Source organism: Elaeis guineensis, chromosome 1 (genome assembly GCF_000442705.2).
Source record: "Elaeis guineensis isolate ETL-2024a chromosome 1, EG11, whole genome shotgun sequence".
Lineage (NCBI taxonomy): Eukaryota > Viridiplantae > Streptophyta > Magnoliopsida > Arecales > Arecaceae > Elaeis > Elaeis guineensis.
The window spans coordinates 157,580,198-157,651,132 of NC_025993.2; the positions used below are offsets into that span (position 1 = coordinate 157,580,198).

General features: G+C 41.1%; 2 protein-coding genes and 1 pseudogene across 4 annotated transcripts; 2 read left to right on the plus strand and 1 right to left on the minus strand.

Annotated features, from left to right (window-relative positions):
* Positions 1-3,239: 3,239 nt before the first annotated feature.
* Positions 3,240-4,717, minus strand: LOC140856731 (zinc finger BED domain-containing protein RICESLEEPER 2-like; annotated as a pseudogene).
* A 21,859-nt stretch (positions 4,718-26,576) lies between these two features.
* Positions 26,577-47,953, plus strand: LOC105039255 (bifunctional dethiobiotin synthetase/7,8-diamino-pelargonic acid aminotransferase, mitochondrial). Its single transcript, XM_010915339.4, has 14 exons — positions 26,577-27,477; positions 28,345-28,515; positions 34,598-34,859; positions 35,134-35,217; positions 36,073-36,193; positions 37,300-37,448; positions 39,803-39,897; positions 40,516-40,631; positions 40,712-40,858; positions 43,790-43,923; positions 43,998-44,129; positions 44,280-44,414; positions 46,473-46,585; positions 47,452-47,953. The coding sequence occupies exons 1-14, from the start codon at positions 26,735-26,737 to the stop codon at positions 47,666-47,668; spliced, it is 2,619 nt and encodes an 872-aa protein (XP_010913641.1). The 5' UTR covers positions 26,577-26,734; the 3' UTR covers positions 47,669-47,953.
* A 9,058-nt stretch (positions 47,954-57,011) lies between these two features.
* Positions 57,012-67,730, plus strand: LOC105039256 (calmodulin-binding protein 60 C). Of its 3 annotated transcripts, none has more exons than XM_010915344.4 (9): positions 57,012-57,159; positions 57,344-57,502; positions 59,072-59,147; positions 61,260-61,318; positions 63,272-63,765; positions 63,864-64,024; positions 64,112-64,315; positions 66,178-66,388; positions 66,739-67,730. In XM_010915344.4, exons 2-9 carry the CDS (start codon positions 57,375-57,377, stop codon positions 67,359-67,361), a joined length of 1,956 nt encoding a protein of 651 aa, XP_010913646.1. In that variant the 5' UTR covers positions 57,012-57,159; positions 57,344-57,374; the 3' UTR covers positions 67,362-67,730. The 3 variants fall into 3 exon arrangements, with proteins under 3 accessions (XP_010913646.1, XP_010913645.1, XP_010913644.1); XM_010915343.4 differs by having other exon boundaries at positions 57,016-57,250; XM_010915342.4 differs by having other exon boundaries at positions 57,035-57,259.
* The last annotated feature ends 3,205 nt before the right edge of the window (positions 67,731-70,935 follow it).

Below are 70,935 nucleotides of genomic sequence, written 5' to 3' on the forward strand. Positions count from 1 at the left end.
ATTCGAGGAGGATCCAACAGCAGATGAAGCTGGTCGGCTCGGTGAGATGAGGGAGCAGGTAGGCTCAAAATCATCTCCTTCAGACCTTGATCTACATGACCCACCCACAAGCCTGCAATAGTTGAGGTGGTAGGCGAGCCACTTTTCACCTGGATAATCTCATGGCTTTTCGAATGAGAAGGTTCAGACTCCCTGGTCTCCAAAGTCAGTTGTGCGGGATCTCTGACTCTGGTTTGGAGGCTTCATCTGGTGGCAGGCTCGGCATCTCTTTTTCGTAGGATTTTTCTCCTCCTTTGGCAGGCTCGAGCTCTTCCCAACATCTAGCTCTGCGATTATAGTGATCAAATTGTAAGACGAACAGAGCCAAAAGATTTATGGCCAAGACAGCTGACTCACGTACCTTGAGGGGTGACTTAGCTGATACTGGCATTAAACAGTGCCTGAGCTGATAGCAGCTCTTTCAACTCAAAAATTCTGAAGCTCCGTAGAGCTACCATCTCCTGCTTCAGGCTCTTATCCGTTGAAGATTCCTTTAGTGCGGCCTCCCAGGATTTGCCTCAGGTGAAAAAATTTTAGTCTTTGCCTGATGTCTACGAGATGAAGAAAAATCTTGGCTTCCAATCATGCATGGTGGAAGGCATATCTGAAAATATCAGGTGCAAGCCATCCTTCTTTTTCTGTGGAGTCATGTATCACCATCCATGCGAGTCTGGGTGCCGCTTGAGGCTGAACAAAAAATGAAAGAATGTGACATTTGGCACAATCCCAGCTAGCACGTATAATGCAGTGAAGCCACAGATATGCCACCACGCATTCGACACCACCGTATATGGTAATATTTCAAAATATTAGAGGAGTGCTACAAAAAAAGAATGGAGAGGAAGCCTCAGTCCGGCTTGAAAACACTCCTCATAGATAGGGGTGACAATCGGATTAGGTCGGATCATAAATAGGTCAGGTCAGATATGGATCGGATCAGAAAATATCAAATCTGAATCCGACCTGTTTATTAAATAGGTCAGATTTTCAAATTTAAACCTGACCCATTTAATAAACAGGTCATCCGATCTGATCTGTTTAACCTATTTATTAAATAATTAACCTATTTAATTGATCCGACCTAATCTATTTAATCTGTTTATCATTTAACCTATTTATTAAACAGTTAACCTGTTTAACCAACCCGACCTGACTCGTTTAATCTGTTTATCATTTAACCTGTTTAATAGATGAACGACCTATTTAATCAATCTGATCCAATCCGTTTAATCTATTTTTAAATAAGACAAACATCACAATTCACAAACAGCCAGTATAGTTAATTTAAGATAAAATATACTATTTCAAACTGAAGCACATTATCCTTAAAAGAGAACAAATACTGTCACTGTTTAATATGTGATCACTTTAAATAACATAAAATATGAGGAGAAAATATGCTCAAGAATTAAAAAAAAAAGCTCACCAACCAAACAAGTAATTACAGTATTTTTAAGTCTAACTCATATCATGCATGAAAGTATGAAATATGTAATATTTTATTGTAGAACATAAAATACATATATCAAAATATTAAGTTAATATGTTACTGTAAATAACATCAGAATTCAGAATATATTCTCAAATTACAACTCAATGATGACAAAGAAGATAGCAACGCTGCAACAATAATACATATAGAAGATTCAAATAAGATACAATGTTAACTGTAAGCCAAATCCCATCAACAACAATATGTTCAAATTAAATCAATAGTAGTGGCCTAAAAGCCTAGCTTTTATGAGTTTTAGCAATTAACCAGAGATGCCTGGGGCTCATGTTGACCATCATCATAGTTCATAGAAGCTCGAGGCTGATTTCTTTGAAGGAACTCCTCTTGGTTCCTGTATAAAAAAAATATATTTTAGCAATGCTTAATTGAGTACAAAATACTGATAGAGAAAAAGTGAAGGATACAAATATGTGGTATAATTTCAAACACATGGATCTGCTAATCCAGATTCTTATCTATATCAAGAATGATAATAAGGTTGCTGCATCTAAAAAACATCAGAATAGCAAAGAATGAAAAAGAAAGATCCATGCATATCTAGAAAAAGAAGACGAGGCTCAGATCTGATAAAATGATAATTAATCCATAGCTAAATTAAAATGACTACAATCAGTTGTCTATAGAAGAAGGCCATCCAAGATTGTTGCTGTTAAAATAGTTGAGTCATCAAACATATATCCAAAAATTATCATAGCCTCCACAATACATATACATATCTAAAAACATGAACAATGCAATCCAAAAAAGAATGCATAACCATGAAACAACCTGTTTAACCGATCCAACCCAACCTGTTTAATCTATTTTTAAATAAGACAAACATCATGATTCACAAACAGCTAGCATGTTTAATTCAAGACAAAATATACTATTTCAAATTGAAAGTCTAGAAACACATTATTCTTAAAGGAGAATAAATGCTGCCACTGTTTAACATATGATCACTTTTAATAACATAAAGCATGAGAAGAAAATCTGCTCAATAAAAAAAAAGCTTGCCAGTTAGGCAAATAGTCATAGTGTTTTTAAATCCAATCTCATATCATGCATGAAAGTATGAAACCTGCAATATCATATTGTAGAACATAAAATACATATATCAAAATATTAAGTTAATATGTTATTGTAAATAATATCAGAATTTAAAATATATTCTTAAATTACAATTCAGTGATGATAAAGAAGATAGCAATGCTGCAACAGTAACATATATAGAAGATTCAAATAGGATATAATATTAACTCTAAGCCAAATTCCATCACCAACAATATGTTCAAATTAAATAGATAGTAGTGGTCTAAAAGTCAAGATTTTATGAGTTTCAGTAATTAACTAGAGAGGCTCAGATCTGATAATTAATCTATAGCTAAATCAAAATGACTACAATCGGTTGCCAATATAAGAAGACCATCCACGATTGTTGTCGCTAGAATTAGTTTAGTCATCAAATATATACCCAAAAATCATCATAGCCTCCACATATAAACTTTAAAACAATCTCAAAATTGCTTAAAACCTAAACAAGTACCTAAAATTTCAAACAAATACAACATAGCAACATCCATTGTTCTTAGTCAAACAAAAATAAAAAAGAAGTTCCAAACAAAACACAATATAACAAGATAATATGTTCAAAAACTATGAACAATACAATCTAAAAAAGAATGCATAATCATGATTCATCTCATTATGGGTTAGGATCAATATTGGCCGAGCCTTGAGTTGATTGGACTTCATTGATGGAACTGGAGTTCATGACATCTTCTACAATCTCATCTAACTCGAGTTCCAAACATCTATATTGAAAGATTACAATAGTTAATAATAAATTCATTCAAAAAATATAATAGCCATACAATGATTAAATATTTAAATTATATACCTTTCTTTTCAAATATCCAATCTCGAGTGTAAATCACGGCCTCAGCGACATCTGATTTAAGTGAACTATGATACTTATCAAGTACCCACCCACCAATATTAAAAGTAGATTTAGAGGCAACCATAGATATTGGAATGGTTAAAATATCCCGTGCCATGAGAGAAAGATGAGGATATCAAAAATGATTGGCTTTTTAAAATTCAAGGATGTCTAAATTAGACTTCCTATCAACTCTTGGCTCATCAAAATATAATTTTAATTCAGACTTCTGTGCAGTAGTCACAAATTCAAAGCTTTCAAATGTATCAAAAATCTATAATATTATAAAAATAAAATAAGTTATTTATTAGAACTAGTATCATGTACAAGATAATAAATTTATTTTGATAAATAAAAATTTAAATTATCTTAAAAATATCTACTTTTTTACATGGCTCAAAAGTCTCACAAAAAGTACCACTATCGATGTCTGTATCAGTTGATGTACCAATAGCTGGAGTTTTACAAGAAGAAACTATATACTGATTGAAGAGAGAAAACATTCAATCATGGATGCGGACGGTCTCGATATAGCCATATCCATACAACTTTCTGTAATAATACTCTATAAACTAAAATTTATATCGAGGATCCAAAATAACTATCATGGCCAAAATTAAACAATGATCTGACTAATATTTTTTAAACTTTCTATATATTTGTCCTGTCATTCTTTGCATAAAAGCATCTACACTCTCTATCTCCTGTCTTAAAGTGAGCTCAATCAAAAAAATATGAGAAAAATATAAATTTACTGTAGTATATTTAACTCCAGAAAATACAAGAGTAGCATCATAGAATACACTCAAAAACTTATTAATCTTCACAATTTTGTCCCACTCTTTTTCAGATGGACAATGCTTGTAATTGGAGTCACTTAATTTCAAATAAAAAAAAGCACGTCGATAAGCAAGAGCACTATCTAGCATCAAATAAGTTGAATTCCATCTTGCGGAAACATCTTGCCTTAAATCTTTTCTACTTTCCAAAGACATTTGTCTAGCATATTTCAAAAATTTTTGTTTTCGAATTTGTGAACTTCTCACATATTTAACACTTTCACGAACCTTGTAAATAGATTCATCTATCTCCTTTAATCCCTCTTATACAATTAAATTAAGAATATAAGTACAACATCAAACATGAAAGAACTCACTATTTGAGTAAAGTATATTTTTCAAATTAAGTTGGATCTTTAACATATCAACAAAAATATCATTTACTGATGCATTATCCAACATCATACAAAATAACTGTTTTTCAATCTTTCAATCAATTAACAAATCATAGATCATTTCACACAAAGATATGCCATTGTATGGAGGAGGCATGAAACGAAAGTTAAGAACATTCTTTTGCAATACCCATTATTCATCAATAAAATGGGCGGTTAAACATAAATACTTATCAGTGGTAATAGAGGTCCACAAATCTGAAGTCAAGCTTATCCTAGTAGGAATTGAGTATAGCCATAATAATAACTTTTTTTTTATATATAATTTTAGTATATCTGTCTTAACAGTATTTCTTGATACTAACTTGACATCTTCACAAATATAAGCAAATAAGGATCTAATACCTTCATACTCGACAAATTAAAATGGTAGATCATACTTGATAATTGCATATGTCAATAATTCATGAAATTTTTCTGGATTAAATTTACTAGAGTGCATTGATATGGATCCTTGAGATTGTGATAAAATCATCTGCCCCACATCACGATTCTTCTTATAATTCTCTATATGTTGTTTCAAATTTTCAGTCCCAACCTTACTACCAAAATGATATTCCATGCCACACTTGATGCATTTGTATTTTTTTGTTGCTTCATTTATTTGAAAAAATTGATTAACCGATGAAGTTAACTTTCTTTTATGTTTACTAGTGGAATCACCAATTGTAGCTGTATTTGAAGTCATAGGTGTCGATTCATTGGCACCATCATCATCACTTTCTAGATCTAAATTGATAACAGACTTTTTATCATCTATATCATATAATGAAAGCTTATATTAACAACAAAAAAAAAATAGTTAGAACATTAAAGAAAGGAAGAGGAAGCTTAGATTTAGTATTACATCTATAACTAAATCAAAACAATAATAATGAGTTGTCTGTAGAAGAAGGTCGTCCAAGATTATTGCTGTTAGAAATAGTTGAATCAATAAAAAGATATTTCAAAATCATCATAGCCTCCTTACACAAATCTCTGCACATAGACCATATTGCACACTTTGATATTCAGCATAAAAAATAGAAATCAAAAAAATCTTAAAACATCAGAAAATCAACATCTTATATCCTAAATTATAGTATCAGAAAATAAAGTAGCAAAGCTTTAAATATGCACTAAGATAAATTTTAGAATATACTAGCAAATTGGTATATAAATGAGATAATATATAAATGAGATATGCAAGATAATATTTATTAAATAAATCATAGGAGAACAATGATCGTCTGAGAGCTAGATCGAACAGTCATATCCAAATACCATTGAACACATAAATCGAAGCAAAATCAAGAAAGAAAAAAAAAGACTACTAAAAAGGACTAAAATTCTTAATTTAAATCAATCGAACAAAGAGAATTCTAAATAATAGACCAGATCACTATGAGATCTCAGAAATCCTAACGTAATTCAAGAAAAAATCAGCAAATCGATATATAAATGAGATAATATATAAATGAGATATGTAAGATAATATTTATTAAATAAATCATAGAAGAATAATGATCGTCTGAGAGTCAGATCGAATAGCCATATCCAAATGCCATTGAACCCATAAATCGGAGCAAAATCAAGAAGAAAAAAAAAATAACTACTAAAAAAGACTAAAACTCCTAATTTAAACCAACCGAACAAAGAGAATATCAAATAATAAATTAGATCACTATGAGATCCCAGAAACCCTAATGTAAATCTGTTGGTGCAAAAATCTGCTTGCGCCGGAGAAGCTGGAGTCGGGGAAGCCGCGGTCGTCGTCGGGACCTGCAAAGGAAGTCTAAACCGGAGGTGGGGTTGCTCCGGCAAGACCCTCCGATGCTCAAGTCAGTTTTCTGCCTCAACAAGAATGGAGTGCTCGAACGGAGAATTTAGCAGAGTTTTGAGATAAGAAATGAGCTTAGAGAATAACGTATCTGGGTCCCCCTTTTATAGGCGGAGGAGGCAGCGGATTGATGGCGACATTTGTAACCGTCTGATAGTGGACCACCCATGGTCAGGGGAATTTATTGCGAAGGATAGTGGAGTAGACACGTGGCTATTGTTACGGCCTGCCACGTAGAGCCAGTTGCAGGTAGTGGAAAGGCGTCCGTTGCCGCTAGTTGTCAGGGAGTAGTGGAGTCGCGCAGCACCTGTCGCAGGGAGTGGAGCAGAATCATGGCCGTTGACACAGCCTGTCAGAGAGTAATGGGTCCGCCGCAGGGGGTGATGAAGCCACGCGGAATCCGCTACAGGAAGTGGAACAGGATCATGGTTGTTATTGTGACCTGCCAGGGGGCGCGGATCTGTTGATTGAAGCTTGGCAGCGGTCGGAGTCCGGCCTCTGTAGAGGTCCGGGAGGGGTCCTCCTGGCGGTTGGGGTCGTGGGTGGAGCCCGACTTTCGTGGGAGTCCGGGCGGAACCCTCTCAGAGCTGAAGCTGCGGGCGGAGCCCGGCTCCCGTAGGAGTCCGGGAGGAGTTCTCTGCAATCAAAGTTAAAGGTGAAGTCTGGCTCCTGTAGGAGTCCGGACGGAGCTTACCAGCAGTTGATACCGAGAGCGGAGCCCGGCTCCCGTAGGAGTCCGGGCGGAGTCCTCTGCAATCCTGTCAGAGAGTAATGGGTCCGCCGCAGGGGGTGATGAAGCCGCGCGGAATCCGCTACAGGAAGTAGAACAGGATCATGGTTGTTATTGTGACCTGCCAGGGGGCGCGGATCTGTTGATTGAAGCTTGGCAGCGGTCGGAGTCCGGCCTCTGTAGAGGTCCGGGAGGGGTCCTCCTGGCGGTTGGGGTCGTGGGTGGAGCCCGACTTCCGTGGGAGTCCGGGTGGAACCCTCTCGGAGCTGAAGCTACGGGCGGAGCCCGGCTCCCGTAGGAGTCCGGGAGGAGTTCTCTGCAATCAAAGTTAAAGGTGAAGTCCGGCTCCTGTAGGAGTCCGGACGGAGCTTACCAGCAGTTGATACCGAGAGCGGAGCCCGGCTCCCGTAGGAGTCCGGGCGGAGTCCTCTGCAATCAAAGTTAAAGGTGAAGTCCGGCTCCTGTAGGAGTCCGGACGGAGCTTACCAGCAGTTGATACCGAGAGCGGAGCCCGGCTCCCGTAGGAGTCCGGGCGGAGTCCTCTGCAATCAAAGTTAAAGGTGAAGCCTGGCTCCCGTAGGAGTCCGGACGGAGCTTACCAGCAGTTGATACCGAGAGCGGAGCCCGGCTCCCGTAGGAGTCCGGGCGGAGTCCTCTGCAATCAAAGTTAAAGGTGAAGTCCGGCTCCTGTAGGAGTCCGGACGGAGCTTACCAGCAGTTGATACCGAGAGCGGAGCCCGGCTCCCGTAGGAGTCCGGGCGGAGTCCTCTGCAATCAAAGTTAAAGGTGAAGTCCGGCTCCGGTAGGAGTCCGGACGGAGCTTACCAGCAGTTGATACCGAGAGCGGATGCCGGCTCCCGTAGGAGTCCGGGCGGAGTCCTCTGCAATCAAAGTTAAAGGTGAAGTCCGGCTCCCGTAGGAGTCTGGACGGAGCTTACCAGCAGTTGATACCGAGAGCGGAGCCCGGCTCCCGTAGGAGTCCGGGCGGAGTCCTCTGCAATCAAAGTTAAAGGTGAAGTCCGACTCCCGTAGGAGTCCGGACGGAGCTTACCAGCAGTTGATACCGAGAGCGGAGCCCGGCTCCCGTAGGAGTCCGGGTGGAGTCCTCTGCAATCAAAGTTAAAGGTGAAGTCCGGCTCCCGTAGGAGTCCGGACGGAGCTTACCAGCAGTTGATATCGAGAGCGGAGCCCGGCTCCTGTAGGAGCCCGGGCGGAGTCCTCTGCAATCAAAGTTAAAGGTGAAGTCCGGCTCCCGTAGGAGTCCGGATGGAGCTTACCAGCAGTTGATACCGAGAGCGGAGCCCGGCTCCCGTAGGAGTCCGGGCGGAGCTGTGCTATAGTTGATGTCGGAGGTGGAGCCCGGCTCCCGTAGGAGTCCGGGCGGAGCTGTTCTGTAGCTGATGTCGGAGGCGGAGCCCGGCTCCCGTAGGAGTCCGGACGGAGCTGTTCTGTAGCTGATGTCGGAGGCGGAGCCCGGCTCCCGTAGGAGTCCGGGCGGAGCTGTTCTGTAGCTGATGTCGAAGGCGGAGCTCGGCTCCCGTAGGAGTCCGGGCGGAGCTGTTCTGTAGCCGATTCCGCTGAGGGTTCCGACTGTGGGTATTTTATACCCAACACCAGTCCCCCTACTTCCGAGTTTGAATTTCAAACGAAGGAAGTACAGAGAGAGATGGGCACAGCCGGAACCGTCTCTTCGAATCCTGTGCACTGCCACCTCCAGATATTTTGGCATTTAATGTGTGTACGTTAGAGCCCGCTTTTTGGTGAAGGTGACCTGAAGAGTCTTTTCGGAACCTCTGTCGAAACGCGATCCCCAAGCATCGTGCCACGAAAATTTGCGAACGGTCAACCCTCGATAGTGATGAAGGGGATAAGCGCGACACGTGGCACGCACCAGTTGGCCCAGGAAGACTCGCCGCCATAACTGCGCTAGGATCCGTCGGCTATTTAAACCCCCTAGTCCTTTCATGGCTTCATCCTGGCGCCTTTCTTTCGCCTGAGAGCCTTGCTTCCCTCGCACCAGTCCTTGCCTTCTTCAGCCCCCCAATTCTTCTCTGAGGGTTTCTACACCATGTCCTCTACCCCGGAGGCTGTTCTTGAGGGGATTTCTAGGGCTTGGAGGAAGGTGAGGAGGAGAACGACGGCCGGTGAGAATCTCCGTCGTTTTAAAGGGGGCTCAGGGAAGAATTCCTTCAACAACAGGGGTTTAGTAACGGGGGCTGTCGGTGAAGTTATTCTGCCCGCGAATTTCGGAGTAGCAAGGCAGGGTGATACCGGTCAAGAGGGCAGAGCTGCCGTCATAAGCCATGACGGGATCCTTGACGCCGTCGGGGCCGAGGGACCAGAGGCGGTCGGTGTCGACGGTGGGGCAGTGGAACTTGTTGCGGGGACGGTGGAAGTAGCGCATGCCAACCTTGCCGGAGCATTTTAGGTGGCGGCTGTCGTGGAGCATTCGGAGATGAGGCACATCTCTGGCGTCACTACCGCTTCCAAGGTGACTCCGGTTCTTCTTGAAACAGGTCTTCGCTACTGCCGCCGTTGCCCTTACCGCCTCCAGAGATCTATCCCACCCTTTTCTCGCTAGGGTTGGGACTTCGGAGACAGAATGAGGCGAGATGGGGCGAGAGCTGTTACACGCACTGGAGAACGCAATTGAGAAGGACAGAGACGGGAAGAGGAGCTCGCAGCTCGGAGTGGCCTCCGGTGCACCCTTCCCGAACCGTGTTTGCGAGGCTTGCGATGACGTGTATCTTCTTCTTCTTTTTTTTTTTCTGACCCACCGGGTCCTGTAACGTATACTCTTGTTAAATGAAAAAGAGATTTTGTTACCTCGTCTGCATCTCGCATTAAATAGTTGTCTGTCGAACTTCTTCATTTTCCTTTCCTCTTTCTTCCTTCTCTTCTTCTTTTCTTTTTCACGTCGTCCCAGGGTCGTCGACGACCTCTTCTGTTCATGTGGGGTTGTCATTTGCCGAGCTACTTTTCGGCTCTTACGCCGTTCGAAGATGCCCGATTGTCATTCCGTCGACGGTTGCAGGTTCGCTTGGGGCCCTTTGGGCCCGAAGTCCCTCCTAGGGCTTGAATTTGGGGATTCGAGCTTCCGTTGCCTTCGGGCACTGTTTGCTTTCCTTTTTTGCTTGGGTTTTTTCTCTGCTGAAGTCGGAGCTAAGTTCGACTCCCTTGGGAGTCCGAACGGAGAAGCCCTCCTGAAGTTGGAGTAGCCTGGCTCTCATAGGGGTCAGGGCGAAGTCTTCCTGCAATCAAAGTCGTAGGCAAAGTCCGGGTCCCGTAGGGGTCTGGACAAGGCCTATCGGCAGTTGCCGTTGTCAGCGGAGCCCGGCTCCCGTAGGAGTCCTGGTGGGGTTGTCCTGTAGCTGATGTCGGCGATGGAACCCGGCTCCCGTAGGAGTCCGGGTGAAGCCTTCCTTGACGTCGGAACCCGGCTCCCGTAGGAGTCCGGATGAAACCTTCTTTGGCATCGTGGATGGAACCCGGCTCCCGTAGGAGTCCGGATGAAATCGGAACCCAGCTCCCGTAGGAGTCCGGGTGAAGTCCTCCTTGGCGTCGGAATCCAGCTCCCGTAGGAGTCCGGATGAAATCTTCTTTATCGTTGGAACCCGGCTCCCGTAGGAGTCCGGGTGAAGTCTTCTTTGTCGTTGAAACCCGGCTCCCGTAGGAGTCTGGACCTTTCATTTTGCTCGAGCCGGTGTGAGGTTTTCCTCTCGTTATCAGCCTGGCTTGTGGGGGCGCGTTAGGGCGCTGTAAGGCCTCTCCCCCATCCGGTCTAAAAGAACCGGGCCTTCGACTTTGCTCATGTCAGGACGAGGTTCTCCTCCTGTTCCTGGCATGGCTGTGGGGGCACATTAGGGTGTTGTAAAGCCTCTCCCCCCATCCGGTCTAAAGGAACCAGGCCTTTGACTTTGCTCAAGTTAGGGCGAGGTTCTCCTCCTGTCCCTAACAGGGCTGTGGGGGCACATATGGGCATTGTAAGGCCTCTCCCCCCATCCGGTCTAAAAGAACCGGGCCTTCGACTTTGCTCAAGTTAGGGCGAGGTTCTCCTCCTGTCCCTAACAGGGCTGTGGGGGCACATATGGGCGTTGTAAGGCCTCTCCCCCCATCCGGTCTAAAAGAATCGGGCCTTCGACTTTGCTCAAGTTAGGGCGAGGTTCTCCTCCTGTCCCTAACAGGGCTGTGGGGGCATATATGGGCGTTGTAAGGCCTCTCCCCCCATCCGGTCTAAAAGAATCGGACCTTCGACTTTGCTCAAGTTAGGGCGAGGTTCTCCTCCTATCTCTAACAGGGCTGTGGGGGCACATATGGGCGTTGTAAGGCCTCTCCCCCCATCCGGTCTAAAAGAACCGGGCCTTCGACTTTATGAGATTGCCCTTTTGTTTTTGACACAGTTTGCTTGAATCGTCTAAAGACGCATGGGTATGCGATTTTCGACTAAAACGAAGTTACTGGTAGTACATCCGTAAGTTTTCTGAGCTCCACGGTCGCGGGAGGTCGGCTCCTCCGAGCTCCTTGAGATAATAAGTTCCGGGCCGAACTACTTCCTTGACCTCATAAGGTCCCTCCCAGTTCGGGGCGAGCTTCCCCCGGTCCTGAGGTTGTGAGACAGCAGCTCGTCGAAGCACCAGATCTCCTGCTTTAAAGGCTTTGCTCTTGACCCGGGCATTGTAATATCGGGCAACTTTCTGTCTGTAGGCTGCCATTCGAACCTGAGCAATCTCCCACCTTTCTTCCAGCAGGTCGAGGTTGGTTCTGAGACTTTGTGCATTTTGGGGTTCATCGAATGTCACGACTCGTGCCGATGGGAGTTTAAGCTCGATCGGGATGACGGCTTCCGTACCGAAGGCTAAAGCAAAGGGAGTCTCCCCTGTAGGTAGCCTCTGGGTGGTTCGATACGTCCATAGCACATGATAAAGCTCGTCCGTTCAAGTTCCTTTTGCTTTTTCAAGCCTTGTCTTAATTCCCTGCAACAGGGTTCTGTTAGTTACCTCAGCTTCGCCGTTCGCCTGAGGGTGGGCTACTGATGTGAAGTTGTGGGAGATGTTTAGATCTTCACAGAATTCGGCGAATCTTGCTCCCGCGAATTGCCGTCCGTTATCAGTGATTAGGGTTCTAGGCAGATCGAACCTGCACACGATTGACTTCCAAACGAAATCTTGTACTTTTGCTTCTGTAATTTTTGCTAGTGGTTCGACCTCGACCCATTTGGTGAAGTAGTCAATCGCTACAAGGAGAAACTTTCTTTGCCCAGACGCCATGGGAAAGGGGCCAAGAATATCCATCCCCCATTGTGCAAAAGGCCATGGGGCACTCAAGGGTGTGAGCTCGGTAGCGGGTTGTCTCTGGATGTTGGCGTATCTCTGGCATCGATCATACTTTTTGACATATTCAATCGAATCATGATGCATTGTTGGCCAGTAATACCCTTGGCGGAGTAGCTTGTGGGATAAAGATCTGGCACCCAAATGGTTTCCGCAAGCCCCCTCGTGTACTTTCCATAAAGCGTAGTCAGCTTTTGAGGGCCGGAGACACCTTAAGAGGGGCAAGGAGTATGATCTTTTGTATAATTTGCCCTCATAAAGGATGTACCGGGAGGCTTGATTTCAGAGTTTTCGGGCCTCTTTCGCATCCTGGGGGAGAACTCCATCTCTAAGAAAGGTTATCAGTGGGTCGACCCAGCTGGGCTCGTGGTCGATCTCCATTACGGGCCGCGGTTCTTCTGTACTCGGATGTTTTAGAACTTCAAGGAGGACACCTTTGGGCAATTCGGCCGGAGTCGATGTCGCCAGCTTGGAGAGAAGATCGGCTCTGGTATTCTCCGACCTTGGAATCTGCCTGATGTCGAAACTGCTAAAGGTGGGGGTAAACTCCTTTACTTTCTCAAGATATTTGGCCATACCGTCCTCCCGTGCTTCATAGCTCCCGCTGACTTGTCCCACCACAAGTTGGGAGTCGCTGTGCACCCGGAGTTGACCTATTCCAAGCTCTTTGGCGACCCTTAATCCTGCAATCAGAGCTTCATATTCCGCTCCATTGTTTGTTGCAGGGAACTCGAAACGTAGAGCGTACTCCGCGATGACTCCCTCCGGGCTGACCAAGATCAGGCCTGCACCCGCGCCTACCATATTGGAAGATCCGTCCACATAGAGGGTCCAAAAGCAATCGGAGGGACTGGCTTCTTCGTTGGGGGAGTTCGGTTGAGTCTTCAGGTCGTCAACTTTGCTTTGCTCAGGTTCGGCCTCCTCTGGGATGGTGCACTCTATTATGAAATCCGCCAATATTTGGGCCTTTATTGCTGGTCTAGGTTTGTAGTTGATGTCGAATTCTGTGAGCTCGATTGTCCATTTTGTCATTCTTCCAGAGGTATCAGCTCGGTGCAAAACCGCCTTGATCGGTTGATCGGTGAGTAGCGTCACCGTGTGCCCTTGAAAGTAAGGTCGGAGTCTCCGAGCTGCAATCAACAAGGCGCAGGTCAGTTTTTCTAGTTTAGTATACCTGGTCTCGGCGTCCCTCAGCGCGCGGCTAATGTAGTAGACCGATCGCTGGACTTTCATTTCTTCTTTGACAAGGACAGCTGCGAGGGCTGTGGGAGAGATTGCCAGGTACAAAAATAGTTCCTCCCCAGGTTCGGGCTTCGCCAGCAGCGGGGGTGAGCTAAGGTAGCCTTTTAATTCTTCGAATGCATGTTGGCATTCAGAGGTCCAACAAAAGTTCTTCGACTGCTTGAGGGTTTGAAAGAAGGGCAAACATCGTTCGGCCGACCTCGCGACAAAGCGATTAAGAGCCGCAATCCTTCCCGTGAGGCACTGAACCTCCTTGATCGACCTTGGGGCGGTCATCTCTTGGATGGCGCGAATTTTCTCTGGATTGGCCTCAATCCCATGCCCCGATACCATGAAGCCCAGGAACTTTCCTGAGGTTACCTCAAAAGCACATTTGGTCGGGTTCAGCTTCATTCTATACTTTCAAAGAGCGCCAAAGGTTTCCTCGAGGTCGGTGACATAATTTCTGGAAGACCTGCTTTTTACAAGCATATCGTCCACGTAAATCTCCATGTTTCGGCCGATCTGCTCTTTGAAGATTTTGTTCACCAGTCGTTGATAGGTGGCGCCCGCGTTCTTGAGGCCGAACGGCATGACCCTGTAGCAGTAAAGGCCGCGATTAGTGATGAAAGCTGTCTTTTCTTCATCTTCCGATGCCATTCTAATCTGGTTATAGCCGGAGAATGCATCCATAAAAGTTAGGAGCTCATGGCCTGAGGTAGCGTCCACCAGTTGGTCGATTCTGGGAAGGGGGTAGCTATCCTTTGGACAAGCCTTATTCAGCTTTTTGAAGTCGATACACATCCTCCACTTGCCGTTTGCTTTCTTGACCAAAACAACATTGGAGATCCACTCAGGATAATTGACTTCCTTAATAAATCCGGCCTTGAGAAGCTTATCCACTTCCTCGGCTATCGCCTTCTGCCTCTCCGGGGCATGACTCCGGATTTTTTCTTTTGTCGGCCGATGTTTAGGGTCGACCGCCAAATGATGTTCCATGACTTCTGTGTCGATCCCCGGCATGTCCACCGGGACCCATGCGAAAACGTCCGCATTCCTTCGGAGGAAATCTACGAGATGCGTCCGCACCTCCTCCCCTAGGTTGGAGCCAATTAACACCACATGCTCCGTGTTCCCATCATTCAAAGGGATTGGTATTAGGTCTTCGATAGGACCGCCCCTCTCTTCAGTGAGGTCATCGCGAGCATCCAATCCATCGACCGGACAAAGGTCCGCTTGATCGCTTCTTTGCAAGGCGATGTTGTAGCAATGTCTGACCAGGGCTTGGTCTCCTCGGACCTCTCCGATCCCCTGGTCGGTGGGGAACTTCAATTTCAAATGGTAGGTTGAAACAACAGCTCTGAGGGCATTGAGGCCGGGTCGGCCAAGGATTGCATTGTAGGCAGATGGTGCCTTTACCACCAGAAAATTCATCAAAGCTCTGGACTGCTTTGGATACTGACCCGCGGTCACAGTCAAAGCTACCATTCCCTCCGTTGGAACGGCGTCACCGGTGAACCTTATCAAGGGGGAGCAAATCGGTCTCAGATGACCGCTAAGAGTGGCCATTCTTGAAAAGATGTTGTATAACAGGATGTCAGTCGAACTCCCGTTGTCGACGAGAATGCGACGGACGTCGTAATTCGCTATGTTCAAGGAAACTACGACCGCGTCGTTATGAGGGAATTGGACTCCCTGGGTGTCCACTTCAGTGAAGGTTATGGGTTCTTCAACTTTTTATCGCTTGGGGGATGCAGCCGGTGCGCTGATTGCCTCCCGCTGGGATTCCCCCGAGATGACGTTGACAGAATCCAGCAGAGATCGGTCATCCGACCACCCCTTATCGGCGACCATTGCCGGAGGTAGTTGTGCAGAGATCTCGTGAGAGGGCATCCGATGAGGGAAGGAGGATTGGGCGTCGGAAAAGATGGCCAGAAGCGGATCCGTTGAGCGCTCCTTTAAGAACAAGGGTACTGCGAAGACACACGCCCTCCTTCTAGCGCCAATCCTATTGGTGCAAAAATCTGCTTGCACCGGAGAAGCTGGAGTCGGGGAAGCCGCGGTCGCCGCCGGGACCTGCAAAGGAAGTCTAAACCGGAGGTGGGGTTGCTCCGGCAAGATCCTCCGACGCTCAAGTCAGTTCTCTGCCTCAACAAGAATGGAGTGCTCGAACGAAGAATTTAGCAGAGTTTTGAGATAAGAAATGAGCTTAGAGAATAACGTATTTGGGTCCCCCTTTTATAGGCGGAGGAGGCAGCGGATTGATGGCGACATTTGTAATCGTCTGGTAGTGGGCCGCCCATGGTCAGGGAAATTTATTGCGAAGGATAGTGGAGTAGACATGTGGCTATTGTTACGGCCTGCCACGTAGAGCCAGTTGCAGGTAGTGGAGCGGCGTCCGTTGCCGCTAGTTGTCAGGGAGTAGTAGAGTCGCACAGCACCTGCCGTAGGGAGTGGAGCAGAATCGTGGCCGTTGACACAGCCTGTCAGAGAGTAATGGGTCCGCCGCAGAGGGTGATGAAGCCGCATGGAATCCGCTACAGGAAGTGGAACAGGATCATGGTTGTTATTGTGACCTGCCAGGGGGCGCGGATCTGTTGATTGAAGCTTGGTAGCGGTCGGAGTCCGGCCTCTGTAGTGGTCCGGGAGGGGTCCTCCTGGCGGTTGGAGTCGTGTGTGGAGCCTGACTTCCGTGGGAGTCCGGGCGGAACCCTCTCAGAGCTGAAGCTGCGGGCGGAGCCCGGCTCCCGTAGGAGTCCGGGAGGAGTTCTCTGCAATCAAAGTTAAAGGTGAAGTCCGGCTCCTGTAGGAGTCCGGACGGAGCTTACCAGCAGTTGATACCGAGAGCGGAGCCCGGCTCCCGTAGGAGTCCGGGCGGAGTCCTCTGCAATCCTGTCAGAGAGTAATGGGTCCGCCGCAGGGGGTGATGAAGCCGCGTGGAATCCGCTACAGGAAGTGGAACAGGATCATGGTTGTTATTGTGACCTACCAGGGGGCGCGGATCTGTTGATTGAAGCTTGGCAGCGGTCGGAGTCCGGCCTCTGTAGAGGTCCGGGAGGGGTCCTCCTGGCGGTTGGGGTCGTGGGTGGAGCCCGACTTCCGTGGGAGTCCGGGCGGAACCCTCTCGGAGCTGAAGCTACGGGCGGAGCCTGGCTCCCGTAGGAGTCCGGAAGGAGTTCTCTGCAATCAAAGTTAAAGGTGAAGTCCGGCTCCTGTAGGAGTCCGGACGGAGCTTACCAGCAGTTGATACCGAGAGCGGAGCCCGGCTCCCGTAGGAGTCCGGGCGGAGTCCTCTACAATCAAAGTTAAAGGTGAAGTCCGGCTCCTGTAGGAGTCCGGACGGAGCTTACCAGCAGTTGATACCGAGAGCGGAGCCCGGCTCTCGTAGGAGTCTGGGCGGAGTCCTCTGCAATCAAAGTTAAAGGTGAAGTCCGGCTCCCGTAGGAGTCCGGACGGAGCTTACCAGCAGTTGATACCGAGAGTGGAGCCCGGCTCCCGTAGGAGTCTGGGCGGAGTCCTCTGCAATCAAAGTTAAAGGTGAAGTCCGACTCCCGTAGGAGTCCGGACGGAGCTTACCAGCAGTTGATACCGAGAGCGGAGCCCGGCTCCCGTAGGAGTCCGGGCGGAGTCCTCTGCAATCAAAGTTAAAGGTGAAGTCCGGCTCCTGTAGGAGTCCAGACGGAGCTTACCAGCAGTTGATACCGAGAGTGGAGCCTGGCTCCCGTAGGAGTCCGGGCGGAGTCCTCTGCAATCAAAGTTAAAGGTGAAGTCTGGCTCCTGTAGGAGTCCGGACGGAGCTTACCAGCAGTTGATACCGAGAGTGGAGCCCGGCTCCCGTAGGAGTCCGGGCGGAGTCCTCTGCAATCAAAGTTAAAGGTGAAGTCCGGCTCCCGTAGGAGTCCGGACGGAGCTTACCAGCAGTTGATACCGAGAGCGAAGCCCGGCTCCCGTAGGAGTCCGGGCGGAGTCCTCTGCAATCAAAGTTTAAGGTGAAGTCCGGCTCCCGTAGGAGTCCGGACGGAGCTTACCAACAGTTGATACCGAGAGCGGAGCCCGGCTCCCGTAGGAGCCCGGGCGAAGTCCTCTGCAATCAAAGTTAAAGGTGAAGTCCGGCTCCCGTAGGAGTCCGGATGGAGCTTACCAGCAGTTGATACCGAGAGCGGAGCCCGGCTCTCGTAGGAGTCCGGGCGGAGCTGTGCTGTAGTTGATGTCGGAGGCGGAGCCCGGCTCCCGTAGGAGTCCGGGCAGAGCTGTTCTGTAGCTGATGTCGGAGGCGGAGCCCGGCTCCCGTAGGAGTCCGGGCGGAGCTGTTCTGTAGCTGATGTCGGAGGCGGAGCCCGGCTCCCGTAGGAGTCCGGGCGGAGCTGTTCTGTAGCCGATTCCGCTGAGGGTTTCGGCTGTGGGTATTTTATACCCAGCAAAATCTAAGAAAAAAAATCCAATCTAAGAATAATTGTCGGATCTAGATCAAACAACCCCAGATACTGGAGGGGAATACCTAAGCTTCGGACTAGTGGAATCTCATGATTCCTTCGAATTTATTGTTGTCGTGATGTCGTGCATCACGATGGCTAAAGATGGAGGTCAGGTCCCGACCAGCACTCCCATGAGGGGAGATCGGAGAGAAGTAGCATCTAAGGGAGGAGGTTGAGGAGGAGGAGGAGGAGAATACCTAAGCTTTGAACCAGCGAAATCTCACGATTTCTCTGAGTTTCCTTCTGTACGATCGTGAATGGAGAGGAGCTGGTAGTAGATGGCCACCTATTACTGGTGGTGGGAAAGACGGTGGGGGATCCTCAATCGAGAGGAGGGATGGGATGAGAAACCCTAGAGGAGGGAAGGCGAACAGCTGTGGAAGCTGAATCAATGGAATGGCGAACGAGTGGATGATCGAAGAGTAAAAACTAAAACCTTTATTCAGTTTGCCCTAAGGCCTAAGGATTAAAGGGTAAAGAAAAATATATATTGGGTTAAATGGGTTATAACCCGACCCAACCCGACCCATTTATTAAATGGGTTAAACGGGTCAGTTGTCTGAAACCTAAATTCGATCTGATTATTAAATGGGTTAAACAGATCGATCCATTTATGATCTGAACCTGTTTAATCCAAATCCAAACCTATTTAAAATGGATCGAATGCAGGTCGGGTTGGCGGATCAGATCGATTTTTGCTATCCCTACTCGTAGAAGCCCATATGTCCTGAAGGCAAATGGCAGACTCGATCATCCGATCCTGGGACTTCAAGTTAGAATGTGGGAGATATTTGATATTGCTCATGCAGCATAATTATGTCTGCTCTATTAACTTTGATTTGAGGTCCAGTGGCGTAAAGTCGGGCTCCATGGTGGCCATCTCTCTCTCATGCAGGAAGACTGCGAAAGGATGAAAAAGAGAAGAACTCATAGTGAAAAGAGAAAATCAGAACTTTGTAAGGTCCATATCTCATTATGTCTAGAGATTTTAAATAATCTCAGATCTTAACGGGACCTCCAAAAGTTACCTCCCATCGATGCACTAATTACAGGAGACATGTATTGACAAAAGACTGGCATATGTGCGATATGTGAAGACTGTAAATGGACGTGATTGCTATCGTCGATATGGTAGTTAATGTCAATGGCAAGCGAATCACACTTTACATCACTTTCGGAGGAATGCGTGCAGAGGTGCTCCAATTCCTCCCATGTGGATGCAATTTGAATTCCAGTCTCTTCAAAATCTGACAACAAGTATGAAATTTTGCTTCGAATCGAAATGAGAATTATGATCTCCATTACACTTACAATTCTAACTATAGTTAAAGTCAGCTGGAGCCAGTTTAGATTTTCATCCTAACTTCAGCTCAGCTCATGCCTTGCTTGAAGCATAACACAGGCTAAGTATTCGCTTAGGCTATTACTCTAATCAAGTTTTGTAGTTATAGCCAGAGGCCGAGCATATGTTAAAGACTTTGATTCACATATTTAAAAGCATGATTCTTATTCATCAAAAGAAGAGAAATACATCTATTTTTGTGAAGATTCTATTATAAGACCAGGGGCTTCAGATCACAAAGAACAAAAAAAAAGAAGAGGGCATAAATCACTCCTTAGGAGGATTGTCGGGGTGATCGTCTGTGAGATAGTATTCCTCGATGCTGATGATGCCTTCGATCTAGACGGTGGCATCGATCTTGTCCATCTTTTTTAGAAAGTGGGATGTCATTATAAATCTTGACCAGTTATCCGACGATACCGTCTGTAAATCTTTGTCCAGACAATCGATTTGAAGATGCTTGATGAAGTCAAGAGGAAGATACACTTGGGTAATGGATTTGCACTTCTCGAAGCCTACGAAGAACACCGCTTTGTAAGCTTGGGCTATGATCTTAGCCCCTTCTTTCTCTAGCTGCTTTCTCTTACTTTTAGCATATTTGAGTAAAATCTCCTGATCTAAAAAGTTGCCCCAGAGAAGCTTATGATTTATCTTTCTCTCTTTCAACCTCTTCTTCAGTGCTCCACCTCCGATCCGATCTCTTGGACTTTCGAGAGTGGCTCTGGGGAGGCCTAAACTCCTCTAAAAGTAGAGCGTCTGTCTCTTCGAAGAGCTCTCTTTTCTCGGCTCATTCCTTCGGAGATTCTGGCCCTCTTGGATGGACCACCACTGGGGCTCTTTTGAGGGTGAGTTTCAAGACAAGGAGAACCTCTTTTCACTTCAAGTGTCCTCCTCAGGTGCTCTGGGTCATCACGGATCCGACGACAGTCTCTCTCAACCTCAGACCTCTGTCTCTCAAGGATTTTAATCCTCCCCTCAAGGTCTTCAATCTTTCTATTGGCCTTAGATTTCTGTTGTTCGAGGACCTCAATCCGTCTTTCGGCCTATCGCAGTTTTTCATCTCGATGGAGAATTGAGTCCTAGGCCTCCTAAAGAGCCTCCTCTATAAGGTTGAGCTCCTTGACCAGCTCAGTATTATCTCTCTCTAGATGTTCTAATCGATACTTCAGCAAGTCAATCTCTTCTTCTCCATCATCGAAACATCGAAGTTGGAACTAACAAGGCTCATCAGATATTGATCCATATGTGCAAGGGATCTTAAAGCGTCGGCAAATCACTTCTCTCCCTTTGTTCATTGAGGAACAACCTTTCGATTGGTGATAGGAGGTTCCTCAAATATTCCATCGTGGATCGGAGGATCTCTTCTGTGGATGGGGCACAAGGCATCGGATCTGAGGGTCCCGCATGAGCAGTGGATGCAAGAAAGTGTCCAGCAGGAATCTTCATTTCTAGAGATCTCTCAGTCTCCATCATCATCGTCAGATCTTTCTTCGAATTATCAACCACCTTCTCCATCCGCACTACCTTAGTTGGATCTTTTTCAGAGCATCCCACGGTGCCTATTTTTGATGCTGTCTCTGTCGGTGCCTCGTCGACTGAAACTTCTTCTGGAGAATTTTGTGTCATGGCTTTCAATGGTAGGATCGTGGATTCAATAGTAGGAGTGACATGTTCTTCTTTTCCGACCATAGATTTTATTTTAGCAACTAGAATCATGACCTATCTCCTATGAGCCAGAATTTACTCAAGTCTCTTCACGTGCTGTGAATCCATTTTGCTCTAAGAAATTACGATGAATAATCAGTACAAAAAAAGATCTGTGGCTACCTCTATGGATTTGTCGCTACCTATGCCTTCTAAGTGTAAATTTAAAAGAGAAAGAAAATAAAAAACCACTGCAAAGTGATTAAAACCTTGAAAAGACCGTCGTCTGAGTGGTTCCATCAGTTATGTCCATCCGCATTAGTCGCATTAGGCTGACGTCACCTTCTTTAAATGCAACAGAAACAAGCATGAAGGTAGAAGCACATAGCATTGGATCTGAGGTACTTTTTGGAGTACTCCTTTCATATGATCCTCAGACTCAGGAGTAGGAAGTAGTGTTATGGTGATTATCGTAAACATCTTAGATCAGCGCTATATCACAAGATATTTCAAGTTTTCGGATCATCAATACGATCGCTGACTGCCGTATGAGCTGAGAAGTCCATCTCCATATTGAGCTGAGGTGTCTCTGAGATCTGACCTGTGTATGAGCTGCTTAGCTGACTTATCTCTTCAACGTGCTCGACAGCAGTTTATTCTGAATAGATAAGATTTGGTGTAATCATCTCTTCTAATCTTGCGGGAGTGATTAAGGACTAAATCATTTCATCCAGTTTGGCATGTCCAACTGTTCAACAATCTCAAAATCGTACAATCTCATAGCTAACAATCCAACTATTCGATATTTTTTTATATAAATAACCAAAGCCTCGAGGATCTAGATAAGTCTGATTAAATTCCTCTTAGAGAATCCATTGCTACATTTTTGTTATCTATTTTTCTGATTTGAGCGTCAGAGGATCCTCGTCAGAGACATAACCTCCGATTTGGAACTTGTTTTGCAGGTGACTCTAGCACCAGTATCGTCGCACGAGATTTTCAGGTGTTCATCTTCTGACTCCGATCGATTTAAGCAGCAACAAAAAATATTTTGATTGCCCAAGAAGTTATGCACTCATTAGCTTGGGCTGCTCCATCATGAGGCCTTTTAATGGCTAAGGTAGATATGGAGAAAGCCTATGATCGGATGCAATGGGATTTTCTTATTACGGTGCTTTGTCAATTTAATTTTCCAGCATGTTTTATTCATTGGATTGAGGCTTGTGTTCTTCATCCTAGTATGCTTTGCTTATCAATGGCGCTGTGTCAGACTGGTTTTCACTTGCGGCTTGCATCAGGGTGGTCCTTTATCATCTTTTTTTTTTGTTCTCTGTGTGGAGATGTTTTCTCTTTCTTTACAGGCTGCTGTTAATTCACATCTGATATGTTCTTATATTTTAGGATGAAATGGGCTTTCGATTTCTCATCTGTTGTTTGTAGATGACTGTTTCTTAATCATCAAAGCAAGAGTTTATGATGCCCCCTCTCTTAAACTTATTCTGGATGCATATTGCTATTATTCAGAGCAATCAGTTAATTTTTCTAAATCCTTTCTTGTAGTAAGTCCATCGGTGGACCCTCATGTAAGACAGACTATTGCTTCCATCTTTTGTATGAAGTGTAAACATAGTGCTTAGAAGTACCTGGGTGTTTTTATCTCAGATTCTAAGCTGTGTGCATTTGACTATAATTTTATTGCTAAAAAAATATTAGCCAAAATACAATCTTAGAAATGAAAAGCCCTATCTTTTGTGGGTAGAGCTACATTAATCCAAGCTATCTTAGCATCCATTCCGGTTTATGCTTTGGCGTCAACTCCTGTTCCTTTGTCGATGCTGGATTACATAGAAAAAGAGTTTTGAGCATTCCTTTCGGGTCATCCTACTAGTTGTCGTCGAACTCACTTTATATCGTGGGAGACTATTTGTACCTCCAAGGATACTATGGGTCTGGGCTTTCTGTCACTTCGACCGAGGTAATCTATCTTGTTGGGAAAGCTGGCTGCAAAGCTGGTATTACAAACCTTTCTCTTTGTGGGCCCAAGTTATTAAATCTAAATATAAATTTTCTTCTTCTTGGGTTTCTTATAGGCCACCTGCTCGATGTTCTCACATCTGGAGAAAAATTTCTGCTATAGGCCATCGAATTCAATTTCAATTCCAATGGCTAATCAATAATGGTGCCTCCATCAATGTTTGGTCTGATCCTTAGATTTTTAATCTTTCATTATCTCATTGGCCAACTTTTGTGAATATAGATGTCAATTTTGAGACTTACCCGGTTGTTGATTTAATCTTGCCTGAAAACAATTAGAATGGATCTTTCTTATCTACCTACTTTGGCACTGAACTAGTGAAGGCCATTGTGGCAGTGCCTCTTGCGTAGGTTAAATGGCCAGATCAATTGGTTTGGGTGATGTCCAGATCTGTTGTAGTATCTTCTCAGGACATTGCTGCCTTCTTGAATAGTGATTTAATGCTCTCAGTGCCTTTTCATACAAAATGGATCTGGCATCTCCATGTTCCTAAGCAAATCCAGTGTTTTCACTGGAAATTATTCTGGCAACAATTATCTATCAAGGAGCTTTTATTGTATAGGCATATCCTAAGTGGTACGTTCCCTAATTGTGATCTATGTGTGGCTCATGTGGAGGATTGCTAGCATGTTATTGTCACCTATGCCTTTACTCAAGAATGCTGGAAGCTCTTAGCCTATCATTTTAACTGTCTTAGACCCTTGTCGTCGCTCAAGTTATTAGCATATCTAGCTAATCCCAAGAATGATCAGTGGGGAAAGGCATTAGTAGCTTACATGGCCTCTCTCATTTGGTATGCTTGCAATCAACGACTTTTTCAATCCTGCCATCTGCCACCCATGCATCTTTTCAGGTTATGCATTTGTTTCTATAAAGATCAATTCTCTCCATCATTTATTGTGAAGCATGTAGTATCTTCCCATGTAAGGAACTGGGGTAATCTTTTGCTGTGTCCACAGCACTATTCTGATCAGTTAATCTCTTGGTTACCTCCCTATGGGACTCTTTTATTAAAGTTTGATGAAGTGGTCACTTCTGATAAAGTCACGAATGGTTTTATTATACGTAACCACGACGGGTCTATGCTTGTCACTGGTGGAAAGCTCTTATCTCATTTCACTGTGCCATTTGCTGAACTCATTGAGCTTTGGTTGGGAGTTCAATATTTAATATCACATTATCATACATTTAAGATTTGGATCCAGGGAGATTCTTTGGTTATCATTTCATGGCTAAAAGATATTAATCATAGCAAGCTGAGTCATTCTTCGTCGATGCAAGACATCAAGTTATGGCTTTCTTCTTTTCAATGTCTAAAAATTATGCATGTATGCTGCGAAGGTAATTAAGTGGTAGATTGGGCTGCTAATCATGCTCTGTTAGGTGACTTCTCATTCAATTCTAACTATCTGCATCACTTCCCCAACTTGCTTGATATATTGAAAGCTGATGCGTGCTAGAGTTTTTTTCCGAGACATGGCCGATAGATTGTTTTTTTGGGTCATGCATATATTTTCATTCTCGTTCATTTGTGAGCTATTTTGTTTTCATGTCATACTTTTTCAGTCCTACTTATTGTGCTGTAGTTCTGCTGCCATTGCAACAACTGTTGTGGCTGAAGCCGATGATGGACCTTAGGGATGGCCTAATGCTTTGGTTATCATTGTGGATAGCTGGTTATTAGCAGTGATCTTATATCACAGAATTTCTGTCCTGAGGCTTCCTTTGTTTTCCTTTCCTTTTCACATGATGAGCTATATTGATACTTTGCTTGGTGACTAGTGTTTTACCACATGGCTTCGGCATAACTTGTTGCATGTTGTATTGAATTTATGCATGCATGCCATGCTTGACACAAGTTTTTGCTTCCTGTATTTGTATGGTATTGGTACTCAGTCTGCATTTGAAACTAAAAATGGGGTATCAGGATGCTATCCTAATGGGCAACAGCAATTGGTATCAAGACATTGGTTCATAAACTCTGTTGTATTACGTATTCATGCATACCTTATTAATTTGTTTGGTCTTTGTTTGGAATTGGCTTATTTCTTAATTCTACTATCTCCGAGGCATACTTTGATCCGAGGATGGAAGTTTTGTTTTTATGTCTACCTGCTAAATCTGTTCTCCAGATTAGTTCTCTGGTTTTGTTTACTAGCATATTTTTCCGGCATTCGGTTATCGTGTATCAGGAGAGATTGGAGGAGGATCATTTGTTTCTTTCTCACTGCAGGGTTCATTCAATATCGATATAAATGCTGTCAGGCCACCTCACTGTTAACCAACTTCTTTGTGCCAATAATGCCACATATAGACGTTGGGGTTTCATATCATCTGCTAGCTGGGATTCAACTTTGTATTCAGCTTCCACTTCATTCAGTGGTTCCATGCACACATCTATTCAGTGAAGTGCTTCATTTTATGTTACTGTCTTCATGTGCAGCTTTATCTGTAATGTTGGATTGGTCAATAACTCTGTTATCTGTGTGCCTCTATTTGCTTGTCATAAGCCTGCAGGTGGTCTTGCAGTATTATATCGGAAGTGGCTTACAGATGAAAATTTCTACAGGATTATTTTGCTCAGAAACCTTATGTATCTTGTTACTTATAATCTTTATATACATATATCCTTATTCGGTATTGCCTTTAGTTTTGGGTCTACAGTTTCTTTAATGCCTTTGTACCTTGTAAGATATTTTGAGTTGTACTCCTAACTGTTCTGTTTGATAATATTGTTGAACTTTTTTCAAAAAAAAAAAAAACATGCACCGAGCATCTCTACCAGAAGATGCCAAAGTTGGGTCCCAAAATGATGTTACAAGAGTAGGATATTAATGGACGCAAATTAGTGTGCCATGTCCCTAAAGTAAAATATCAGGTGGTCAAACATGGATCTGAAGTAAAATGCTTCCACCATTCATAACAGCTTCTGGATGCTTAGCAAACTCAACCGAATTACAATTTCATCAACCAGTCTGTGGCCATCAGAGCAGCAGCTTGGCCAGTTAGTGTTCCAACTACAATCTGCAAATGCACCAAATGTAAAATCGTCAAAAGCAAATAACCAGGCTATGCCATAAACAAAGATGTTACTACTGATCACATACCTGACCAGCTGCACGTAATTCTCACGAAGTATCATGCAGACTTGAGTATCTCTTGGCTGCAACGGCACCTAGAATGGCAGCGCCCAAGAGCGCGGCCTCATTCTCTCATGAAAGAATGGTAGGGAGTCCTGAAAAAGCGCCGAGGAGCCGGTTTCTTTGTGAAGGCGAAGATTGTGGTTAGTTGCCCTCCACGTCAACAGACGGTTCTCGATGTCTTTGGCAACTCCCCACTCCCATGACCCCGCTTGAAAACGCCGCCGCTGATAAGAGAGGACTAAAGTTTGAACTCGCAGCACTCCTATTCGCTCCCTACTCGCCTTGACGATGCCTTCTTGCCCTCTCTCTCCACTCCTCCCCCGCCGCCACTCTCTGCCCTCCCCTCGCCTCCTCCTCCTCCTCCTCTACAGATCCCTTCATTCTTCTCCTCCCGCGCTCGACCTCTCCGATCCCACCCTCATTGTCTGGGGCTCCAACACCGGCGTCGGCAAAACCCTAGTCTCCGCCGGCCTCGCTGCCTCCGTCCTCTCCCCCTCCTCCCCCAACCCCTCCACCTTCCTCTACCTCAAGCCCGTCCAGACCGGCTTCCCCCACGACTCCGACTCCCGTTTCGTCTACCGGAAGGTCTCCGACCTCTTCCGCCATCGCCTAGGGGGCTTCTCCGCCGAACTTCTCGCCTCCAATCACGCCCTCAAGGCTTCGGTCCCGGCCGCCCGCCAGGTGCTCGGCGCCCGGAGCGAGCGGCCCGAGGAGGAAGGGGAGGAAGCGTCCACTGGTTTGTGCTGGTACGAGGAGACGCGGGTGGGGACAGGGAAGAGTACAAAGGGAGATTTTAAGCTTGTGTGCAAGACGTTGTATGCATGGAACGAGGCCATTTCTCCACATCTTGCAGTGGAGAGAGAAGGGATGACGGTGGAGGACTCATCACTGAGGGAAGTACTAGGGAGGCTTTTGAATTCGTCTGCGGGAGGAGGTGATGGGCGGAAGGAGAAAGTTTGGAGACTAATCGAGACTGCAGGGGGTGTTCTAAGTCCAGGGCCTTCAGGCTCTATCCAGTGCGACTTGTATAGGTGTGTTCTTTTCTACTGCTTCTTTCTATTTGAGATCAAACCAAGTAGATGCTAGTTAATAGTAGCGGTAAAAGCATCATTTACTAATGCAGAATTTGTTTACAAAACTAAGATTGATTCGTATATCAAGGATGAAATCGATTTTCCTTTCAGCTGTACTTTTGGTTGTTTATTGTGCATACAAGAACATTGTGAAGGACACTTTCCTTTGGAAGACAAGAAATGTAGCCATTAGACAAAAATTCATTACCTTTGTTACTCTGCAGATCATTTATCTTTCGCTATGAGATTATAGCCAATGCCTGAGCACTGAAAGGATGAGAGGCATGAAGGTTTATTAATCGTTAAACAAGGAGAAGAAAAATCTAACTTGGTTTGGGGGTAGGAGCTGCCAAATTCATAATATGGAACAAGGAGACAGGGACTGCTGCTTTGGGCGTTATTCTGTTCATGTTTCAGAGAACATAGACCACATAGCAAAATCTTGTCTCCATGCTGGAGAACCTTAAGCTTTAATAGATAAAATATTCCCTTTTGTGTAAAATTAAACTGAAATTATGATTTTGTCTTTAGTCGATAAAATAATGCCTCTCATTTCAATTCAACATCAATAAGGAGAACAAATCTTCAAGTGAATTCATGCTAGCAAAGTATTTTCTATTCTTCCTGCATTATTCATAGCTGTTGTATTTGGGGCATTCAGCACTCTCTAGAACTTTACTTTTCTTTCATGAGTCTTACATCTTAAATTACATTGCAATTTGCTAGTTGTTTGATGTAGAGTTACACCTTTTGTCTTGGTTTTCAAAATGCCCTTGTAAATCATAAGCATGGCTTTCTCAGTTATTTCTATTTTTAGCAAACCAGGCCTTTCCGCCTACCTGCTGTTCTAGTGGGAGATGGCCACTTGGGCGGTATATCTACGACTTTATCTGCATACGAGAGTTTAATGCTCAGAGGATATGATGTCATAGCCATTATTTTAGCAGATCAGGGCCTATCAAATGAGGTTCCCTTGTTGTCCTACTTAAGGCACAGGTAATTCACAGATGGTCTTCTCTTATGTTTGATCATGAATAAAACTTAAATATATTTATTCACTGTGATTATATTTTTAGTGTGTTATTTTTACAGGTATACATACTTTTAGCATTATTTTATTTGGAAATTTATCCCCATTGGCTCTTAAATCTAAACCACATGCACACAGCCGCACACACAAAAACTTGTGACAACCATCTCATATCAGCTCTCTAAGTGCACTTAGTCACTGTTCATGTAGGGGAGGCAATGGTTTGGGTCAGGTCAAGATATAGGCATCAAGGAAAAATTATCAATCCAAACTTGATCTGTTTATCTAATCGATCAAAAATCTCCTGTTTATTGAACATATAACCCGAGACATATGTAACCCATTTAATAAAGGAGTTAGATTGGTTCAAGTTATAATAACATGTTAAATGGGTAAATGGTTTAAATGGATCAGGTTGTAATCTTTGTTGACTCGACCCAATTATTAAATATGTTGAAATAGATTAGCCTCCAATTCCAATAGGTTTACACTTAGGATGTGCTCTAAGTCCTTATCATTTTGTGTTAGATATCGATAAGCTTATCGGGTATATTTAGGATGATATTCCTTGGTGCATGCTTTTTGTGGATGATCAGATTAGTGAATGAAACAAAGGTCAGAGTTAATTGTAACTTGGAATCATGGAAGAGTGTATTAGAATCCAAGGGTTTTAGGTTAAGTAGGACTAAGATAATACATGGAATGCAATTTTAGTAAAATTAGAAATAGAAATGAAGGTGGAGTGAAAATTGAGAGGATGACTTAGATGGTTTAGATATGTACAACCTAGGCTGAGGGATGCATCAATATTAAGGGTGATTTGATATATGCAGAAGGAAAAAGGGTAGAGGTATATTGAAAATTACATGATGTTAGGATTTGACGCCTCGAGATTCAGCCCTCATTGAGCCCACAGCGAGGTTCGCGGCGAAAAACGGAGTCCAACGAGACCAAGATCACCTAAAACGGAGCTCGGATGGAGGAGATACGAGCTTTTGAAGTCGGCACGAGAATCAAGGCGGCGGGCGGCAGCGGTGCGGCCGCAGGCGGCGGCGCGCGGGATGCGCGACCCAGGCCGGCGCGGGACGCGCGACCCAGGCCCGCGCAGTGGGGGCCCGCAGCCCAGCCGGGCGCGCGGCCCAGGCGGGTGCGCGGCCCAGGCACGCGCAGGCCCGCGCGCAGGCACGGCCCAGGCCCGCGCGGGCGGGCCGGCCCAGGCCAGCGGCCTGCTGGCCCCCCTTGCCCCGGTCCACCGTGGATCGGGTGGTCCACGGCGCTGTCTGTGGACCGCGTGGGCGTTTCCCACGCGTTCCTCGCGGTCCACGGCACTATTCCGTGGATCGGAGCGCGATCCAATGGCCCAGGTGGCTCCCGGTCTTGATCCGACGATCTGGGACGTTAATTTGGCTTGTTTAGGACTCTTAAACCTAATTAGATTAGGTTTAAACTCTGTTTAAGCCTTTAAAAAGGCCTGTGACGAAATAGAGAGGTGAGTGGTTCGTTTTCTCGCCGCCGTACGAACCCGTGAAGAGAGAGAGAGGCGAGGGCGCTGAGAGAGAAGGAGCAGGAGGCTCCTAGACAGCGGTCGCCAGGCTCTTCAGGGGTTCAGGGGGATCTCCAAGAGAGAGAGAGCTTTTGTGAGGGGAACTTCAGATGAGAGAGAATTGGATGTACAAAGGTTGAGGGTGAGGTCTCCTCTTGTAAAATTTCTTTTTCATAGTGAAGTTTGCATGCCCCGTGGAGGCGAGCCCTTTTGTGGCTGATCCATATATTTTGATTGTTTTCTTTTTGTTTTGTTTCTTCTTTCTTCCTGCTGCATCGCGTGGTACTGAAAGGATCTTGGGAGGTGGTGTCCTGGCCAGACATCCACCCAACAAGTGGTATCAGAGCAAGGCGGTACAAGGACGCAGATTGCAGTGGTGGTGAGCAAGACTGAAGATGGAGAAAACAGGAACAATCAAGATGGAGATCAACAAGTTCGATGGTAAGAGCAATTTCTCCTTGTGGCAGGCAAGGGTGAAGGACGTGCTCATCCAACAGGGGTTGATCGATGCTCTCTTGTGTGATGAGAAGTCGACCACCATGGAGGTGCGGGATTGGAAACGGCTACAGATGCAGGCGGTGAGTACCATCCGCATGTACTTGGCGGATGAGGTGGTGATCCATGTGCTGAGCGAGACTTTCCCGATGGTGTTGTGGTCGAAGCTCGAGGAGTTGTACATGGCGAAGTCTCTCACCAACACTCTTTTCCTTTGGAGGCAGTTTTACCAACTGCGGATGACTGAGGGACAGAGCGTGCAGGAGCATCTAAACCACTTCCAGAAGATCCTCACCGACCTTCTCAGCGTTGGCGAGAACGTTGAGGAGAAGACCAGGGCGCTGGTTTTGCTGGCGTCGCTTCCCCCTTCGTATGAGTCCTTGGTGACTGCTCTTCTAGTGGGGAAGAGCACTATCAAGATAGACGAGGTCACCGCGGCGATACTCTAGAACGAGATTCTCAGGAGGGAGAACCCAGCTTCGAGTTCAGGTGTCGATAGCTCAGCTTTGGTGGCTTCTGGAGGTGCAGGAGGCGGTAGACGGAGTGACAGGAGATCACATCGAGGGCGGTCTAAGTCCAGGAGGGACTTGAGCAAAACCAGGTGTTACCGGTGTGAGGAGTTGGGGCATCTAGCCAGAGATTGCCCTCAACTGAAAAATCGGACGGTGGCTGCTGTAGCGACGGCCGGCAGCGATTCAGATGGAGATGTCCTGGAGATATCTGACGAGGTATCTACTTCTTCCCAGCAGTGGATATTAGATTCTGCATGCCCCTATCATGTGTGTTGCAGAGAGGAGCAGTTTGACTCCCTGGAGAACAGTGAGGGCACTGTATATCTGCCGGATGGATCGAGCTGTGCGATCAGAGGCATTGGGACGGTCAGCTGGAGGACACATGACGGTGCAGTGAGGAGATTGGGGGAGGTCCGATACATACCCGATTTCAGGCGGAATCTTATCTCACTTAGCAGACTGGATTCGAGAGGCTACAGGACGGTAGCTGGTGGAGGAATCCTGAGGGTGTTACGCGGCAATAGGATTGTGCTGGAGGGGAAGAAGGGGAGCAGAGGACATTATTACCTGGTAGGGAGCCCAGTGCGAGGTGGAGCTTCAGGAGCCAGGTGGAGCCCAGAGCGAGGTGGAGCTTCAGGAGGTGGATCGGGCACGAGACAGGAGACTCGGGAGGACGAGAGGCGACGTCGCAAGGTGAGATTCCTATTGCCGCAGGATGATGCCCCGAGCAGATCTCAGGTCAGAAGGAGCACAGCATACGACGGAGATGGGATCGAGCAGCCTGGTTCGACTCCCATATTTGCCCATCCATGATCAGCAGGCGATTGGCCCAGGGCATGGGGGCAAAGAGATCCAGAAGCTCTCGGAGTTTGAAGGACGCCGAATATCGAGTCGAGGTGGAGATTGTTAGGATTTGACGCCTCGAGATTCAGCCCACATTGAGCCCACAGCGAGGTTCGCGGCGAAAAACGGAGTCCAACGAGACCAAGATCACCTGAAACAGAGCTCGGATGGAGGAGATACGAGCTTTTGAAGTCGGCACGAGAATCAAGGCGGTGGGCGGCAGCGGTGCGGTTGCAGGCGGCGGCGCGCGGGACGCGCGACCCAGGCCGGCGCGGGACGTGCGACCCAGGCTCGCGCAGTTGGGGCCCGCGGGCGTGCGGCCCAGCCGGGCACGCGCAGGCCCGCGCGCAGGCACGGTCCAGGCCCGCACGCGCGGGCCTTCCCAGGCCAGCGGCCTGCTGGCCCCCCTTGGCCCGGTCCACCGTGGACCGGGTGGTCCACAGCGCTGCCTGTGGACCGCATGGGCGTTTCTCATGCGTTCCTCGCGGTCCACGGCACTATTCTGTGGACCGAAGCGCGATCCAACGGCCCAGGCGGCTCCCGATCTTGATCCGACGGTCTGGGACGTTAATTTGGCTTGTTTAGGACTCTTAAACCTAATTAGATTAGGTTTAAACTCTGTTTAAGCCTTTAAAAAGGCCTGTGACGAAACAGAGAGGTGAGTGGTTCGTTTTCTTGCCGCCGTACGAACCCGTGAAGAGAGAGAGAGGCGAGGGCGTTGAGAGAGAAGGAGCAGGAGGCTCCTAGACAGCGGTCGCCATGCTCTTCAGGGGTTCAGGGGGGTCTCCAAGAGAGAGAGAGCTTTTGTGAGGGGAACTTCAGATGAGAGAGAATTGGATGTACAAGGGTTGAGGGTGAGGTCTCCTCTTGTAAAATTTCTTTTTCATAGTGAAGTTTGCATGCCCCGTGGAGGCGAGCCCTTTTGTGGCTGATCCACGTATTTTGATTATTTTCTTTTTGTTTTGTTTCTTCTTTCTTCCTGCTGCATCGCGTGGTACTGAAAGGATCTTGGGAGATGGTGTCCTGACCAGACATCCACCCAACACATGAACTGAAGGAATAGGAAAGGACTTAAAATCTAAACATCTTTCAGAAAGTATGATCCTAAATTGAGTGGAATGGAGGAAAGGGTTCATTGACCTGACCCTAACTTATTTAAGATTAAGGCTTAGTTGAGTTCAGCTGAGTTGGCTTGAAATAGATTGGCCATGTTAGGATTCTAAACTTGAATTCAAACCATTAAATAAATATATCTAAGTCTGGCTGACCTATCTATGACCCAAATTTGTTTATGCGAAACCCTAACTCGCTTATATCGGATCAGTTGCAGGTCGGATCGGCAAGTCAACTCACAAATTGTCATCCTTGCACTCATTCTTATGAAGGCTTTATTTGTCTTCACCATTTTTACTGAAAATATCACTGTGAATAGCGGTATGTTTAGAAGATGTATGCTGTCTTCCTTGTTAAGCTAGTACAAATGTAATAGTTCCCTAGGGAATCATGAGGTTTTGTACTTGAAATGTAGATGCCATATACTTGATAAATTAACCATGAAATGAAATATTTGATTTATTCAATCAGTACTGCAGAATACTATTATGGTAGATTAAATCATTGCCTTCCTTGAATGAAAGCACCTCATTTATAATTAATTTGTGTTCCATTGGAATTCCATATCTAGAGATGTGGGAAGGACCCGGTTCACATAACAAGCTTTTTAATGCTTTGTTAAATAGTTACTTCTCATCATAAGGTTCATAAAATTTCATGTGGTGGCAAACACCTCCCTTTTCCAATTGGGCTATTCCCATGTTTGGTGTTGGCCCTCAGAAGCTATAGAAGGCTCCAGATAGTCTCACATACTCTTGAGTAGATTTGAGACACTTCTTTTCTTTTCACAATATTTTTCCCCCATCTCCTCTCTTCATCTGTAAACTCCAGTGTTCAGTTTGGACGTTGTCTACCTCAAGTAGCTGCTAGGTTGCTGATAGAGCTCTTAGAACACTTTGAAGAGTGCTCGTGTCCACTTTTCATTGTGGCCGCTGCAGGTTTATATGGAGTTCTAGAACTAGATATGGAATTAACAAGTTTCATTATTTCACTATGGCCACCTTGAGTCATAATCTGAGCTTTCAAAGCTATCCAAAAGAGCCAGGACAACTGGAAGTGTTTTTAGAACTCTGTAGGCCTGCAAGCTATACTCTTTAGCTATTAAAATCAAAACTGGAGCTTTTAGGGCACTGGGAAGATCCTGCAATCCCTTCTAGTAATCACGAATCTTCCAGAGGTCCTTACAAGAGCCAGCATATTCAGCATGAGCCTCTGTTTGAGTTCTCTTGCTCAGCTTCTGGTTCAAGAAACTGACCAATTTCAACCAAACAAGACCGTAGAGCCCACAAGGTTGCTTGAAGACTTTAAAGTTCAATTACTGTACTAGAATCAGATCATAATATCTCTTACTCATCATGCTCTGTTTTTCCTGTATTGTGCTCATGTTATAGCATGAATAATACCCTATGTTTCTTACAATTGAAAGTTCACCTATATGGTTCACATGAATTTTTTTGTTTGTACCTCTGTTGGTTTTTAATGGTTGTTCTGTAGCATTACATCTAGTGAACTGGAGTTTTGATGATAATTGTGTCCTTTTAGGGTTCCTGTGCTTGTATTGCCACCTGTCCCAGAAGACCCATTGAATGATTTGGTGGATTGGTTTTGTGAATCTAGTAAGACATTCAGTTCTGTTCAGGAGTTGGTGATATCTACTCACTCAAAAAGGATCCAAAGGTTGCATGATATGCCCAGAAAGGCAGGGAATATTCTCTGGTGGCCATTCACGCAGCACAAACTTGTTCCTGAAGACATTGTTACAGTAATTGACTCACGTTGTGGTGAGAATTTTGCAGTACATAAGGTTTGTGCAAGATCAAATTGATTTATTTTGACTTCATCTATTGTCTCATAATGATGCTTCATTGTTATAAGTTATAACTGTTGTAACTTGTATCCCAGTGGTTGATTACAATAATCTTTTCATGCTGAATATTTTTTGGTATTAGTCTCCGCATGCTTGCATGTTCTTAAAACAACAAACCTATTGTAGAGAATATGTTATACAAAGTTGAACTAATTTTTTAAATTTTATTTAAAAGTCCCATCCTCAGACTTGATTCATTCTTTTGGTTCAGGTTCGTAATGATCGGGAAATGATTGTCCCACAGTTTGATGCATGTGCTAGTTGGTGGACTCAAGGGCCAGATTTTACTTTGCAGGTCAGTCATATCATAGTAACTTGCTCTGCAAGCAGTCTCCTGAAGTCAAATATTTATTATTTAATTTTTTTATTTCCTGTTCTTTGGTAAAAGGAAAAAAACTCTCCCTGCTATGCTTTAATGGCTTGTATATGCAGCAAGATGATGCCATCCTTGTTTAAGCATATAATGTTTTCCTTTTTGCTGTACCTCTTGTGCTTATCGGCCAACTATCTGGATTGCCTGTCATGTATTATTCTGATCAATTAGATTTTTATTTTGAATATAAATATTGTTTTATTGTTGTATTGCCTAAAGTTATTTATGAATCTGTTGGCTGAAGAATTTCTACTCTACACAGAGCTAATAATGGTTCTTCCATGTTGTGGGAGGTTGCAAAATATGAGACTAACAGAATGAAGTCACGTGAATTTTATCCTTCTATTTTTGTTCCATGATATATGCTGGATGTTGTTAAAACACATCCGCTGGCTGTTTTTTCGCAAAGTTTTGGGCCAGCAATACTCATCATTTCTTAATAACAAACTCAATGTCTCAGACATCCTTGGAACAGTGTGTGAGCATCTGTGCACATGCCAATGCATGTGTCTGTTAGTGTGTGTACACCCATAAGTTGTTTATTGGATGTGATTGCTAAGCTGATCGATAACTCTCCTAGAGTATCTTTGCTGACCAGCTTTATTTATTTTCAAGATAATTGCATCACTTGGTCTTTAATTGCTAAGCTGCCTTATTCTTTGACGAAATGATATCAACTATTGAGAAGCATATTTTTGTTCGAGTATTAACTTTCAAATCAGAAGAATGCAGCCTAAATTTTTTGTTTACCATTATTTCTCTGTTAGATGATTTCAGATTGAGCTTGCAAGAGATATGGGCTATTCTGCTGCAAGATATGGACATGTCATGTTTCCTGAGAATGTCTATGAGCCAGCACTGCATTGTGCAGAACTTCTGCTTGAAGGAGTTGGAAAAGGTTAGCATTTTTTTTTCTTTACTGGTTTATTTGCTCCATTTTTCATTAAGTCGCTGACAAGTTTGGCAAAACTTGAGAAAAAATAAATTTGTTGCCTGTGATGATGGGAGACCTGAGCAACTATGAGCAAGCAACCAGATCCATGGAATACTTTCTGATCTCTGAGCATATCAACCTCTAAACTACTTGGCAATTAGGAACAACAGCAAGAAGCACATGGTAGTCATATATACAGCGCCATACTCCACAGTCCACCCATTATCTGGGAAAGAAAAATACCTATTGGCACCTTGCAAGAGATTTCATTCTGTCAAAATTACTGTTCAAGGAGTCAACATGCATTCTAGATAATCTCTCTTAATTGGAGAATAATTGAATAAAAAAAACTTCTATGTACTGTAATCAGCAGGCATCATTCACATCGGAAAGGAGCAATCTGTGTTTGCACATACCTGGCTCAGTCCGAGAGCATTAGGTATAGCATGACAAACATCTTGTCACTGAAATATTGTTGTGTGCAGTGCCAGTTTTTTCGAGTTTTAAATTTCTCAAAGAAGCCCTTAACAAGTCAAGATTAAGATTCTGCAATAGTAAAGAATGCACAATTTTAGTATTGCTTGGACATCTAATTAGAGACATATTTATTGTGGAATGGTAGGAATATATTGAAACTGCTGGCATAGTGCAAAAGGGAAATGATATAGTGGATTTAGGTTCTTGTTCACACTGCAAATATTATCTCCTTAGATATAGGACGTGTAGTTTACTTATGTGAGCCTTTAGTATTTTGTTACTAGGATATTTACCTTTCTCAAATGAAAACGTTGTATCACGAAAGATATATGACAAGCAGCACACCGGTTATTTTCGATAATGTTCTTTCCTGTAACATTGTTGCTGCCAGTCACAATTTTTATAAGTTTTCATCAATTTTTTCTATAGTCTCATTTCCCTTTCGTGATTTATAATCCTATATTTTCTGCTGGTCAATCTCTGTCCAGTATAAGAAGCAATCACATTCACATCTTGTTCATGTATTGTTGGAAAACCGTCGTCATCCTTTTGTCTAATTTACACCTCCTCCATTTTCATGTCTCATTACACAGGTTGGGCTTCTCGAGCTTATTATTCTGACAATGGATCAACAGCAATTGAAATTGCCCTTAAGATGGCATTCCGAAAATTCTTATTTGACAATGAAATGCATCTGATTTCTGGCAAGGGGATTCCAAGCGAAAGATGTATTGAGCTCAGGGTGGGTTCCATTGTTTTCTCCACCTGTAGTCTATTTATTACCTTTTTCTATATATAAATTTTGAGAAGTCTTATGATAGATAGTGCACATCTTCTGATTGCATTGACTGCCTTCTCATTCTAAGAAATATATTGCAAGATGGATTGCTATTCAGTACTTTATGCAATCTTTGCGGGATGATTGGATATCAGAATTTAGTAGTGGATAGATTTTCTAGCATCCAAACCTTTTTTTTTTTCTTTTGAGAGAAAGGGAGGGGGACCCACCAACACCATAATTACCTGGATTTCAATACCTGTGGATGACCATCCAACATTCAGACCCAGAACTGCTGGCTGCTGGGCTGAGGGGTGTGACAAGAAGGGCAGGCCCCAGTTCCTTTTTGTGTTGGTACATAGCCCCAGTTCATCTTCAGTTAGCCAACTTATTATGAAAAACTGTCACTCTGCAAGTTAGTTTAAACCTTCCTATCCGCAGTTTGTCTGTAGTGCCTCTTGAGTCTGACATGAATAACATGGTAAGACACCTTTTCAATGCACTCAGTTAAATTCAAACTTGCTATCTATTCTAGAAGTTATTTATCTTAGCTATGAACTATAAAAAGAGTATGCTGGACAAAACATTTATTATCAATAAATTAATGGAGTTCTTGTCCTTTTAATGAGATGAAATCATAATAAAGCAAAATTTGTTGAGATTATCTTGATTAACCTATCGTTAGGTTAGATATGATATCAGGAATTAAAAGATGTTTTGTTACTGTGGACAACATTGACATTGAGCAAAAGCCCAATCTATTTTTTGGCATAAAGTTGAGTCTGATGCTTTGCAAGAACGAGGTAAAGAAGTTTGTCTTGCACACACGCATGGATGGAATGACACTTATATATCTTTTGGTTGTTGGCTCGGGAGTAAAACTTATATGAGCATGTCAATAGCCTTTTGGTGCACTCCTCCTAGAAGGAATCTCCATTTTAAGATACAAAAAGAAAATCATTTGCTCCTTAACATATTGTGGAGCTAATGTGCTAGTCTTTTGTTAGGGGCATGTTTGGTTGGGAGGAGTTGGATTCTGGAATGGGAATGAAAATGAGTGACTCCTATTCCATTCATTTGGTTGGGGGGAGTCCTATTTTCATTCTAATTTTGGGGGGAATTAGAATATCCTACTCCCTCAAGATCCAATCTCTACTCTCCTGTAGTATTCAAATCGCATTCTCATTTCGATTCCGATTCCAATCACAAACAAGCACATTGGGGGATATGATCATTTTCATTCCTATTCCAATCCATTCCGATTTTGATTACGAAGCAATGGTGCCCGTTTGGATATTGCTAGTTTGGATATTTATTGTAGACAACATGGCATTGTCCTCAACCGAGTATTGCAATATGTGATTTTGTGTAGGATTTGTTGACTAGCATGGCAGTGTCCAAATTGTATTGACTTGTACAGCTATGTATCATTCATTATAGTTTAACACTAGTTGATAACAATAGATGTAGATTGATATTGTGATTGAAGGTATTTTACTTGGTACCAAGGTTCGCTGTGCCGATATTAGAGCTCGGACCGGTCGGCTGGTGATATGATTCGGTATGCCCCTGTGCCGTTTTGTACTGAGCCCGAACCGACATAGAGAGAAGATGGAGAGACAATGGGAGAGGGAGGGGGAGAGAGAGTGGGGGAGGGAAGGAGAGCGAGAGGGAGAGAGGGTGTTCGAAGGCCACTGCAGGGTAGCTAAGCTCACTGCGCCGTTATCGAGCTCAGTGGAAGTCAGAGGAGGGTGGAGAGAGGGAAGGAGAGGGAGATGGAGGGGAGGCCCTCTCTCCCTCTCCTTCCCTTCCCCCCTCTCTTCCTCTTTTTCTTTCTCCCTCTCCTCCTCATCGGTATCTTATTTTGGATGTCGGAACCATCTTGGTCGGCTGCCAGTATGGTTCGGCATGCCCCAAACTGGGCACTTCAGCAAACCATGCCTGGTACTATGTTGAGTGGTTGCATTACATGTGGGTTTGTATCGATGTCGTACAAACAAATACCTCAGTACTTTATAGTCTTTTATTCATTCGAGAGTGGTAAAGGTAACAGGTAAATTGATTTTGAATATAGGTAGGGTAACATGCAACTTGGTGTATTAACAAGTTGTAAATATAGGTTTTTTTTTTCATGAGGAATATACCTTTTTCTATGTCCTTCCAATAGAATAGGAGAAGTTGTGAATATTGGTATAATAACAAGTAAATTGTGTGCTATGCTGCTGTCACAGTGTTCTTATCCATATGATGATTTCAATTCACTTTATGGAAGGAAACTAAACCAAGCAATAAGCATCCTCATTATCTTTTGTGCTTAGGTTCTTGCTCTAAATGGATCATATCATGGTGATACTTTGGGTGCCATGGAAGCACAAGCTCCATCATCGTACACAGGTTTTCTGCAACAGCCATGGTATGACTTTTAGCTATATGGATGCTCGATGTTATTCTGTCACTTGAAAAGTCAAGATATAGGCCTTCTGTGAAATGTATATAGATTACATGTTTAAATGCAGAGACACAAACACACGTCAGGATGGAGTGACAAATCTCACATTTGCACTTGCTTTCTTGAGCCCATGATATTTTTAAGCAGCAGAGATGCTTATCTACCAGGGATTTTGCTGAGTAGGTTGTGATACATTGTATTTTTATCGAATGCTCTCATTTTCTTGTAAGAACTAGAAAAAGGATTTTGGTCATGGGGAAAAGAAAAACATGTCTTTTTGTGTTTTAATTTCATGATGTGATGTCCATAACTTCAATTAGTGCACTGGTCGGTTAGGATTGCGTTAAGATTTGTTTAGATATGTTAAAATGATCTCGAATGTTATGTGTCTTGGTAAGCATACCCTTTCCACAGAACAGGGAAAACTTATTATTCTGCCCTTATCGCAAAAAGGGTTAGGTCCAACCTTGCTGCAAATTAATCTAGTTATGTTTCGTTTATTAACTACAGGTTTCATATTTTGGGAACAAATGAACAGGATATGTCAACTATCTTTATAATTTGAACTCCTGTCTGTTGCAGGTATTCAGGAAGGGGCCTTTTTCTGGATCCTCCAACTATTTTCATTCATAAGGAGATCTGGAATCTTTCTGTTCCTGAGTCTTTTCAATCTAATCAACTGAAGCCTGAAGACATGAGTAAGTGGATCATGTTTTGTGTTGTTAAGTTGCTATTAATTCATTATTTTCATAGCATAACCATTATGTGACCCTCACAGGATTTAGGTTGTCAGATCTGCTATTTTGTCCAAGCAGGGACTCTTCAGCTATTGCTGAAATCTACTCTGCTTACATATCAAATCAATTACTGCAATTTTCCAAATTGAGTTGCTCCACCCGGATTGGAGCACTAATTATAGAACCAGGTAAGTGAAGTTGGTCCCTTCAGTTTCCATCATGTGCTTGTAATATTTGGACTAGCTGACAGTTATTTGACTTTATTTGAAGTTTTTCCAAATAATTAATTTATTATATTCAACTTTTCTTGGGTGTGGATCTTTAAGTTAATCTCATGGTTAACTTGGCACGCAGATGATATATAAACTATTTGGAAACAGCTGTTCTATGCTGCTGCAAACTATCTTTAATCTTTATCCTTTTTTTGGCCAAGTTAAGGCAAAATTTATATTATTTTTATCTCAAAGTCACCTTTTTGGTTCTAGCCTTTCTTTGCTCATGCCATTTGATATGGACTTAAAGTTGCGTGTGGTGCATCACCAAGCATCTTGGAAAGTAATCTGGATTGCTTTCAAGATAGATTGCCATTATTAAATTGTCAGTAATGTTAATTACTGTGTTTGGTACATGTAGGTAATGTTGTAGTAAAATTACTGAAAATCTTGATTGGCATGTTTGGTATGACAATCAGATTATCGGTAATATGAAGTCAAATTCCTAAAATACCTCGTTAACTTTATAATAATAATATAATATAATATAATATAATATTATTATATATAATGATATTTATATAATTAATATAATATATTTTAATATAGTATATTATAAATTATATTATGATATTATAATAAACTATTATAATATAATATAATATTTTAATAATATAATAATATAATATATTATACTATATTATTATATATAATAATATTATATTATATATTATGTTATATTAATAAAAGATATTATTATAATATATTATAATATTAATATATTAATATATTACAATATATTATAATATAATATATTATACTATATTATATTATATACTATATTATAATAATTATATAATAATATATAGTAATATAATATTAATGATATTTATATAATTTATATAATATAATATAATATATTTTAACATAGTATATTATAATACTATATTATGATATTATAATAAACTATTATACTAATATATTATATATTATATTATTTTAATATAATATACTAATATAATATAATATACTAAATTATTATATATAATAATATTATAATATTCATTTATTAATATATTACAATATATTATAATGTAATAATATAACAATATAATTAATATAATATAATATATTATAATAATAATATAATAATATATAGTAATATAATAATATAATAATATAATATAGGATAACAATATAATATAATATAATATAATTTATTGTTATATATAATAGGATTTATATAATATATATTATAATATATTATCATATTCTATATTATTGTAATATAATATAGTTACTATAAATATAATAATAATATAATAATAGTATATTATATTATGATATATTATATCATATTATTATATATAATAAGGGGAGGGTGAGAGCCGTCGGGGAAGGAGGGTGGAGGGATGGATTTTGTGTGATTTTTTTTTTGAGGGATAATTTTTTCTAAAATTTTTTTTGCAATATTGCCAAACAAGTGGCAATCTGGATAGCTACCTCTCCCCAAGGCAATCCAGATTATCTCCTCAGAGGTAATTTGGATTGTCAAGGCAATCTGAATTGCCACCGAAAAAGCATACCAAATACAATAATCTGGTGGGTCCACTTTAAATTGTCAGCAATTTAGATAGATTGTCAGCTACCAAACACAACCTAAGTCTCTGTAACTTGTTTCACATGTTTATCCTTTTCTCTCAGTTCACCATGAATGAAGTTTCCTTTTACCAACTTTTGCATTCTCTTAATGCACTCATTATTGGTTCCTTTTATCCTTCACAATTTAATGTTAATCTACCTCTACAATGTCAGATGCACTCTTATTTCATTCACCTTCTTGTTCACAAAACTATCACACGTATCATGCATATATATTTACTTATAAATCGAAATAGAGGTCAAATTCATAATTGAGCATGAAAGGTTAACAAAGTTTTCTACTGTATGCAACATGAAGGAGGGGTCATGGTGCTTTTTCCACAGGGGAGGTGGAGCTTAAAGAGAACAGTGATTGGGTTTTTCATTTTTGCATTGTTAACTAGATACAAACCATCTCTAGAAAAGCTTGAATTTTGGTGCCCCCGGGATATCCAAGCCTATAGTTAGAGTTGAGGCTGAGATATCCACCGACTGTTAGTCATAATATAAAGCATAAAATAATGACCCTTACGGATTTATACCATAATGTAGGGTCAGTTTGCCCGTGGCTCCTTGTTATTTACATTTGGTCTTCCTTTTTTTTTTTCCTTTTTTCTTTTTTCAGATTCTGCCACAAGTTTGAGCCAACCATTAAACAAGACTCTCTTTATTGGGACCTGTTTTTATTTAATTTTGTCTGATTATTAATATCGAAGGCTTCTATTCCTTCATATTTGCTTTTGCAACTTGAATTGAAAAATTGTCCAGTCCATATAGTATTGGTTTTTCTTATGCGAACACAAATTGGATCTGATAGCGGAGTCTCTACTTTATGCATTGTTTGTGAGAATCTGTTGGCTGACGGCGGTACTACACAGTGAAGGCATAATAAGTGCAGCAGAGACTAAGGTTTGTTATTAATATATTGATGCTGCTTTGCATATGTAATCATACCAAGTAGATAATAGAAGAAAAGTAAAGGGGAAATAATTTTATTCTTTGGTGACGTATGAAGATAAGCTGAGAAGGAGAGCCTTTAGTCTAGATTTGCTTTATGGTTTTAGTTTTATTCTTCTAATCACGAACAAATACCTGGAGGATTTGTCTGTCAGCTCATTACAACTTAATCATGAAATTGTGCCTTATCCTTTGACAAATTGACTAGAATATTTATAGTGTGTTTGAGTCAGTACTTCTCCCCCTATTCAATTACTAACCCAAAGAAAATCAAATATTGTGAAACTAAATGAACAAATGTTCTTGCAGTTGTACAAGCTGCTGGTGGAATGCATATGATTGATCCATTGTTTCAGCGCATCCTTGTCAGGGAGTGTCAAAGTCGTAGAATTCCTGTTATATTTGATGAAGTTTTTACCGGTTTTTGGCGTCTTGGGAGAGAGGTAATGCAGGGATTTGATGCTTGACTACAACTGAACTTCTTTATCTGTTTGACTATGCTTTCTGTATCTTGCAGTCTGCTGCTGAACTACTAGGTTGTGTGCCTGATGTGGGATGCTTTGGGAAACTAATGACTGGAGGGATTATACCATTGGCGGTAACTTTGACAACAGAATCTGTTTTTGAAGCATTTAGAGGTGACTCGAAGGTATTTAACTCTAAAGTCAGAAGAAACGGGTGTTTTTTTTTAATCTGCTATTAGTTCTGACTTCATTTCTTTAAATGCATTCATCCATTGCTTGAAAGAATGAAAAGTTCCACAGCTAAGACGCTTGAGATTTCTGTTGGTTTGATTCAGCTTATGGCTCTTCTACATGGTCACTCCTACAGTGCCCATGCTATGGGTTGTACAGCAGCTGCTAAAGCTATACAGTGGTTCAGAGACCCTTTTACAAATCCGAATGTTGAATTTAAAGAGAAGAAACTAAAAGAGGTATGCTTGGTCTTCTTTTACTACTCTGGCACCCTTTTGATCTGTGAAACATTTTTCCACCCTGGATGTTTGCCTAATTTCTTTTTGTGATTGAATTTTTTGAACTTATAATGTTTATGTGCACTGGTGCTTCCTCTGTAGTACTAACAGTCCAACACTGCTTAGGGAGCCAGAAAGTCATGGTTATGTATTTGTTTTCAGTTACCTGAAGGCATAGACAACTAAGCTTAGATGGTCACATATATGAGCTGCTGATAGTGGGTGTGATTAGGCAATAACTCACTCAACCATCATTGAGCCACTTCAGATGAAACTCAATAAGAGCAGTCTAGTTATCAGTCATGCTGTCAGAAGGGACAAGATTGACCATTGAATTCTAGAACATCAGATGATCACAAGAGCTGTAGGAAAACCTAAGATTCAGAATATGGCAAATTTGGTTCATCCAAACCATTGTTTAAGATGGTATTTGACATGCTAAATGTGAGAGGTGTTATCCTCTGTAATAGTCATCTAATTCACATATCAAAGCAGGAATCTCCAAAAGGCAGTGTAGACCAACACATAGAAGGCACTGGCTGTGAATGAAATGTCCTGATAGTAAATCACTAGATTAACTTCTTGAATGTGGCATGATGGGCGTGTTTGAAACTGCAGAGTGCAATATGGATGCAATAGAGATGTTGAGGAGGAAGATCAAGAAAGTTAATGGCAAATCTTAATTCTTGAAAGTCCAAAATAAACAAGGAAGTAGGGATAAAATTATGGCTAGCAGGCATTGGGAGTGGGAAAGATGCATTAAATAGAGTACAGGTAGGAATAGAAGGTTCAACATTTAGTAAAAACTGGGCTGGAACAGCTCAAATGCCTCAAGATTCAAAAAGAAAGTCTAAAACTTCACAAAGGAATAAAAGATTAGGTAATCCAAGAAAACAGAGAGCAAGAGGTGTTTTATCGCAGCATGAAAGCAAGAAAATCCAAGAATGGGTAGCTGGGTTGTATTTCATCTGGGTTAGTGATGGAGGATTGAGTTTTCCCAATAACAAAAAACAAAACCTTTAATTCCAATGAAAGATTACGAGCACCATACTGAACTAGAAGAGTCTTCCTGTAGGCCTTAAGATCAACCATTAACCTCATTGCAATAAAAAAATTAGAAAACAACACTATCACTGGTGAAAATTCCAGTTGAGACATCTTAAGCCTTAATAACAATCAACCACAACATCTGGGAAGTCCTTCTGTAGCCAAACAGAAAGTCGGAAGTAATTCTGAAATTCAGAACACTTCTCAACACCAACTGATGATGTGATCATTGGCCTCCAGTGATGGTCTAGTAAGATGCACTATGACCATACGACTGTTTCGAGATTAACAAAATGTTCACAATATTTGTGGATGATGTTGGTGCTTTTTTCTTTTTTTTTTTTTTTTGTTCCCCCTGCCCTCGGGGGGGTGTTGCATGCAAGGATCCTAGTGTTTTAATATTCCGAAACTTGTTTAATAAATGCTGAATTTAAAACAATGAGAGATGAGGGCTGTGAAATTTGAAAATGTAAGAAAATAGAAGAATGCAGTCATCATAGCGGGGAGGTACCACAGATTAAATCGTGATAAAACTCTATAAATTCAAGCAGCATATAGAGATAAACTTATGTCTTAATCCAATAAATTATGCATGTGGACAGATATTCGATCATCATTTTGCAGATATTTTCTGGGCAATTGGCCTAATTGATAGTAAATTTGTGATCATGCGTTTCTTTTGCTAGTACCATTTGCTTTGCCGGTGTTTTTGATGAATGTTATAATTGTAGTTGATTCATTTATTTTTAGTCAATTTTGGGTTCTTTCTCTGATCCTTATCAAAGATGTACTAGAGCACTACTTTTGTAAAGCATCATCATGATTTTTTTTCAGCTTGCACCTTTTAATTTGGGGAAAAATCTTGTATGTACATATGTATGTGTTTATATAGCTGGTGCATGGATGTCTTATTTATTGGTATTGTTTCCATTGGCCTGCAATAATGATTTATATATATGAGAACTCTTGCAGCTATGGGAAATGAAACTTGTGCTCCAGATTTCATCCCTTCCTGCTGTACAAAGAGTAATGACATTGGGAACCGTTTGTGCTGTTGAACTCAAAGCTGAAGGCTCTGATGCTGGGTATGGCATTATTGTATTACTTTCTTCAATTAAAAATGATAGAGTTTGTTGCAGTAAAAAGCAGCAAGACTTACAAACTAATGCTATAAATAACATGAGATCATGTCAATGCAAGAATGATGTTTGGCACTGAAAAACAAATAATGTTTCTAAGCATTGTGTGATATGCAGATGGTGCATGAACTAGATGACTAATTTATTTTTGCAGCAATTCAAGAGCCTAGTGACAGCTTCATCTATCTAGAATTACATCATTGCCTGCATATGAGAGAAACTGGGCTTTGTCATGTCTTATTTTCTAAACCTGATATTTCCTTTCTGTTTGGTAGTATTTTTTCATGCCAATAAACATTCAGCCTACTACATCATTCATTCACCTTCACTCCCTTCTCCACCCCAACTGACATGGACGCAGCAACTGTTTAAAAAAAGGGATGCGCACAAAAACTTGGGCAGTTGTCGGAGCTAATGCAATAATTCTTGAATAATGTGCTGTTTTCATATATATGGTCACAATAGACTATGCCTTTCATATGCAAATTTCTTGCTACACGACAGTGACATTTCTGTATAATTGGATACAGCTAATACCCTACATAAGTTCATCCACTTGATTCTTCACACGGAAAAGTTTAAAGAAATGCTGCTACTCCTGATCTAGGTCTAAGTTGTTTTATATTTAAGATTGCTAGTGGATTCCACAATTAGTGATATGAACTCACCCTGCAAGATTCGGATTATATTATGGTCATTGATTTAATGCTGGTAATATTTGCAGTGTTAGGTGTCAAAAGCTTATCCAATTCAGGCTGTGCCCTTTATACTCTTCATAACTTATTGCCTTGATGGATCTGTTCCTTGTGCAGATACGCATCCTTGTATGCGAGCTTTCTGATCCAGCAGCTTCGTGAAGATGGCCTCTACGTAAGGCCCTTGGGAAATGTCATTTATCTTATGTGCGGGCCATGCACATCTTCTCATTTCTGCTCTCAACAACTGAAACAAGTATATCAGAGACTTCATGAGTTCAGCCAGCATCAGCTGAGAGATTCACAATCTTTTCAAAAGAGGGATGAACCATAGATCCTTTCAATATAGAAGTAGCTTCGTATGAGTGCCAGAAACCATCCAGTGGAACATATCTCAAAGGGAAATTTCAGCGTAAATGATCCAATTAACTTTATTGGAAAGATCAGTTCCCTAATAAGGAATGAAATGTATCAATTTATTGATTTTGAAAATGCAAAAGTGGATATCTCAGGTCCATTGTCATGAATAAAGTCTGCCTGTTTATCTGAGGCCACATGTTCTCGGGTCTTTTCAGAATAGTATCAGAAAAAGCATCTTTTCTCCCCTCTTTTTGAGAAACAGACAGAAAGGGTTGGTGGGATCAAACTTTACTGATTTTTTGCCAGAAACTATATGGAAGTACTAAATTATATTGAACATTGGCTAGAGCATTAATGAGTTCAAGCGAAGAAAGTTGGTTGGCTTTTCTCAAAATTATAATTGTTTATATATTTCTGCTTACTGTATAGATATTTTGAAGTGTAGTTAAGCACTCTAGAAAATCTAAGATTGTAGTAGTAGGATCAAACTGAGAGATCAATAGCAAGTTTGGATAAATAATAGATACTCAATATTTCATTAGTGAAGCAAAGATTGTTGTCTACCCTGAAATTTGTGATCTTCCGATGGTTGACTCAATGCAATCAATCTGTCATTCTGTAACTTGATTTCCTGGTTTACAGAAAACAAAAAAGAAAAATACTAAAGACTGATTTCAGGGATATTTATTATATATTTGCTCACTTGCTTATTTATAAAATAGTTGTTTATAAAATTCACGTAGATATACAATAATTCTTTGATTGTTAAATACATTATGTACTTGTACCAAAAAAATATGATATATGACTTGTCTGTTAGCTCTTCGCAAACTATTTTATTAAATCTGGATTTATGATATGATAAAATTATATTTTGAAAAATATATAACATAATTATAAGTTATAACTATTTGTTAAAAAGTAGTCTTCATTTTTGTTATGGTTTAACTTTCTAAAAAAATCATAGGAAATATATTGAGAAATATTTGCTAGGGAGGTACAAGAGGGAGGCTTGCTAAGTTGTACTATCAGTTGAGGCGCACATCATGAGAAGGATTGCTGGAATCGACAGGATGCTGGTAGGTACAAAGCAGCAAATATGCATCGACAACAGTGGCAGTTACAGACTCGTTCAATTCGTGAGAGAAGAATCTATTTCCCTTTCATGTGTAACACAACTAAAACCTACAAGGAGGGTTTATGCTGGGGGACAAAATCTACTTCCATTCCAATCAGATATCGGAAATTTGTCGTGCTTCTCATTTGGCTTTCAGTAAGCATGTTTCTTATAGGTTTGGTACATCATTGTGGTCATTATTCTTATTTCTTAGGAGTTAGGTAGGGGTTACAGTTTTACTTCCGTCCCTCCCAGATATTGGAAACTTGTTGTGCTTCTTATTTGCCTTTCAGAAAGCATGTTTGTTATAGGTTTAGCATATCATATTTCTTCCTTCCAAACGTTTCATCCTTTCTTTTTTCATTAAAATATATTTTTTATTTTTTATTACTATATATGTGAGTTATTATCTTTAAACAAATACTATATAGATGAGTTAAATAGCTAACACATTAAATAGCTGTTTCGATGTCCTTCTGAAATGATTAGAACAAGATCACTAAGAAAATCTTGATCATGTGCTAGTCACCAGGGCAAGATTGCTCTTTGCTTAACTCCTAAGAAAACTTTGATCTTGTCCTACTCACCAAGGTAGGGTTGCTCTTTCTCGACTCCTTGTAAAACAGAGCCTAACCTCCAGTAAAACCTTGATGTAAGTACTAGTCACAAAGCCAAGGTGACTCTTGCTCAGCGTTTAGCTTTGCAACTTGGAAAGTTTTCCAGGATTGTCGCCATCAGTTCTAATATAATTTGTTGAGGAAAAATGAAGAATCTGAGTTCAACCACAAGAATGTTTTGATATACAAGTGGGAACCCAATTTAATTTAAAAGCTTAAAGTGTGAGTTTTTAGCTCAACTAATATATAAATCCATCTACCTCCTAGTTATTCCATGCAAGATTAAACATTAAAGATGATCCTCAACAAGCAGTCCTACAATTGTATCGATTTTGAACAGTGCTTACGTTCAATCATATGAAACTTTGGGATATTTCTGATATATTTGAACCCATGAAATATCTCTTGTGATAGACCTTAAGATTGTGATAGTCCTACATATCCTTGATTCACTGGGTGACAAGGCATGTTTTGGACTCTTGATCTGCACATATACATAAAGAATGCATCATTTTCTCTATTTTACTAAGTATATGAAACAAAAAAAATATGATAACGTTGGTCTTCACTTCCTGGTAGAGGTGGCAATGCCTAACAATTTAACCCATTTAACTTGGTTCAAACTATTATAAATCAGCTTAGGTTATCTGTTTAATAAAATTGTCAGATTAGGCTCTACATTTTTGATCCGTTGAATAAACATGTCGGATTCGGATTAATGAATGTTTGATCTATTTTGTGACCAGCTTGATCCAATTGCCATCCTACTTTCTAATAAATTTTGCTACGATACTCATTTATAATATTTTATTATAAAAAATATTTAAGATATTACATATATCATATTTTTAATATTTTAATATTTATTTTTTTTCTTTTATTTTTTTTGCGTGTGCCTTCTCCGCACCCACCTCACCCCCGGCGCCATATGGGCTCCTTCACCACGCCCCCCTCCCCACGACCCTCGCCACCCGCGGCTTCTCGCCCTCTTTTCTTAGCCCTGGTGCCTACGCCTCCTTTGCACTCCCGATCCCACTCCTGCCACCACCCGACAGGCCATGACTTTCCTGCGCTACCATGCACCCCCCATTCCTTTTCCCTCATGATGTACAGCTTCTCCATACCACCACCCCCCATCAATGCCATCGCCCCATACCCCCCGGCAGCCCATCCCCTCTTGTGGCCTATAGTTTTTCCATGTCACCAACCCCCCACCCACTCACCCCCCTGGCCGGCGGACCCTAGCGCTAGTCCCACCATGCCTTCCTCTCTCACCCCCAATCTCCTGCGGCCCATGGTTTCTCTGCGCCATCAAACCGCATGGCCCGCAGTTTTTCCACACCACCAAACCCCCACTCGCCCGTTGCCGCACCTCTGCCCGTCTAATGGCCCGTAGACACCACCTCCCTCCTTCACCCTACAAAAAAAAAAAAAAAAAAAAATTTGAAAAAAATAAAATTTATTATAGCATAAAATAATTTTATTTTTTGAAATATTTATCATATCAACCATGCACTTGAATACTCTACCGAACTGAATGATTCATATGTAAATTGATGATCAAAAATAGATAAAAAATAAAAAAAAATTAAATGTTCTTAAAAGCACCGTAGCAAAATTCCTTCCTAATCAATTCTTTATTTTTGGGGCAAAAACAAGAAAAGAAAAAATTCAAGCCGCCAAATGCCACTCAAGAAGGAAAATGGTGAGAGTCCCACGACCTTCGGCGCCCCCTCTGGTTCTTGGTTGATCCTACAAACTTTTTTTTTTTTTTTGATACAGATCCTACAAACTTCAGCGCTGCAATGACTGCAGCAAATTGGTTCAGTCCCACGGATGGGCACAAATATACAAAAGTCCGGTTTGGTTTCATATGAGGAGAAGTAAAAATATGTACACTTGTTGGCAGGCCGCCACGTTTAGCACAAAAAGGAATCATTTAGCCTGCCAAGGTCCGTCCCACTTCATCTTTATCAGCCTTACATGGGACCCCAGTTAACCCCAAATACCGGACGCTTCAATAGATTATGGTATTTGATTCGTCCTTTCCTCGCACCTCGAGATTACAGCGAGGTGTTTCGTCCAGATCGTGTATGGCCAGGGAAGGCATGTGAAAAACAACATTATTAGAGAAATCGCGAAGAATCTAACGACATGAACCGTATGTCCTCTCATAGAAAATAGAGGTGCTAATTTTGGGAAACGGAATAAAGTCTCTCAACGCGGTTTGGGAGGGGAAAACCGTGAACTTGCTTGCCTTAATTGCCATCTCAACTCTAAATGTTTGGCTATGTGTGCTATTCTTATGGCTAAGGAGATGTGCAAATTGGTAGGCCCTCTTTGTTTAATCAATGTTTTTTACCTTTTCTTTTTAATAAGCAAGCCTCACAAAGCTGGAAGTTAAATTTTACATGTAAGTTAAATTTTGACCAGTAAATGTCAAGAGAAGGATGATTTGTCTAATATATACTTTTTTTTATTTTTAATATAGACAAAGATGCTTTATGTGTTTTTTTTTTTTTTAATTTAATTTAATTTTAATGTGATAAGAAGAGGAAGGTGAAAACTAGATAAGCAATGCTCGATGCACCCAATGATAACAACCGCACCCAAAACCACATCTTGCCCCGAACGTGAGGGCAACATAGACTTGAGGTTTGTTCGGTGGGAAAGTGCACATCTCGTACCTTTTTACTTGTTAGAGGTGCGATGGCGAGGTGTAAATTTCACAGTGTTACTCATTAGAGGTGGGTCTACTATGTTTTTCTCATTTAAGAGACTGACAAAAATTCTCAAAATTCTTAAGTGGTAAGAAAAAATTACCAAAATCCACATGACAATATTTTAACCTATTAACTAAATAATCAATTAATAGAGAAAATGCCGATGTCAATGATTTATCCTATTAACTAAACAATCAACCTCCCAAAGTCTAAGCTAATTGGGAAGATGTCAACGAAGTATATCAAGCTTAACATCCTATTTATGTGCAGATTGAGTCATGCATGTGGAGAGACTATATTAACCGGAATAAATCAAGATAACAGGCATAATGACTTGGGTAATTGACATAAATTAGGATGCAAACTCAGAGCCTTTAGTAAACCTAAGTTTTAATACCATATTAACCAGCCAATTTACTATAAAAAATTTAAGATGATAAGCAAAGGATCAACAATATTAATGTCAGGTTTAATGTAACTAACCTAAATACATCTCGTAAACATGGAGTTGTTCAAGCTCCAGTTAAGCTTCCTGCACTTTTATGATGACTTAATTTGTAGAAATGTCCTGCCCTCAAAAGTTTTTTTGACAAAAAAGCTCTAGCACATCCCGTTTTATGTATCTAAGTAGTGTTTTTCCCCATTGACCAAGGTAGAGAAAGAGTCCCTATAATCTATTTCAACTCTCTCACAAATTAAATTCAATTTAATTCCTTCGTTACAAGTCTTTCTATGAGTAATAGTTTGATAATGGGAGAGACTTGAAATTGTATTGGAACCAAATCTGATCTTAGTCCAAAAAAGTTATATAGCCAATACCAACAACACTATCTTTTATTGGCACTTGCGAGATCACATGATCTTAACACTGCTTCTAAATGACACCTCAACTATTGCTCTTTATATTGAGTAAAGCATGGTAAAGATGTATATGCTATAAATGATAAGAGTTGTTTATTAAACACTGCACTTCGGATAGGGGTTCCAAGCTTTGAATATACTGGAGTCTAAATGCTTTGCATCCCCTGATCCCATCAAAAAAGTGCAAGCAATGAAAAAGGAGAAAGTCGAATGAGTTCACTAGGATCGCGTGGGACTGTCGGTGATGCTTTGGAAGACAGAAACATTGAGTTAATTTAAGAAGATAGAGACAACATTTAATATTCCCCATCCGAGCTCTTAAGTAGGCATCATTATCCAAATGATGAACAGTAAGCAGTCACAGGATATCTCTTCGAAATTGAGGGTCTTGTACCAGTTATGCTTGGATCTGAATGCCTCATCGGCTGCACATTATTTGCTCGTACTGCACATCAAAACACCATCTTAGTAGGTGCACTCTCTCAAAAGAGAACACGTTGCCCAAGCACTATTTTTTTGAAAGCTGATATGGCATTTACTGATTGGAAATGGTTTGCAGGATTTGAAATTCTTTTTTAATCACAATTTTGCTGCATGACTGCACAAGAAAGTTGTGCATATAAAGAGTATACTTTGTCGGACTGGCTGCATCTAAAGGTGTAAGAGGCCTGGCAGCTTTGTCCTGGCCAGCCAATAAAACCCAGCAGATGTGCATGAATCAAAAGTGAGTTCATCATGAGTGGGAAGACAAATGCATGGAACAAGACTGCTAGCATCATTTATGAGTCATGAACTTCTCCATCAGGGCAGAGCGGAAACACTTGACTCGCACCCCATAATTTACTCTAAACAAAGTAGAGATAAGTTTTATGAGTGAGGCAAATTTTAGTAATTGGATCATGCACCCTATCTCTTAGAATGTTGCCTTCAAGCATCATGTTAAGTTTTCAAAAATAATCTGATCAGAATATCGTTCGAATCCATGCCTCGGATAAAGAAGACAAGAGGGTAGCATGGCAGCATTGCCATTACTTGCCAAGAATTGTCTGGGCTCGTACGGACTTAAGCAAGCAATCCTTGACTTAGTGAGAGTTTTAAAGACGGGTTTCCATCTTGGAATTGCCTTGCAAGACTAATCTTGTGATTTCATATGGTAATGGGAGGAGGTCACTAGGTTGCCACCTCTTGGCCGGCAGCCACCGGGGCCCATAAATCTGGATGTTAACGATTGATGGAAGTCCGTCAATGGTGGAGGGTCGGATATTCTTCACGAAATAAGTCATTAGCAATTAGCCAATGAGTTGGAGGTTGTTAGAGGTTTCTATCAGTAAACGATATTTAATTGTTTGTGTTCAATTCATGAGACAAACCAACCAAATTGGAGCACCAAATCTGCAAACAGACAACGAGAAATGGCAAATGCTGAGTTGGCATATTTTATGCTGCTCTTAGAATATGCTGTTAAATGGAGTAGAGTTATCATGATCATAGGGTGAAAGATTGTGATCAGAAAACATTTGTTTGGTTACACTAATGGCTAACATGAGACTGGATTAAATCTTATGCTCATTTAGCAGTTCTGTTTGACCAGTGGTGAGTTGCGCATTTGTTGCTGAAATATGTAGGAACGTTGCAAAACACACTGCATCTAGCATTTGATTGCTCTGACTCGTCAAACATCGATATTATATATGCCATCCATCTTCTAGTTTTTGATTCGAGCCTAATTTATATTGAGTAGAGCTATCCAACAACTATTGCTCTAAGCCTGAAGTGCTACCATGTGACTTCATAAAGCCACCTCATAAAGAAGAAGGTTTGTCCTAATGCTAACTTGGTTCATTTCATTAAGAACTGGACTAAATGGGACAGGATAGAAACAATTTTAGTTGGGCACACTAGGTTCACCATCTACGGTTTTGGCAAAAATTAACTTCAGGAGTTTAGTGTTTTTCTAGTTAAAAGTAGTTTGATTGCCACAAAATTAGAGTTTTTTTTTTTTTTTTTTTTTCCGGGTAAGATAGAGTTATATAATAGATAGGCAGCAGAAATACTGGTTGTCAACTGTATATAATCTATGGACTGTTGGAAACTATATGACATAATAATTGTGCATAAATTGAGGTTGGCAACTGGCATGTATGAATGGAGCAGTGTGATGTTGATCAAAATGGTCCTTGCAAATTAGTTAGGACATTGGTGCACAGTTGTAATAGAAAATGGGATGAGATATAGGATCTAGGTGAAAATGATTGGAAAAGAATTTGAGTAGGCATCAATAGAACATGCAGCCACTGATTAAATGATTGCCAAAGAACAATTTGTCCGGCAGGACCTAGATATCAGGGATTTATATGCTATTCTTGCGCATAAATATATGAGATGAGGCTATAAAGCATAATAGGGCAAGGGGGGACTTTGACAGGATGCTTTGAACTTATAAGTATGTAGTTGGTTTTAACATTTTAGCCGATGAAAGACATACACTAGCTAGCAAACATGAATGCAAATTGGGTTGCCCCTTATATCATGGAACACTGAAGAAATTCTATAGACTGATTTGTGGATTGTTCCGATTATATTTTATAATATTTTAATTTTTGATCTTGTTAAATATATTCATACTAGATGTGTACAATCCATTCATCTAATTAAAAAAATATATACTAGCTAATAGTAAATATTATCCAACTACATAATTTTTTTCGAGGGTGATAATCGTGAGCGGAGTTACTCATAATTTAGAAAGCATTGCTACATCCTCATGCTATCCATGGATCAAAAAGTATTTAGCTGCTTTGATGTTATATAGGCCGCTTACTTTGATAAATATTCAAAAATATATTTTAAATATACCTTGTAACTACTGACTAAAAGATCATTATTTGCTATTTTGGTGGGACTTGCATGTATAAACGATGGAATCACATGGCCATTTAAGTAAAATAATTATTTTTTTTGTAACATAAAAAAAGTAAAATAATTAATTTTAAGATCTGTACATTTTTCTAAAAAGATCAGGCATGTCATATTTATATTCTAAACAAAATTGTCGAACCGGATCGATTAATTAGCTTCCCTTTTTGGCCATCAGTTATTTTACCATTTTAACTACCGGATAGAATCACTGTAGTAATCATTGGTAATACAACGGCTCCTGATGATTTTTTTCCCCTTTTCCTTGTTTTGGCCGTTAACAACATGCCCCGGAACTATTACCAAAAAAAAAAAAAAAACACAACAAGCCCCGGAACTGCTAGTTGGTCAAAGCTAGGGTTTTGAAATCAGAGCAGAAATTTCACTGGAATTATGATGGGGCCCACTTCAATTATCTCGCATCTAGTGCTTGGTGCAATGGTACCCGTATCCACAGTTCATTGACCGTGCTTTGCCAGCTACCACCAGTGCCGATGAGCTGTCCGGATCCAACACAGCAAACAGCATTCTCAACAAGATCATCCAAGAATGTCATGTACGCGTGTCCGTCTCCAATTCGCTCCAAAGCGCCTGTGCACTGCTTCTCCTCCCGATGCCTTGCCCATGTCCGTCGAAGCCGTTACTTGGGGAAGATGCATAGAAATTTCTACGCGGAGACCCTCTGAGTCCATCTCCTCCGTTCATGTATTGCGTGATGCCCAATCAATTGGGACGCTTAGCAGTGACGCTACTTATGGCGATGCGCGCGGACGTTTGAGAAGCCAAAGTCGGCGGCGCACCAATTTGCGTATACGAGTTTCTATGCGAGATGTTACATGATAGCATTGTCACTGTCCAAACTCCGTCTCAACGCCGTCCATCTCTCGGCCCGTAGTGTGGGCCCCACTGTATTCCATCCGGTCACAGCAGTGTGTTTATTTTACCCGTTTCGAGGCATCGCAACTAACCTTGCATCGCTCTTTGCTGCAACCTTTTCTTTTCCTTTTTTTTTTTTTTACAAAAAAAAGTAATAATAAAATATTATTAAAATCAAAGACCAGAGGACTTGATATGGCCGTCATAACAAATACGCACCAGCACAAACCACATTAAAACCCATTGCAGCCGCCGCAGCGCCTTCCAACTCCTCTCCAATTCCTCTTTCCCCCTCCCCTCCCGCTTCCCCCTCCCTTACTCCTCGATCGCGCGCGCTTTTCGTCTTAGAGAAAGAGTAAAGACTCGCGATTAATATTCGAATCTCTTCGATGGTTCTGCTGTCGTTTTTCGTTCGATTTCGGATCGGTTTTGGGCGTGAAGAGATGGTTTCTTCTGTTTGTTCTTCAAGATTGTAGCTTTGATCAGCATTTTCTTGACCTCACAGTGGTTGGGTTTTTGATTTTGGGTTTTGTTTGCAGATCTGGGAGATTTAGGATTTGGGGATCCAGAATGCAGCGGCCGAGAGGCTATTTAGAGCGATCGAATACGATGACGAGAGAGAAGCGGGGTTTGAATCCGAGCAACGAGGAGGACTTGCACCCGGAGCCCAAGCGGCAGAAGGTCCCGGCTTTAGCGAGGTAAAAAGAAACAAAAAAATTGGTCTTGGTTTAAGAAAGTTGAGTTCTTGGATGATGAGTATAGCTATCTCTTGCTTAGTTGAGCTCTTGTTTTGTTTGAAACGGTTTTTTTCGAATTGCTATTGTTAATTTTTCTTCATTTCTTTTTTTTTTTTGGGAGGGGGGGGGGGGTGTGGTGGGGGGTTTAAAAGATTAGATTTTGTGGAAAGAACTTGGTTATTTGGACGCAAGAACTTTTTGAGCTCATAGGCAGAAAGGTTTTAAGAACGCCGGGATATTGCTGAGGATAACTTCTCGTTTAAGCATTCCTAGACGTGGCAGTTAGATTCAAATTTTGTTAAGTATTTACTGAGCATAGATGATAGTTTACTGTATTACCTGTGGCCTTCCTTTTTGGAATATTCTTGCTTCTCTTATGGCTTTGTTCTTTAAGTCACCTTTATGAGGGCCCTGTTGTTGCCGACTGCCAATTCAATTATAGGTTATTAATTATACAGGAGAAAGCTGCGACTCAAGCTTGGGTATCCTTGATTTTTGGTTCGCAGATGCAATGTTGTGTCTTCAGGTTTTTCTTGGTGCTGGTGTGCCTGCATGTAGGTTGGTGAGCGTAGATATTCTTTCTCCACAAATGCTTATGTGCATGCCCCCCGTCTGTGATCTGTATGCCCTAGTTTTGCTGTATGTTTGTGCAGGCATGCCTCTGCAATCATGCGTGGAGGTGCTTGTGTTCTATGGACTGTTGGAGATCCGAGGTTTTTAAGTTGTTGATGCCATGGTAGTTGGTTGCAAGTGGGAACTATTTCCCTGGGTACTGTTTTCTTGGTGTTTATACAGACTTAAGATTAAGTAGTTGCTGGTTGCTCATCCATAGATTTAAAAGTGAAATCGGTTTTAGATAAAAAAATGGTATACTGGTTGTCGAATGAAGTCTTGCTCGTTCTTTCACTAATGCATATTTCTTTCATATATTGGTAGCGGTGACACTGATGTTTGATCACTTGTTCTAAGAAACAGAGAAAATCTCATTGAAGTCAGAGATGTGTGGACTGTTTAAGAAAAGGTTGGAATTGCACGAGTACATCCAATATTTAGTAAAATTAGAGAAATTATTTATTGTGTGAGGCCATAACACATGTCAATAAGGTTTCATATTTAAAGCAAGGGGCTGAAAATCAGAAGCTTGCATGGGGAAACACTTGAACTATGTCCAGTAATAAGCATTTAACTAATCGAAATAGCTTGTTTATCTGTTTGGGTTTTGGCTAGCATATGAACATGGGTAACAGAAGACTGGGTTTTGAAATAGAAAGCAATGCATGAGGTACTGATGCAGTCAATATCTCTATTCAACTTTAGGATACAGGAGATGGTGAATTTTATTCTCTTTATAATTATTGATTTTCTTCTGATTTATCTGATAATTAGTATGGATAGTGTCATTTTTAAAAATGTTATCCAGCTTAGTCAGATATTGGGCTCTTCATTCCTCTTCTAGAGGAAAAGAACAAGAAACATGATGCTTTATTATATAGTTATGCATTTTAATTGACAATTGTGCATCTTGTGCAGTGTGATTATCGAAGCTTTGAAAGTGGATAGTCTGCAGAAAATTTGTTCATCACTGGAGCCGGTCCTTCGTAGAGTTGTAAGACAAATGCCTTATTCCCTGGCATAGTTTTATTGAACTTGCAATAGATTAGGGTTGCAAATTTAAATCATCCCGTTTAATGTTTGTTATAGTTCCTTTTTTTGGTGCCATATGAACTGATTCGTGTCAATGGTGGAACTAGCTGTTGAAAGAATTTATCCCTTTTTTTTCCTTCCTCCGCATTATTATCAGTAATTTTATGATGTAAATTGATATTGAAATTTCACCATGCCTTTTAAATGAAATTTCAGTACATGTGCTTAGTCATGGTTTGAATTTTCTTTTTCCCCCCTTCTCAATCGGGACTTTCTTTTTATGGTTCAATTAGGAATTGTGAATCTTCATTCATTCAATTTTTGGTTTGCAGTTCCACTTATTGTTTTGTTTTTTTTTTTTTTTTTTACACAAATCTGTTTCTTCTAGATGTTTCAAGGAACCGTAAGCATGAAGTCAAAATACCCTAACATTGAGATAAGGGCCTTCATCTATATGCTTTGTATAGAGATGAAGGTTATCTGAACCTTGTATTTTGTGTTCTGTGTTTTCAAGGCTCCTCCACAAGCATTCTACAATGATCGTTGGAAGTTGCATTAGTGATTTCCTATGGTTTGAAGGCTTATGATTTATAAATTCTCTCTGGCACAATATTATGATTACTGCTAAGGATCCATATTACTTACCACCATCTTCGAAGCACTATAAATGATACTTGATGACACCATGTTGTGAACATCAACATATTTTGACATTCTACTTTTGCCTTGGTTTTAGGTCTCTCCTCTTTTCTTTTTCTCCTATAGTTTTCTGAACTTGGTTTTTATTCCAAAAATTTGTGCCACCCCTTTTCTTTCATTTCATGTTTTACTGTTCCACAATTTGTTGGGTGCTGTTATGTGCATGTGCATGCATGCATACATACATATTCGTATGCATATGTATTTGTATATGTATTGGACTACACAATTTATGTTAAAGCTTTGACAATAGAATTAACAATTTTAAATTAATGATGTTTGTTCAGAACATGATATTCCGGACCGGTCCGAACCGGTTGGTACACCCTGTACCGTACTGTACCGGTGGAGAACTGGTTCGGTTCAAGCCGGTTTTTCGAAAAATGGCTTGAATCGGACCGAACCATGCGGTATGGGCCGATATGGTGTGGTACGGCTTGGTTTTCTTTTCTTTTTTTTTTTTTGGACCGTTGGATGGGATTTTTTTTAAAATTTTTTATTGTCGGTACGGGCCAGTACGGTACCATACCATACCGTACCAATGGGCAACCGGCATGGGGTCTGGTATCGGTATTTAAAACCTTGATTCAGAAGATGATGGATCATCTAGATTGAAGATTCATGCCATTGAAGTTGATCTACGCTACAAAAAATATCTAGAAACCAAAATTCACCTATTTCAGTGGTCTCTACCTATGCATCAAATGGATATGAAAATGAATGGCATCAAATGGACTGTTGTACTAAAATACACGATAGGATACATAAATTGAAAATCTCCTTCATTGATCATGGTCTGCACTTCTTAAAACATGGCATATTTAAATTTACTAGGCTTTGATTATCAGATCAAAGAAAAGCATAGTATCATACTTTAGAACTGTTCATTTTCCCACCTACTTGATGCTTATGTCAGAGACAACTATAATAGGTAAATTTCGGTTTCCAGCCATTTTTTTTATAGTGCAAATAAACTTAAATAGGTTGGATTTTCAATTTGGATATTGCATCATTGGTTTTGAATCATTAAACCTTTTTTTGCATGTCTATACACGTATTATATTTATCAAGTATGGTTGCGCTGTCAGTTATTAGGAAGTGAAGCACAGCGTATTTCAAGTTAGGTGTTGCAATGTGAAATGTGGATTTTTGGATCGTTTTTATTTTCGCTTCTCTCTATGTTATATAGTTTTGTTAAATTTTAACTTATCTCAAACTCTGCAGCTTTAACTATGTAAGTGGGGGACACCACTTATCTCTTCTGTTTGGTCCCTCTTTCATCGAGTCAAACTTTAGTTTTTGTTCCTGCCCTCTTTTCTAGAAAGCTACATTTTGTTAGTTTGATTACTCATCAGATTTGCCATATGCTTAATAGGTTAGTGAAGAAGTGGAGCGTGCTTTAGCCAAACTTGGTCCTGCTAGGATTGCTGGCAGGTATGAGATTATAATAATTTTATTGTTTCTCGGCATGAATTTTAAGACTCAGTATATATGTTACATTAATATATTCCTTTTGCTTTTTCATCTGGTTATCTTTTGACTGGAAGATATCCAGAAGCTCGTTCATTTGTGTATGTTAAATGGTGTATATGTTGTAGAACGAGTTCTGCATTTGTTAAGTCTGAAGGACTCTTATAAAAGATATCTTGTTGTTCCAAAGATAGTAGCAGTAATGTGACTTCAGAACTATGATTTAAACTGCAAAATCTGGCGCAGGATAGTTTTTTTTTTTTTTTTTTTCTGGCTCTGCTATATGAAGCATGAAATTTCTTGAGGCTAGCTTGTTTGTACAAACATGATTAAATAACTGATCATGAATTCCATTCTAAAGTTATGTTCCTGATGTAATTCTGGAACTCGATCATATGTGAAGCCAAAAGAAGGATTTTGCTAACACTGTATCTATTGGTTTCAGCACTAGACATTATATGCATACATGCAAACACAAGCATGATGCATGCACACGAACATACATACGCAAGCACATATAATGTTTCCCAGGGTTAGTTGCAGTCATGGGGTGTTATCTAGGTATATGGAGGATAATACGAAATCCTAGGGCCTTTAAGAGGGTATGGCGGTTTTTAATCTAATGGTGATGGACTTTCATAGGTTAAAGTCTTCCTGCACCTAATTTCTGGCAATGTGCCGGTCATAAGCCAGCATTGTATGGTTTGGTAATGTGCTGTACTGTGCCAAGGCCCATTTAAGAGAACGGGGGTTTCTGCTGGTCCCTATCAGTCTGTGCTGATTGACATGGACCAGCAAATGTGATGCTTTAGTATAAACAACCTTTATGCACAAAGTTTCTCACATTTCTATGGACCATCGCATATTTGCATATTATGAGTTATGATGCGCCTTTAGCTAAAATATCTACAAACCACCTTGTACTTTGTAAAGTTGTTTATTACCCTACCATGCTTAGAAAAGACAAGAACCTTTTGCAAATCATCATGTGCTAGAACCTTGGAAAAAATATTAATAATTTTTGCGGGTCAAAACATAAAAATAAAGCAGCTGAAGTTGATTGTAGATAAGGAAGAGGATGAATGCAATTTCTGAATTGGTTGTAAATGGGCCAAAGATTTAGCAGCTCATCATGTGGGAGAAAATGCAGATTTTCTTTTTTATTTTGTTATTTTCTTATATTATCCATGCATTGTCCTCTTCTGTACAAGTCAATATTTTTATGATATTACTTTATTCAACCTGTCAATCAAACAAACAGAAACATACAGTCCACCAATCTAGCTTTCAAAATTAAAGATATGGTTTTTATTTGGTTTGTTGCTGCGGCAAGTGTGTTGAACTTCTTACATGCATTCCTGAGCTTACATTTTAAGCTAATTAATAGTTTTACAAGGAAATAAGTAAACTAAATAGCCACTTAGTCCATGTTTACTCAATGCAGCAAATGTTACATATCTTTGAAATCCACAAAGCTTTTGTTGTTACTAAATAGCCACTTAGCGTTCATATATTCTTTTAAGTAATTATGCTTAGTCTGAGTGCCGTCCCCTCTCTCTTTCACATACACATGGTCACGCACATGCATACGTGCAAATATGCACGCACATGTCATGCCTACTGTGAATTATATCTGAAACAGATTTACAGTACTTTGTAAAACATTTTGGGGTTGTTAGTCGATCAATCTTGTATCATTCCTACAGAGCTGTTTTTGAAATAATACAAACCTGATAACCAATACAATATTGATTTCTGCTTGATAATTGATTCATTAGAGAATGTTATTAGTATCCTTGAGTGCAAAGAAATGATCCCAGCTAGCTTGTAAGAAGTTGTATATCACTTCCTTTTGGGGAATAAATTAACCTACCAATGTATTCGCTATGAGAATTTCCTAAATTTAAGAAAATACAGGTCTTCTCCGAAACGAATTGAAGGGCCTGATGGAAGAAATCTGCAGCTGCATTTCAGGTCAAGACTGTCCCTTCCCCTTTTCACAGGAGGAAAAGTAGAAGGGGAGCAGGGGGTTGCAGTTCATGTTGTGTTGCTTGATGCAAATACTGGTCATGTTGTAACATCAGGGCAAGAGTCATCTGCAAAACTAGATGTTGTTGTGCTTGAGGGTGACTTTAACAATGAGGATGATGGTGACTGGACAGAAGAAGAGTTTGAAAGTCATGTAGTCAAAGAGCGTGAAGGAAGGAGACCACTTTTGACTGGGGACTTGCAGGTTTCACTGAGAGAAGGTGTAGGTACCCTCGGGGAGCTCACATTTACTGATAATTCTAGTTGGATCAGAAGTAGAAAATTTAGACTTGGCCTGAAGATTGCTTTAGGCTTCTGTGAGGGAATTCGTATTCGTGAGGCAAAAACAGAAGCTTTCACTGTCAAGGATCACAGAGGGGAATGTGGGTCTTCTTTGCACTATGCTATAATTAATATATGAAGATCTTGCTCTGTGTTCATTTGAACTTTGATTTGAATTGTTTTTGGTTGTTTTTTATAGTATACAAAAAACACTATCCACCTGCATTGAAAGATGAGGTTTGGAGGTTGGAAAAGATTGGCAAGGATGGTTCATTTCACAAGAGGTTAAATAAATGTGGAATCTATACAGTCGAAGATTTTCTCAGACTTGTTGTTAGAGATTCACAAAGATTGCGAAATGTAAGATTCTATACGTGGTTGGTTGTGATGGAAACTTACATTTATCCACTATTTATTGCTCTAATGTTTTTATTCTAATGATTGCAGATCCTTGGAAGTGGCATGTCAAATAAGATGTGGGAGAGCCTTGTGGAGCATGCCAAGACTTGTGTCATGAGTGGGAAGTACTATATATATTATTCTGATGAGACAAGGAGTGTTGGTGCTATTTTTAACAATATTTATGAGTTTTGTGGCTTGATTGCTGGTGGGCAGTTCTATTCAGCTGAAACTCTTAATGATAGTCAGAAGGTTGGTCACTTCATTGCACAATTCTCTCTCGTTATTATCACGCTGCGGCATGTCATCTTTGATTTATCATATACTTCCATATGAGTTGAGGAAAATATATGATGTGTGAAATAACAACTATTGTTGTAGCAATGTGTGTTGAGCTAATGGTAATGCTATAACCTTCATTACTGCTATATGAAATTTTTCATGTGGGATTAAATAAGGTTCAACACTCTGGCTTTTGTGAAACTAAGTATTTTGAGCTTGTGTCATTCGTAGCTTTGATCTAGTTGGTTAGTGTCAGCTTCAAAGAAAGTGTTTTTTTGTCCTATGAAACTTTCTACATGTGCACATGCTCTGGCAAATATACATGCTTGAGTTTACACAGATGGGCACTCACACTCACGCATGTGAGTGCTGCTATACACCTATGACATGTGCACTCAAGGTAAATTAAGCCCATGACCTCTGTGACAACTAAGTATCAATCCAACAAAGTGTTGCAGCAAGAAGCATTAGCATAGGTGAACAGCTGTTAGACATTTTTTTATTTTGTATGCATGATGCATGGTTGTGAATGCACATACATGTAGAGACATGACATATGTTGAAGCACCACTATGCTAACAGCCTTTGTAAGAAGATTTTGTTAAATATTTTACCATCTATTATCACACCTTATCCTTAGATATGTCGAGTTTCAATTTCAACTTGAACATTCTAGGATATAAATTTGACCTAGCTTTAGAACATACTAGTTTACATTCTTCATGACAGAATCGCTAAGGGCATTGGAGTTAAGATGTAAACACTATGTTTTGATTTCATAATGGAGGATTCTTTGATACGTGAATCACTATAACCTAATGGTCTCATGATGTCAGCTCTACATTTTACTTTGGTTGGGCTTGTTAAATTAGGAAACTGTTTGTTAGCAGCTCATATTGAGCTTGGTATGGGCTTGACCCAATTTTAAAAGAGCCAAGCTTGAGACAGGATTTCAAAATTGAAAGTTAAGCAACCAAACACGAGCTATGCCTGGATAGCTCTTGTTTGGCTTGATTTAGGTCAATTTTTTTAAAAAATAAAATACATTTTTAAATAATCTACAATATTTTATGTGCTATTTAATTGTAAAGTTTATTTTTTTTACATTTGTTATTCATCTCTTAATAAATGGATATAGTGTTTAGCTGTGCAATAAAGGTGAGAAGAGACATTTGAGCATGCTTCAGTTAATGATTAATATTTTTGTTGTTGATCATGTAACTTATTAGATACACTCACTGTTGGTTTCAGTACTAATCATTTTAGGACTATTGGCTAAAGTTGGGAGTCCCAACAAGATGAGAATTTTAGCATATTAAAAGACAATATCTTATTGACCATTATATTCTACCGTGCACCATGATTGGTTGATTACCTTTAAAGAGAGAAAAACTGCCTCTGCCTTTCCCCTCATTAATTTTGGTTGGTGGGGAGTTCATCCCCTTGCAAAATTGACATACTTGGCAAGAATAAGCCCTTATTCATCCTTTATTTGGTTTCCAAACAAAGCCTAAATGAATCAAAATAGAACTGTCTATAATGGAAATAGACAATATTAGCCCTCTTTTGTATATTAACTGGTGTATTAGTCATTATGTAAGAGTAAATCATTTATTCACTTATGATGCAGTAGAAAATCAAATCGTCTCTATCTGCTTTTGCACACGTTTCCAAAGATCAAATTAATAGGAAACAAGGAAACATTGATTTATGGTGTCGAACCATTTCAAATATAAAACTAGAGTATGCCACAGTTTTTGCTGCTGCATTTAACATATTATTTTGTCCTATTCAGCTAGTCTCTTTTTTACCATTATTTTTTATATTTTCAGGTCTTTGCGGATACATTGGTGAAAAAGGCATATGATAATTGGTTGCATGTCTTAGAATATGATGGCAAAGCGCTTTTGAACTTTAAACAGAACAAGAAGGCAACTGCAGCAAATTATCCTGTTTCATATGATCAGCAAATCTCTCAAACTAACATGTCAGTTCCTGTTCCCTTGGAGCAGCCTGCAGTAGATGCAGGAATGGGTGTTGGAGGTAAGGAACTCCTTAAATCTTTGAATAGTTACTTCTTTGGCACATAATTTATATCAAATACTGAAGTGGCTCCTTCCTAAAATGCCTATTTACGTTAGTCTCTGAAGATGATCCGAATAAGGATGGTTTAGTAACGGCGGGATGGCTACCTTGTTCGTATGATTAGTACTAGATGTAATAACTACAGAAGTTTTATACCAGCTAAAATTAGAGTAATGGATGAAGTCCTTCTCTTTTAAAGAATTCCATACGGATTTAACCGTCCACCTTGTTTCTTAGGAATAATATATATGACTTACAAATTAATTCTGAAATACTTCAGAGTGCTGACCCTTGCTTGTTTTATTCAGGAAGTACAATTTCCGCTGGTTATAGCGTGAACCAAGTGACCAGATGCTCCAGTCATCCTCAAAATGTGTCTTCTGATGCCCATATCCATTTTGAGAGTGCTCCGTTCATTCCCCAGAATCAGTATGTTGGCTCTTCTCATCAAACTCAACGAAACGATAGTGTGGGCCTAGAACTGGGCCCACCACAGCAGGAAAGCATTGGATTCCAGCAAATTGGCTCATCCATGCAGCCATCAAACCTGAATTCCTATGATGACTGGTCTCGTCAACGGGACAGTCGTGGTATTGATGATTTCTTCTCGGAGGAGGAGATCCGCACGAGAAGTCATGAAATGCTCGAGAATGAAGACATGCAACAATTGCTTCGTGTCTTCAGCATGGGTGGAACTGTCAATTTACCAGAAGATGGATATAGTTTCTCATCTTACGTGCCATCACCTTGCCCAAACTTTAACTTTGATGATGATCGTAACCGTAACTTTAACTTCGATGAGGATCGTAACCGTTCATCGGGTAAAGCTGTTGTTGGATGGCTTAAAATAAAGGCAGCTATGAGGTGGGGAATTTTTATCCGGAAGAAAGCTGCCGAGAGGAGAGCTCAGCTTGTTGAGCTGGAAGAGTAGCTGCAAAGAATGTGATAACTAAGGTCAGACAATGTGGGTTTGGTATTGTTCTTGCTGTCTGTATGCTACTCGATGAGGATGCAGATTGAATGTTCTGGAAATGGTTTAATCTTGTTGCAACTAGTGATCTTGAACGCTGTTCCTCTGTACAGTAAGGTTCTCCATTGTTTTAATTTCCCAGATTTGCTGATTTATGTGATGCTTGCGGAGTAAGCCTCAAGAGGGTTTGATACTTGAGTTGGAAGGCCTGTTTCAGTTCGATAACCAACGAATGACTGACACTTTGATGTGAAGTTCCAGGCATTGGTGACTTGAGACCATGTAATAGCACAATAATAAGTAATGGATACCCTTAAAATCTTAGGAATAGCTTGTGTTTTATCTGGGACAACTAACGTTCACATTGCAGGAGTGTACTGCTATATATTATACTTGTTTCTTCAAGATTGTTTTGGGATGTGGAAGCAGGTAACTAGCAGCGATCGTAGAGAATTGGTTTGGCACTGTCTATTCCAGCTTCCACAGTTCTTGGAAGTGGTAGAAGACTTAATTTTCAGTTCGGTGATCTCACGGTTTAATGGCTTGTGAAATGATAGGAATATCTGATCAAATTGTTTCTTCAGGATTGTATTTGGATGTGGAAGCAGGTAACTAGCATGCGTCCCTGAGAATTGGTTCAGGACGGTGGCTATTCCAGCTTCCACAGTTCTTGGAAGTGGTGGAAGACTTAATTTTCAGTTCGATGGCTTTTGAACTGTAGGAATAGCGAATCAAATTGGGAAGCAAGCATGATAACAGGTTTTGCTGATTACTGAAAAGTCCTTGAGGCATTTGTGATTTTCCTTCCTGGTCACATGATTCACAAAATAATTTTCTGCCAATGAAATTAATCAGAAGTTATTCATCGACGCATTTCTTTTTGGAAGTTGTTCACAAATTATTTGCAGCTTATTTAAAAAACGTTCACTGTTTACCAATCCGTAATGCTATTTATAATTGTCTGGTATTCTTTGATAATCTATTATGATCTTTTTTTCTTTCATTCCTTTACATTAATAAATATTTATCTTATATTTTAAATTCTGATTATTGGATTTTTTTTTTTCCAAACTTATAATGAAGTCTGTTATTCAGGAGTTTGCTTTACGTAATAGCATATATGGAGAAGTACAGGAAATAATATAAAAGAAAAAAAAAAAATTGAAAGAAGGATTATAAATCTACCCTATACGTTAATGCGTTTCCTTGCGCTCTCTCCATGTGGCATGCCCACTGAACTCTTTCTGGTGTTTTTTTTTTTTTTTTGCTTTTTGCTCAGCGCGCTCTGACCTCTCCAGGCATCCTTTTTTTTTATTTTTTTTTATTCCTGGAACCGTTCTCGAGCCCTCTGGAATCTTCTCAACCTCTTGCGCACGCCCGCCTCCTCTCTGCTCTCCTCGCCGCCCTTACCATCGCTCTCCACTGTCGCTTTCCTCCCAATCGTCACCGGCGTGAGGCTTCCCCTCCAGTCTCCCTCAGGTGCTTGCCTTTATGCAGATCTCCAAAAAAGAGATGCCGACCTCCTCTTTGCTTTCCTTGCTGCCACCTTTAGTCGGTCTCCGCCATCGCCTTCCCCTTTGATCTCCCTCAGGTTCGTGCCTTCCTACCCATAACATCCGAAAAAGAGAGAAATGAAAGGAAAAAAAAAGGGGTTCGTGCCTTCCTTCCCATAACATCCGAAAAAGAGAGAAATGAAAGGAAAAAAAGGGGGGCGATGTTGGGGGGCTTTACCTCTCTTCTTTTTTATTTTTTTTTTCCTTTTCTTTTCTGTTTTCCACCCATCCAACACACAACACATACAAGAGAGAGAGGGGAACACGGGAAACAGAGGGGGTGGGGAAGGGAGTAGAGAAGAGAGGGAACGCGGGGAAGAAGTTGCCTTCCTTCCCATAACATCCGAAAAAGAGAGAAATGAAAGGAAAAAAGGGGGGCGATGTTGGGGGGCTTTACCTCTCTTCTTTTTTATTATGTTTTCCTTTGCTTTTCTGTTTTCCACCCATCCAACACACAACACATACAAGAGAGAGAGGGGAACACGGGAAACAGAGGGGGTGGGGAAGGGAGTAGAGCAGAGAGGGAACGCGGGGAAGAAGACAGAGGAAGAGAGAGTGCGAGCGTAAGAGAGGGGGTTCGGTTCCAACAAGAACAGGGGAGGGACAAGGGAGTTCGTGCGAGAGAGAGAAAGAGAGGGAGAGGAAAGAGCAGGGGGGAGAGAGAGACTGGAAAGGGGTTTCTGATCCATCAAATAGGGGAGGGAGAGGGTTCTTTTTGTTTTTTTTTACACGGCTGCCCTGCGCCCGACCACCGATCTGTGACATGCGAACCCTCGCCTGGGTCGTTCCAAACCTCCCACCCAGTTGGGACTCCTGAGGATGGAAAAATGGAGGAAAAAATTGAGGGAAATCCCGGCCACCGTCTAAGCTTCTCTATTTGATCGCTCCAAACCTCCCATTCGATTGGGAGTTTAAGGGATTGTCACTGCTGGAGCCGGACTGAAGGCAGCATTGGTGGAGCCGGACCTGAGGCAGCTGAAGGAGAGGCTCATGCACCGTCGGAATGCCACCAATCCAGCAGCACAAAGACAAAACCGGCATTGCCACTTCTGGAGCTGGAACAGAGGTAGCCGAAGACTCATTAAAGCTTTGGCATGTTGCTGTCGATGGACGGAGCAATGCGTCATCATCTGAGAGAGATAAAGAGAAGGGATTGCCATGGTGGAGCATCCAATGCAGTAGCAAAGCAAAAAATAAAAAGAAAATGAGGTGAGGTGGAACAGTGAACGGGCATGGGTTGCCATTGCTGGAGCTGGACTGGTGGCAGTACTGATGTGACGGAAGACAGGAGGCAATGCTCGAGGGTGAGGGATGGAGTTCTTTTCCCAAATAATACGAAAAAATTTTTTTTTTATCAAAATATATCAAAACGAAACTTATTTACCAAACTAATGCAAAAGGTAAAAACGTCATTTTAAATGACGTTTTTTTTCCTTCCACGTCAGCCCCTGTTTCCACGCTGGCATCGTCCGAAAAAAAAAAAAAAAAAAAAAAAAAAAATCATTTGAAATGGCGTCTTTAAAAACGCCATTTTGAATGGCGTTTTTAAAAACGCCATTCAAAATGGCGTTTCTCAATTTTCCCCCCGAAAAAAATCGTGGGAAAATAGAAAATTTTATTTTTTAAACTTTCGAATTAGTAAATAAATTAAAAAATTAATTTGGATTGAAATATAAAATATAAAGATTTTAATTTGTAATTAATTTAAAAAATTATAAGAAAAAAAAATTATCATAGAAAATAAAAAAAGAGAAAGAAATATGAAAGAAATGAAAATATTATTTCAAATTACTTTCTGAAATTAAAATTAATTTATTTTAAAAAGATTTCAAAAATTTTTAAGAAGAGGGTTAAAAAATTTTATAAAAACATAAAGAATTGAAGAAAATAGAAATTATAATTGAAATTGAATAACAAAGTTTATAATTTTTAATTTTAAGAAATAAGAATTATAATTGTAAATGAAATTAAAAATTTTATTG

What these genes read in the sequence shown, in the direction of transcription:
- LOC105039256 (XM_010915344.4), top strand. Translation starts at nt 57,375, where the DNA reads ATGCAGCGGCCGAGAGGCTATTTAGAGCGATCGAATACGATGACGAGA. An exon ending in ATTCACAAAGATTGCGAAAT is followed by an intron (nt 64,025 to 64,111) that starts GTAAGATTCTAT and finishes TAATGATTGCAG; the next exon opens with ATCCTTGGAAGTGGCATGTC. An exon ending in CTCTTAATGATAGTCAGAAG is followed by an intron (nt 64,316 to 66,177) that starts GTTGGTCACTTC and finishes TTATATTTTCAG; the next exon opens with GTCTTTGCGGATACATTGGT.
- LOC105039255 (XM_010915339.4), top strand. Translation starts at nt 26,735, where the DNA reads ATGCCTTCTTGCCCTCTCTCTCCACTCCTCCCCCGCCGCCACTCTCTG. An exon ending in ATCCAGTGCGACTTGTATAG is followed by an intron (nt 27,478 to 28,344) that starts GTGTGTTCTTTT and finishes TTAGCAAACCAG; the next exon opens with GCCTTTCCGCCTACCTGCTG. An exon ending in CATTTAGAGGTGACTCGAAG is followed by an intron (nt 44,130 to 44,279) that starts GTATTTAACTCT and finishes GGTTTGATTCAG; the next exon opens with CTTATGGCTCTTCTACATGG.